This window comes from Melospiza melodia, chromosome 5 (genome assembly GCF_035770615.1).
Source record: "Melospiza melodia melodia isolate bMelMel2 chromosome 5, bMelMel2.pri, whole genome shotgun sequence".
Lineage (NCBI taxonomy): Eukaryota > Metazoa > Chordata > Aves > Passeriformes > Passerellidae > Melospiza > Melospiza melodia.
In genome coordinates this window covers 52,103,425-52,174,374 of record NC_086198.1, presented here as the reverse complement: position 1 = coordinate 52,174,374, position 70,950 = coordinate 52,103,425, and positions in this window count along the sequence as shown.

Sequence of the window (70,950 nt, the reverse complement as noted above, 5' to 3'; positions counted from 1 at the left end):
CAACGGCGCTTTTCCCTGGAAAACAAAACTCGCCTGCCAAATTTTGATGGCATATTGCAGGAGCCACTTGGTACTATCAAACCAGCCCAACTTGACACTGGTGCCACCATGGGTCTGGTCACCATCCTGCCTATCGTAGCTTTTCAGGAGCCAGCCGGTCACTCCCAGCCATAGGCCCCCAGACACAAACCTCGGCCCGTTTCCCTGGCAAACAAAAGTAAGCTACCCCGCTTCTGGATGGCAGATTGCAGGACGCACTTGGTACTATCAAACCAGCCCAACTTGGCACTGGTGCCACCTTGGGTCTGGGAACCATCCTGCGTATCGTGGATTCTAATTAGCCATCCGTCCACTCCCTGCCACAGGCCCCCAAACAAAAACAACGGCGCTTTTCCCTGGAAAACAAAACTCGCCTGCCAACATTTTGATGGCAGATTGCCGGAGCCACTTGGTACTATCAAACCAGCCCAACTTGACACTGGTGCCACCATGGGTCTGGTCACCATCCTGCCTATCGTAGCATTTCAGGAGCCAGCCGGTCACTCCCAGCCATAGGCCCCCAGACAAAAACCTTGGCCCGTTTCCCTGGCAAACAAAAGTAAGTTATCCCGCTACTGGATGGCAGATTGCAGGAGCCACTTTTCACCATCAAACCTGCCCAACTTGGCACTGGTGCCACCTCTGGTCTGGGAACCATGCTGCGTATCGTGGATTCTAAGGAGCCATCCGTCCACTCCCAGACACAGGCCCCCAAACAAAAACAACGGCGCTTTTCCCTGGAAAACAAAACTCGCCTGCCAACATTTGATGGCAGATTGCAGGAGCCACTTGGTACTATCAAACCAGCCCAACTTGACACTGGTGCCACCATGGGTCTGGTCACCATCCTGCCTATCTTAGCTTTTCAGGAGCCAGCCGGTCACTCCCAGCTATAGGCCCCCAGACACAAAGCTCGGCCCGTTTCCCTGACAAACAAAAGTAAGCTGTCCCGCTTCTGGATGGCAGATTCCAGGAGCCACTTGGTACTATCAAATCAGCCCAACTTGGCACTGGTGCCACCTCTGGTCTGGGAACCATCCTGCGTATCGTGGATTCTAATTAGCCATCCGTCCACTCCCAGCCACAGGCCCCGAAACGCAAACAACGGCGCTTTACCCTGGAAAACAAAACTCGTCTGCCAACTTTTTGATGGCAGATTGCCGGAGCCACTTGGTACTATCAAACCAGCCCAACTTGGCACTGTTGCCACCTTGGGTCTGGGAACCATGCTGCGTATCGTGGATTATAAGGAGCCAGCCGGCCACTCCCTGCCACAGGCCCCCAAACAGAAACAACGGCGCTTTTCCCTGGAAAACATAATTCCCCGGCCAACTATTTGATGGCAGATTGCAGGAGCCACTTGGTACTATCAAATCAGCCCAACTTGGCACTGGTGCCACCTCAGGTCTGGGAACCATCCTGCCTATCGTAGCTTTTCAGGAGCCAGCCGGTCACTCCCAGCCATAGGCGCCCAGACACAAAGCTCGGCCCGTTTCCCTGGCAAACCAAAGTATGCTGCCCCGCTTCTTGATGGCAGATTGCAGGAACCACTTTTCACCATCAAAGTAGCCCGACTTGGAACTGGTGCCACCTCTGGTCTGGGAACCATGCTGCGTATCGTGGATTCTAAGGAGCCAGCCGGCCACTCCCAGCCACAGGCCCCCAAACACAAACAACGGCGCTTTTCCCTGGAAAACAAAACTCGCCTGCCAAATTTTTGAGGGCAGATTGCAGGAGCCACTTGGTACTATCAAACCAGCTCAACTTGGCACTGCTGCCACCATGGGTCTGGTCACCATCCTGCCTATCTTAGCTTTTCAGGACCTAGCAGGTCACTCCCAGCCATAGGCCCGCAGACACAAAGCTCGGCCCGTTTCCCTGGCAAACAAAAGTAAGCTGCCCCGCTTCTGGATGGCAGATTGCAGGAGCCACTTGGTACTATCAAACCAGTCCAACTTGGCACTGGTGCCACCTTGGGTCTGGGAACCATCCTGCGTATCGTGGATTCTAAGGAGCCAGCAGGTCACTCGCAGCCACAGGCCCCCAAACACAAACCACAGCGCTTTTCCCTGGAAAACTAAACCCGCCTGCCGACATTTTGATGGCAGATTGCAGGAGCCACTTGCTACTATCAAATCAGCCCAACTTGGCACTGGTGCCACCATGGGTCTGGTAAACATCCTGCCTATCGTAGCTTTTCAGGAGCCAGCCGGTCACTCCCTGCCATATGCCCCCAGACACAAACCTCGGCCCGTTTCCCTGGCAAACAAAAGTAAGCTGCCCCGCTTCTGGATGGCAGATTGTAGGACGCACTTGGTACTATCAAACCAGCCCGACTTGGCACTGGTTCCACCTCTGGTCTGGGAACCATGGTGAGTATCGTGGATTCTAAGGAGCCAGACGGCCACTCCCAGTCATAGGCACCCAAACACAAACAACGGCGCTTTTCCCTGGAAAACAAAACTCGCCTGCCAACTTTTTGATGGCAGATTGCAGGAGCCACTTGGTACTATCAAACCAGCTCAACTTGGCACTGGTGCCATCATGGGTCTGGTCACCATCCTGCCTATCGTAGCTTTTCAGGAGCCAGACGGTCACTCCCAGCCATAGGTCCCCAGACAAAAACCTCGGCCCGTTTCCCTGCAAACAAAAGTAAGCTGCCCCGTTTCTGGATGGCATATTGCAGGAGCCACTTTGCACCATCAAACTAGCCCGACTTGGCACTGGTGCCACCTCAGGTCTGGGAACCATCCTGCGTATCGTGGATTCTAAGGAGCCAGCCGGCCACTCCCAGCCACAGGCCCCCAAACACAAACAACGGCGCTTTTCCCTGGAAAACAAAACTCGCCTGCCAAATTTTGACGGCAGATTGCAGGAGCCACTTGGTACTATCAAACCAGCCCAACTTGGCACTGGTGCCACCATGGGTCTGGTCACCATCCTGCCTATCGTAGCTTTTCAGGAGGCAGCCAGTCACTCCCAGCCATAGGCCCCCAGACAAAAACCTCGGCCCGTTTCCCTGGCAAACAAAAGTAAGCTGCCCTGCTTCTGGATGGCAGATTGCAGGAACCACTTGGTACTATCAAACCAGCAAAACTTGGCACTGGTGCCACCTTGGGTCTGGATACCATGCTGCGTATCGTGGATTCTAAGGAGCCAGCCGGCCACTCCCAGCCACAGGTCCCCAAACACAAACAACGGCGCTTTTCCCTGGAAAACAAAACTCTCCTGCCAACTTTTTGATGGCAGATTGCAGGAGCCACTTGGTTTTATCAAATCAGACCAACTTGGCACTGGTGCCACCATGGGTCTGGTCACCATCCTGCCTATCGTAGCTTTTCAGGACCTAGCCGGTCACTCCCAGCCATAGGCCCCCAGACACAAAGCTCGGCCCGTTTCCCTGACAAACAAAAGTAATTTATCCCGCTTCAGGATGGCAGATTGCAGGAACCACTTGGTACTATCAAACCAGCCCGACTTGGCACTGGTGCCACCTCTGGTCTGGGAACCATCCTGCGTATCGTGGATTCTAATTAGCCATCCGTCCACTCCCAGCCACAGGCCCCCAAACAAAAACAACGGCGCTTTTCCCTGGAAAACAAAACTCGTCTGCCAACTTTTTGATGGCAGATTGCCAGAACCACTTGGTACTATCAAACCAGCCCAACTTGGCACTGGTGCCACCTTGGGTCTGGGAACCATGCTGCGTATCGTGGATTATAAGGAGCCAGCCGGCCACTCCCTGCCACAGGCCCCCAAACACAAACCACAGCGCTTTTCCCTGGAAAACAAAATTCGCAGGCCAACTTTTTGATGGCAGATTGCAGGAGCCACTTGGTACAATCAAACCAGCCCAACTTGGCACTGGTGCCACCATGGGTCTGGTCACCATCCTGCCTATCGTAGCTTTTCTGGAGCCAGCCGGTCACTCCCAGCCATAGGCGCCCAGACACAAAGCCCTGCCCTTTTCCCTGGCAAACCAAAGTAAGCTGCCCCGCTTCTGGATGGCAAATTGCAGGAACCACTTTTCACCATCAAATAGCCCGACTTGGAACTGGTGCCATCTCTGGTCTGGGAACCATGCTGCGTATCGTGGATTCTAAGGAGCCAGCCGGCCACTCCCAGCCACAGGCCCCCAAACACAAACAACGGCGCTTTTCCCTGGAAAACAAAACTCGCCTGCCAACTTTTTGATGGCAGATTGCAGGAGCCACTTGGTACTATCAAACCAGCCCAACTTGGCACTTGTGCCACCATGGGTCTGGTCACCATCCTGCCTATCTTAGCTTTTCAGGACCTAGCCGGTCACTCCCAGCCATAGGCCCCCAGACACAAAGCTCGACCCGTTTCCCTGACAAACAAAAGTAAGCTGCCCCGCTTCTGGATGGCAGATTGTAGGAAGCACTTGGTACTATCAAACCAGCCCAACTTGGCACTGGTGCCACCTCTGGTCTGGGTACCATCCTGCGTATCGTGGATTCTAAGGAGCCAGCCGGCCACTCCCAGCCATAGGCACCCAAACACAAACAACGGCGCTTTTCCCTGGAAAACAAAACTCGCCTGCCAACATTTTGATGGCAGATTGCAGGAGCCACTTGGTGCTATCAAACCAGCCCAACTTGGCACTTGTGCCACCATGGGTCTGCTCACCATCCTGCCTATCGTAGCTTTTCAGGAGCCAACCGCTCACTCCCAGCCATAGGCCCCCCGACAAAAAGCTCGGCCCGTTTCCCTGGCAAACAAAAGTAAGCTGCCCCGCTTCTGGATGGCAGATTGCAGGAGCCACTTTGCACCATCATACTAGCCCGACATGGCACTGGTGCCACCTTGGGTCTGGGAACCATCCTGCGTATCGTGGATTCTAAGGAGCCAGCCGGCCACTGCCAGCCACAGGCCCCCAAACACCAACAACGGCGCTTTTCCCTGGAAAACAAAACTCGCCTGCCAAATTTTGACGGCAGATTGTAGGAGCCACTTGGTACTATCAAATCAGCCCAACTTGGGACTGGTGCCACCATGGGTCTGGTCACCATCCTGCCTATCGTAGCTTTTCAGGAGCCAGCCGGTCACTCCCAGCCATAGGCCCCCAGACAAAAACCTCGGCCCGTTTCCCTTGCAAACAAAAGTAAGCTGCCCTGATCTGGATGGCAGATTGCAGGAACCACTTGGTACTATCAAACCAGCAATACTTGGCACTGGTGCCACCTTGGGTCTGGATACCATGCTGCGTATCGTGGATTCTAAGGAGCCAGCCGGCCACTCCCAGCCACAGGCCCCCAAACACAAACAACGGCGCTTTTCCCTGGAAAACAAAACTCTCCTGCCAACTTTTTGATGGCAGATTGCAGGAGCCACTTGGTTTTATCAAATCAGCCCAACTTGGCACTGGTGCCACCATGGGTCTGGTCACCATCCTGCCTATCGTAGCTTTTCAGGAGCCAGCCGGTCACTCCCAGCCATAGGCCCCCAGACAAAAAGCTCGGCCCGTTTCCCTGGCAAACAAAATAAGCTACCCCGCTTCTGGATGGCAGATTGCAGGAGCCATTTTGCACCATCAAACTAGCCCGTCTTGGCACTGGTGCCACCTCTGGTCTGGGAACCATCCTGCGTATCGTGGATTCTAATTAGCCAGCCGGCCACTCCCTACCACAGGCCCCCAAACAAAAACAACGGCGCATTTCCCTGGAAAACAAAACTCGCCTACCAACTATTTGATGGCAGATTACAGGAGCCACTTGGTACTATCAAACCAGCCCAACTTGGCACTGGTGCCACCATGGGTCTGGTCACCATCCTGCCTATCGTAACTTTTAGGGAGCCAGCCGGTCACTCCCAGCCATAGGTCCCCAGTCACAAACCTCGGCCCGTTTCCCTGGCAAACAAAAGTAAGCTGCCCCGCTTCTGGATGGCAGATTGCAGGAGCCACTTGGTACTATCAAACCAGCCCGACTTGGCACTGGTGCCACCTCTGGTCTGGGACCCATCCTGCGTATCGTGGATTCTAAGGAGCCAGTCGGCCACTCCCAGCCACAGGCCCCCAAACACAAACAACGGCCCGTTTCCGTGGCAAACAAAAGTAAGCTGCCCCGCTTCTGGATGGCAGATTGCAGGAACCACTTGGTAGTATCAAACCAGCACAACTTGGCACTGGTGGCACCTCTTGTCTGGTAACCATGCTGCGTATCGTGGTTTCTAAGGAGCCAGCCGGGCACTCCCAACCACAGGCCCCCAAACACAAACAATGGCGCTTTTCCCTGGAAAACAAAACTCGCCTGCCAACTTTTTGATGGCAGATTGCAGGAGCCACTTGGTACTATCAAACCAGCCCAACTTGGCACTGGTGCCACCATGGGTCTGGTCACCATCCTGCCTATCGTAGCTTTTCAGGAGCAAGCCGGTCGCTCCCTGCCATAGGCCCCGAGACACAAAGCTCAACCCGTTTCCCTGGCAAACAAAAGTAAGCACCCCCGCTTCTGGATGGCAAATTGCAGGAGCCCCTTGGTACTATCAAACCAGCCCGACTTGGCACTGGTGCCACCTCTGGTCTGGGAACCATCCTGCGTATCGTGGATTTTAAGGAGCCAGTCGGCCACTCCCAGCCATACGCCTCCAAACACAAACAACGGTCCGTTTCCCTGGCAAAGAAAAGTAAGCTGCCCCGCTTCTGGATGGCAGATTGCAGGAACCACTTGTTGCCAAGTTGGGGTGGTTTGATAGTACCAAGTGGCTCCTGCAATCTGCCATCAAAAAGTTGGCAAGCGAGTTTTGTACTCCAGGGAAAATCGCCGTTGTTTGTGTTTGGGGGCCTGTGGCTGGGAGTGGCCAGCTGTCTCCTTAGAATCCACGATACGCAGGATGGGTCCCAGACCAGAGGTGGCACCAGTGCCAAGTCGGGCTGGTTTGATGGTGCAAAGTGACTCCTGCAATCTGCCATCCAGAAGCGGGGTAGCTTACTTTTGTTTGCCAGGGAAACGGGCAGAGCTTTGTGTCTGGGGGCCTATGGCTGGGAGTGACCAGCTGGCTCCTGAAAAGCTACGATAGGCAGGATGGTGACCAGACCCATGGTGGCACCAGTGCCAAGTTGGGCTGGTTTGATAGTACCAAGTGGCTCCTGCAATCTGCCATCAAAAAGTTGGCAGGTGAGTTTTGTTTTCCAGGGAAAAGCGCCGTTGTTTTTGTTTGGGGGCCTGTGGCTGGGAGTGGCCAGCTGGCTCCTTAGAATCCACGATACGCAGGATGGTTCCCAGACCAGAGGTGGCACCAGTGCCAAGTTGGGCTGGTTTGATAGTACCAAGTGGCTCCTGCAATCTGCCATCCAGAAGCGGGACAGCTTAATTTTGTTTCCCAGGGAAACGGGCCGAGGTATTTGTCTGGGGGCCTATGGCTGGGAGTGACCGGCTGGCTACTGAAAAGCTACGATAGGCAGGATGGTTACCAGACTCATGGTGGCACCAGTGCCAAGTCGGGCTGGTTTGATAATACTAAATAGCTCCTGAAATCTGCCATTCAGACGCGCGGCAGCGGATTTTTGTTTGCTGGAGAAAAGTTCCGTGGTTTTTTTTTGGGGGTATATGGCTGGACGTGGCCGGCTGGCTCCTTAAAAAGCTCGATACGCAGGATTGTTCCCTGACCCAAGGTGGCATCAGTGCCAAGTCGGGCTGTTTTCGTAGTAACAAGTGCGTCCTGCAATTTGCCATCCAGAAGAGGGGCAGTTGAGTTTTGTTTGCCAGAGAAAAGGGCCGTGGTGTATTTTTGGGGGCATATGTTTGAGAGTGGCCGGCTGGCCCCTGAAAATCCACGATAGGCAGGATGGTTCCCAGAACCAAGGTGGCACCAGTGCCATGTTGGCCTGGTTTGATAGTACCATGTGGCTCCTGCAATCTCCCATCCTGAAGCGGGGCTGCTTACTTTTGTTTGCCAGGGAAACGGGCCGAGATATTTGTCTGGGGGCCTATGGCTGGGAGTGAGCGGCTGGCTCCTGAAAAGCTACGATAGGCAGGATGGTGACCAGACCCATGGTGGCACCAGTGCCAAGTTGGGCTGGTTTGATAGTACCAAGTGGCTCCTGCAATCTGCCATCAAAAAGTTGTCAGGCGAGTTTTGTTTTCCAGGGAAAAGCGCCGTTGTTCTTGTTTAGAGGCCTGTGGCTGGGAGTGGCCGGCTGCCTCCTTTGAACCCAGGATACGCAGGATGGTTCCCAGAGCCAAAGTGGCACCAGTGCCAAGTTGGGCTGGTTTGATAATACCAAGTGGCTCCTGCAATCTGCCATCCAGAAGCGGGGCAGCTTACTTTTGTTTGCCAGGGAAACGGGCCGAGGTATTTGTCTGGGGGCCTATGGCTGGGAGTGACCGGCTGGCTACTGAAAAGCTACGATAGGCAGGATGGTTACCAGACTCATGGTGGCACCAGTGCCAAGTCGGGCTGGTTTGATAATACTAAATAGCTCCTGAAATCTGCCATTCAGACGCGCGGCAGCGGATTTTTGTTTGCTGGAGAAAAGTTCCGTGGTTTTTTTTTGGGGGTATATGGCTGGACGTGGCCGGCTGGCTCCTTAAAAAGATCGATACGCAGGATTGTTCCCTGACCCAAGGTGGCATCAGTGCCAAGTCGGGCTGTTTTCGTAGTACCAAGTGCATCCTGCAATTTGCCATCCAGAAGAGGGGCAGTTGAGTTTTGTTTGCCAGAGCAAAGGGCCGTGGTATTTGTTTGGGGGCATATGGCTGAGAGTGGCCGGCTGGCCCCTGAAAATCCACGATAGGCAGGATGGTTCCCAGAGCCAAGGTGGCACCAGTGCCATGTTGGCCTGGTTTGATAGTACCATGTGGCTCCTGCAATCTGCCATCCAGAAGCGGGGCAGCTTACTTTTGTTTGCCAGGGAAACGGGCCGAGGTTTGTGTCTGGGGGCCTATGGCTGCGAGTGACCGGCTGGCTCCTGAAAAGCTACGATAGGCAGGATGGTGACCAGACCCAAAGTGGAACCAGTACCAAGTTGGGCTGGTTTGATAGTACCAAGTGGCTCCTGCAATCTGCCATCCAGAATCGGGGCAGCTTACTTTTGTTTTCCAGGGAAACGGGCCGAGGTTTGTGTCTGGGGGTCTATGGCTGGGAGTGACCGGCTGGCTCCTGAAAAGCTACGATAGGCAGGATGGTGACCAGACCCATGGTGGCACCAGTGCCAAGTTGGGCTGGTTTGATAGCACCAAGTGGCTCCTGCAATCTGCCATCAAAATGTTGGCAGGCGAGTTTTGTTTTCCAGGGAACAGCGCCGTTGTTTGTGTTTGGGCGCCTGTGGCTCACAGTGGCCGGGTGGCTGCTTAGAATCCACGATACGCAGGATGGTTCCCAGACCCAAGGTGGCACCAGTGCCAAGTCGGGCTGGTTTGACACTACCAAGTGGCTCCTGCAATCTGCCATCCAGAATCGGGGCAGCTTAATTTTGTTTGCCAGGGAAACGGTCCGAGGTTTTTGTCTGGGGGCCTATGGCTGAGAGTGACCGGCTAGGTCCTGAAAAGCTACAATAGGCAGGATGGTTCCCAGACCCATAGTGGCACCAGTGCCAAGTTGGGATGATTTGATAGTACCAAGTGGCTCCTGCAATCTGCCATCAAAAAGCTGGCAGGCGAGTTTTGTTTTCCAGGGAAAAGCGCCGTTGTTTGTGTTTGGGGGCCTGTGGCTGGGAGTGGCCGGCTGGCTCCTTAGAATCCACGATATGCAGGATTGTTCCCAGACCCAAGGTGGCACCAGTGCCAAGTCGGGCTGGTTTGATGGTGCAAAGTGGCTCCTGCAATCTGCCATCCAGACGCGGGGCAGCGGATTTTTGTTTCCATGAGAAATGATCCGTGGTTTGTTTTTGGGGGTATATGGCTGGGCGTGGCCGGCTGGCTCCTTAAAAAGCTCGATATGCAGGATGCTTCCCTGACACAAGGTGGCACCAGTGCCACGTCGGGCGGTTTTCGTAGTACAAAGTGCGTCCTAAAATTTGCCATCCAGAAGAGGGGCAGTTGAGTTTTGTTTGCCAGAGAAAAGGGCCGTGGTTTTTTTTGGGGGCATATGGCTGAGAGTGGCCGGCTGGCCCCTGAAAATCCACGATAGGCAGGATGGTTCCCAGACCAGAGGTGTCACCAGTGCCAAGTCGGGCTGGTTTGATAGTACTAAATAGCTCCTGCAATCTGCCATGCAGAAGCGGGGCAGCTTACTTTTGTTTGCCAGGGAAAAGGGCCGAGGTTTGTGTTTGGGGGCCTATGGCTGCGAGTGACCGGCTGGCTCCTGAAAAGCTACGATAGGCAGGATGGTGACCAGACCCATGGTGGCACCAGTGCCAAGTTGGGCTGGTTTGATAGTACCAAGTGGCTCCGGCAATCTGCCATCAAAAAGTTGGCAGGCGAGTTTTGTTTTCCAGGGAAAAGCGCCGTTGTTTGTGTTTGGGGGCCTGTGGCTGGGAGTGGCCAGCTGGCTCCTTAGAACCCACGATACGCAGGATGGTTCCCATACCAGAGGTGGCACCAGTGCCAAGTTGGGCTGGTTTGATGGTGCAAAGTGGCTCCTGCAATCTGCCATCCAGAAGCGGGGAAGCTTACTTTTGTTTGCCAGGGAAACGGGCCGAAATATTTGTCTAGGGGCCTCTGGCTGGGGGTGGCTGGCTGGCACCTGAAAAGCTACGATAGGCAGGATGGTGACCAGACCCATGGTGGCACCAGTGCCAAGTTGCGCTGGTTTGATAGTACCAAGTGGCTCCTGCAATCTGCCATCAAATGTTTGGCAGGCGAGTTTTGTTTTCCAGGGAAAAGCACCGTTGTGTGTGTTTTGGGGCCTGTGGCTGGGAGTGGCCAGCTGGCTCCTTAGAATCCACGATACGCAGGATGGTTCCCAGACCCAAGGTGGCACCAGTGCCAAGTCGGGCTGGTTTGTTAGTACCAAGTGGTTCCTGCAATCTGCCATCCAGAAGCGGGGCAGCTGAATTTTGTTTGCCAGAGAAAAAGGCTGTTGTTTGTGTTTCGGGGCCTGTGGCTGGGAGTGGCCGGCTGGCTCCTGAAAATCCATGATACGCAGCATGGTTCCCAGACCCAAGGTGGCACCAGTGCCAAGTAGGGCTGGTTTCATAGTACCCAGTGGCTCCTGCAATCTGCCATCCAGAAGAGGGGCAGTTGAGTTTTGTTTTCCAGAGAAAAGGGCCGTGGTTTTTGTTTGGGGCCTATGGCTGAGAGTGACCAGCTGGCCCCTGAAAATCCACGATAGGAAGGATGGTTCCCAGATCCAAGGTGGCAGCAGTGCCATGTTGTGCTGGTGTGATAGTCCCAAGTGGCTCCTGCAATCTGCCATCCAGAAGCGGGGCAGCTGAATTTTGTTTGCCAGAGAAAAAGGCTGTGGTTTGTGTTTGGGGGCCTGTGGCTGGGAGTGGCCGGCTGGCTCTTGAACATCCATGATACGCAGCATGGTTCCCAGACCCAAGGTGGCACCAGTGCCAAGTGGGGCTGGTTTCACAGTGTCAAGTGCCTCCTGCAATCTCCCATCCAGAAGCGGGGCAGCTGAGTTTTGTTTGCCTGTGAAACGGGCCGTTGTTTTTGATTGGGGTCTGTGGCCGAGAGTGTTCGGCTGGCTCCTGACAACCCACAATACGCAGGATGGTTCCCAGACCCAAGGTGGCACCAGTGCCAAGTCGGGCTGGTTTGATAGTACCAAGTGGCTCCTGCAATCTGCCATCCAGAAGCGGTGCAGTTGAGTTTTGTTTGCCAGAGAAAAGGGCCGTGGGTTGTGTTTGGGGGCATATGGCTGGGAGTGGCCGGCTGGCTCCTGAAAATCCACGCTAGGCAGCATGGTTCCCAGATGCAAGGTGGCACCAGTGCCAAGTCGGGCTGGTTTGATGGTGCAAAGTGGCTCCTGCAATCTGCCATCCAGAAGCGGGGCAGCTGATTGTTGTTTGCCAGAGAAAAATTCCGTGGATTGTTTTTGGGGGCATATTGCTTGGAGTGGCCGGCTGGCTCCTTAAAATGCTCGATACGCATGATGGTTCCCAGGCCCAAGGTGTCACCACTACCAAGTCGGCCTGCGGTTTTAGTATCAAGTTCATCCTGCAATTTGCCATCCAGAAGAGGGGCAGTTGAGTTTTGTTTGCCAGAGAAACGGGCCGAGGTTTCTGTTTGGGGACATATGGCTGAGAGTGGCCGGCTGGCCCCTGAATATCCACGATACACAGCATGGTTCCCAGATCAGAGGTGGCACCAGTGCCAAGTCGGGCTGGTTTGATAGTCCCAAGTGTCTCCTGCAATCTGCCATCCAGAAGCGGGGCAGCTTACTTTTTTTGCCAGAGAAATAGGCCTAGGTTTTTGTCTGGGGGCCTATGGCTAGGAGTGGCCGGCTGGCTCCTAAGAATCCACGATACGCAGGATGTTTCCCAGACCCAAGGTGGCACCAGTGCCAAGTCGGGCTGGTTTGATAGTACCAAGTGGCTCCTGCAAACTCCATCAAAATGTTGGCAGACGTGTTTTGTTTTCCAGGGAACAGCGCCGTTGATTTTGTTTGGGGACCTGTGGCTGGGAGTGGCCGGCTGGCTCCTTAGAATCCACGATACGCAGGATGGTTCCCAGACCCAAGGTGGCACCAGTGCCAAGTCGGGCTGGTTTGATTACACCAAGTGGCTCCTGCAATCTGCCATCCAGAAGTGAGGCAGCTAAGTTTTGTTTGCCAGAAAAAAGGGCCGTGGTTTTTGTTGGGGGCCTGTGGCTGGGAGTAGCCGGCTGGCTCCTTAAAATCCACGATAGGCTGGATGGTTCCCAGACCCAAGGTGGCACCAGTGCCAAGTCGGGCTGGTTTGATAGTACCAAGTGGCTCCTGCAATCTGCCATCCAGAAGCGGGGCAGCTTACTTTTGTTTGCCAGAGAAATAGGCCTAGGTTTTTCTTTGGGGGCCTGTGGCTAGGAGTGGCCGGCTGGCTCCTAAGAATCCACGATACGCAGGATGTTTCCCAGACCCAAGGTGGCACCAGTGCCAAGTCGGGCTGGTTTGATAGTACCAAGTGGCTCCTGCAAACTCCATCAAAATGTTGGCAGACGTGTTTTGTTTTCCAGGGAACAGCGCCGTTGATTTTGTTTGGGGGCCTGTGGCTGGGAGTGGCCGGCTGGCTCCTTAGAATCCACGATACGCAGGATGGTTCCCAGACCCAAGGTGGCACCAGTGCCAAGTCGGGCTGGTTTGATTACACCAAGTGGCTCCTGCAATCTGCCATCCAGAAGTGAGGCAGCTAAGTTTTGTTTGCCAGAAAAAAGGGCCGTGGTTTTTGTTGGGGGCCTGTGGCTGGGAGTGGCCGGCTGGCTCCTTAGAATCCACCATACGCAGGATGGTTCCCAGACCCAAGGTGGCACCAGTGCCAAGTCGGGCTGGTTTGATAGTCCCAAGTGGCTCCTGCAATCTGCCATCCAGACGCGGGGCAGCGGATTTTTGTTTCCATGAGAAATGATCCGTGGTTTGTTTTTGGGGGTATATGGCTGGGCCTGGCCGGCTGGCTCCTTAAAAAGCTCGATATGCAGGATGGTTCCCTGACACAAGGTGGCACCAGTGCCACGTCGGGCGGTTTTCGTAGTACAAAGTGCGTCCTAAAATTTGCCATCCAGAAGAGGGGCAGTTGAGTTTTGTTTGCCAGAGAAAAGGTCCGTGGTTTGTTTTTGGGGGCATATGGCTGAGAGTGGCTGGCTGGCCCCTGAAAATCCACGATACACAGGATGGTTCCCAGATCCAAGGTGGCACCTGTGCCAAGTCGGGCTGATTTGATAGTACTAAGTAGCTCCTGCAATCTGCCATCCAGAAGCGGGGCAGCTTACTTTTGTTTGCCAGGGAAACGGGCCGAGGTTTGTGTTTGGGGGCCTATGGCTGAGAGTGACCGGCTGGCTCCTGAAAAGCTACGATAGGCAGGATGGTGACCAGACCCATGGTGGCACCAGTGCCAAGTTGGGCTGGTTTGATAGTACCAAGTGGTTCCTGCAATCTGCCATCCAGAAGCAGGGCAGCTGAGTTTTGTTTGCCAGAGAAAAGGGCCTTGGTTTGTGTTTGGGGGCATATGGCTGGGTGTGGCCAGCTGGCTCCTTAAAATGCACGATATGCAACATGGCTCCCAGACCCAAGGTGGCACCAGTGCCAAGTTGGGCTGGTTTGATAGTACCAAGTGGCTCCTGCAATCTTCCATGATCACGTGGAGAAATACTTTCTGGTTTCAGCCTCATGCTCTTTCTTCTCTCCCTCAACTTCTCTATCACCTCTCATCTGGTTCACATGCGCTGTCTTCAAGGTCCACAGGCTACTTTTCACAGAATCTTCTGGCCTGATGAAGTAAGAATGATGAATAGAACAGAGCTGGGATCTATTTTCCAGTTTGGATAAAATGCATTCTGCACACAAATCCAAGGAGAACGGGCTGCCCCGATGCCCAGAAAATCTTTCACTCCTGCTAGTGTTCTACGTCAACCGCAACTTAGTCTGAAAGAAAAGCTTTTTCTCTGAGAGCATCTGAGAGGTTTGCATGAAGCACTGATATCTGACATATGCAATTTTGAATAGGAGAGGAAAAAGAAAATGGCAAGGAGTTTTTAATTTTAGTGGTTTCAATTTTAATTTCCGTGCACTTTTTCAAAACTTGTCAGCTCAAATGCCCATCAACATCTTTTAGTCATCTGTAAGTCAGTATTCATATAAAATGTGCTTCAAATCCAAAGAATTTCAAATTTGCACTCCAAGCTTCTATGCCTAGATTTATGATTTCCTACACATATTAGATGAAAGGAAGGCCTTTTTTACTGTGGGAGTGCTGGAACACTGGAACAGGTTGCCCAGAGAAGTTGTGGGTGTCCCATCCCTGAAAGTATTCAAGGTCGCCTTGGACGGGGCTTGGAGCAGCAACAAAGGAGAAGCTTGATGGTAGAGAAACAAAGTTGGACTATAGAAGAAACTCGGATTGAAGTATAGGATCAAGTTTTCTCTCAGCTCTTGGGGTAAATTCAAAGTTGTACAAAATGACATTTATCTGTGCTATTCACTACTGTAACAGAAAGTTTCATGAAAACTGTACAGAAGATAGTAAATTTTAAAAGAGATAAGAATTACAGCATAAAATCCATGGGATAGGTTACAACATGAGACACTCTCTAAGAGAAAATCTCTTTGTTTCAGCACTTCATCGGGGTAAGATTTCATGAAGTGCCAAAGAAGGCGGCAAAATATCATTCGGGACATTATTTACTGGAATTCAGCCTGGCCATTAGTAGGAACTGCCTTTGAACATATCATGTAGATATACCACACACACTTTCCCTTCACTGAAAAATTACTGTTTACAACAAATAAGCAATTGACGATCAAAATTGATTGAAAGCATCTTAAACATGTCAAGTATTTCATTGTAGATGATCTGTGATCCAAATGCTTCTTCCACCTTCGAGAGGGACAGAAGAATTCTTCCATATCATGATGGTTTAAAATTGTATCAACCAATGTTTTCTGCTGAAAAGATATCATCTATTTTTTTCTATTTTTGGAAGAAAATATTCCTAGACATACAACAGGTGAGAACTAAGTAATTTTAAAGAAACAAATGAAATGAAAATATTCTGTAAATAGAATGAAATGAAAAGCTGTGTTTTAAATAGGAGCTAAATATTAAACAGAATTTTTGTACCAGGCATTTGAATTACTGCACCAGCTCTTTTGCCCATCAAGAGAGGCATTTAGCATTTCAGTCTTTTCCAAGGTGTTCATGATCTGCTATGCTGATCTCTGTGTGTGCCTAGGTGTGTGTGGAGGGGGGGGCATATGAAGGGGAGTGTGTATGTTTGCTTTACAATTGTTGTGGCAGATTCATGCCTCAGCTCCACATTTTGTTTTAAAAAGGTCACACCGAGTGGATATGAAGTTTACTATCAACAAGAGATCGATTCCCAAATCATCCATTTGACTCTCCCTTATAAATCATGTGCTTTGTTGCATATTTTATCAAATATACTTTCAAGCCAGATGGAGGAAGGAGGATGTGGGAATCCCTCCACCATCTTGCAACTTTTATGTAAGTAGGTTTTCAAGAAAATCATCATTTCTCTTTTAAATATGTCTGGAACAGGCATGATGGTAGTGTCAACCTGTTGGAGTTTTTGTTGCTGGAAGAAGTTGTACAAAAGGATTGGTTTTTACATTGACCAGTTACTGAATCAAGCGCAGGAATACATTGGAAATTTAGCTGGGGGTTCCTTTTCCCAGCAGACTACTTCTAGAACGAGCTTGTACACTGAAGCTGACTCTTTTGCTCTCTTTTTGTTTCTTTCCTATTTTCTTGGCTTCTTTGCCACTATCTAGACAATTTTGGAACTTTGTTCCCAACTAAAATGGTTTCAATAGTCTGATTGTGATCATACATTTTTACAAGGAATTTTTAAAATCTTTCCTCGAGTCCAGAAAGTCAAGGACTTAGATCTTTTTCTTCCCTTATCAATATTGCCATGAAATTGATAAATAAAGACCAACTCTTTATTTTTGTTTTTAACCCACGTAGATAATTCCCATCCATTAATCCATTTTGTGGACCAATAGCTGCCATTCTGATGGAAGCTGTCACTTCTTAACAATAGGCATTCTGTGACTATGTTGACTGCACTTTGGGTGAAGATCCTAACTGGTCTTAGATATACATAGGGAGAAATTTGCTCAGCCAGTGTCAGTCTTAAGCATGCGTATCAGAAGATCTTTCTAGAGCTGGGAATTTTCCCATGAAAGGGATTCAGTTAGGGAAGAGACACTTGTGCCAGAGTTTTACATTCTTCTTGAACACTGCTTAAGGAACTTAGATGCCATGTCCATTTGGATCTCTGTCTGCACAGAACTTTGTCATGCCAGCGCTTTGAAATGCATCTTGAAGAGAATTCACTAGCACAGAATGAAAGAGAGTGGAAGGGGTTGGTGGGGCTAACCAGGCCCAACCCCTCTGCCTAAACCAGGATACCTAGAGCCTCTTGCCCAGGATTCTATCTGGGTGTACTTTTAATGTCTTCAAAGATCCAGGCTCCACAATCTTTCTGGGCAGTCTGTGCCGTGGTTCAGTCACCCTGACAGTAAAGAAACATTTACTGATGTTCAAAGGCAATCTCCTGTATTTCAGTGTGTGCCCACTGCCTCTTGTCTTTTCCCTCAGCATCACTGAAAAGACACTGATTCCCTCCCCTTTGCACTATTGCTTCCATATGTATGTGTGATGCCATGTAGAGGTATGTCAAAAACCTCCCTGAAGCCCAGGCAGATAATATTCCCTTCATCTACCAGTCAAGTTGATTCATCAGAGGAGTTTAAAGTGATGTTCAGCATGAAATTCCCCTGAAAAATCATGCTAACTACATTATTTGGTCATCTGTCATGTGCCTGGCAAGGATTTCCAGGAAGAGCTGCTTCATCAACTTCCTGGGGATAAAAAAGAGGCTGGCTGGTTTGTACTATGGCGAGTCCTCTTAATTGCCTTTTTTGAAGATGGGTGTCATTTGCTAACATCCACTCTTTAGCTCCTCTTCTCATCTACACCTCGGCAAAACGCTTTTCCACTATGTCTGGCTAGGAAAAACTGTGCCAGCACAGAAAACATCTCCCATCGTGTTCTAGAAGTTGCACGGATGTCTGCCAAGTGTTTGGCAGGAAGAAAAGAAAAGTTGTCCAAAACAGCTTCCAATCGAATGTTCATGTGATTGGAAAAGTCAGGAGAGTGCAAAGGTACTGTTTTCTATCAGTTGGCAAGGTGCGCACACAATCCCAGTGTTGTACAGCTTGCTTCTTCACCTTCCCGAAGCTGCCGCTCTCGCCGGCTGCCGGAGCCCAAGAAGCGGCTTCTTCGCGCAAAGACGATTGTGCCGCTCACAGTGCTCTCCTTAGCGCGGCTTCTGCCGAAAGACGCCCGGCAGCGGCTCTTACCTCCGGAGAGCATCCTACCTTCGTCTTTCGCGTCTTTTGTAGTCTACATCTTAGCAAAACGCTTTTCCACTATGTCTGGCTAGGAAAAACTGTGCCAGCACAGAAAACATCTCCCATCGTGTTCTAGAAGTTGCACGGATGTCTGCCAAGTGTTTGGCAGGAAGAAAAGAAAAGTTGTCCAAAACAGCTTCCAATCGAATGTTCCTGTGATTGAAAAAGTCAGGAGAGTGCAAAGGTACTGTTTTCTATCAGTTGGCAAGGTGCGCACACAATCCCAGTGTTGTACAGCTTGCTTCTTCACCTTCCCGAAGCTGCCGCTCTCGCCGGCTGCCGGAGCCCAAGAAGCGGCTTCTTCGCGCAAAGACGATTGTGCCGCTCACAGTGCTCTCCTTAGCGCGGCTTCTGCCGAAAGACGCCCGGCAGCGGCTCTTACCTCCGGAGAGCATCCTACCTTCGTCTTTAGCTCCTCTTCTCATCTACACCTCGGCAAAAAGCTTTTCCACTATGTCTGGCTAGGAAAAACTGTGCCAGCACAGAAAACATCTCCCATCGTGTTCTAGAAGTTGCACGGATGTCTGCCAAGTGTTTGGCAGGAAGAAAAGAAAAGTTGTCCAAAACAGCTTCCAATCGAATGTTCCTGTGATTGGAAAAGTCAGGAGAGTGCAAAGGTACTGTTTTCTATCAGTTGGCAAGGTGCGCACACAATCCCAGTGTTGTACAGCTTGCTTCTTCACCTTCCCGAAGCTGCCGCTCTCGCCGGCTGCCGGAGCCCAAGAAGCGGCTTCTTCGCGCAAAGACGATTGTGCCGCTCACAGTGCTCTCCTTAGCGCGGCTTCTGCCGAAAGACGCCCGGCAGCGGCTCTTACCTCCGGAGAGCATCCTACCTTCGTCTTTAGCTCCTCTTCTCATCTACACCTCGGCAAAACGCTTTTCCACTATGTCTGGCTAGGAAAAACTGTGCCAGCACAGAAAACATCTCCCATCGTGTTCTAGAAGTTGCACGGATGTCTGCCAAGTGTTTGGCAGGAAGAAAAGAAAAGTTGTCCAAAACAGCTTCCAATCGAATGTTCCTGTGATTGGAAAAGTCAGGAGAGTGCAAAGGTACTGTTTTCTATCAGTTGGCAAGGTGCGCACACAATCCCAGTGTTGTACAGCTTGCTTCTTCACCTTCCCGAAGCTGCCGCTCTCGCCGGCTGCCTGAGCCCAAGAAGCGGCTTCTTCGCGCAAAGACGGTTGTGCCGCTCACAGTGCTCTCCTTAGCGCGGCTTCTGCCGAAAGACGCCCGGCAGCGGCTCTTACCTCCGGAGAGCATCCTACCTTCGTCTTTCGCGTCTTTTGTAGTCTACATCTTAGCAAAACGCTTTTCCACTATGTCTGGCTAGGAAAAACTGTGCCAGCACAGAAAACATCTCCCATCGTGTTCTAGAAGTTGCACGGATGTCTGCCAAGTGTTTGGCAGGAAGAAAAGAAAAGTTGTCCAAAACAGCTTCCAATCGACTGTTCCTGCGATTGGAAAAGTCAGGAGAGTGCAAAGGTACTGTTTTCTATCAGTTGGCAAGGTGCGCACACAATCCCAGTGTTGTACAGCTTGCTTCTTCACCTTCCCGAAGCTGCCGCTCTCGCCGGCTGCCGGAGCCCAAGAAGCGGCTTCTTCGCGCAAAGACGATTGTGCCGCTCACAGTGCTCTCCTTAGCGCGGCTTCTGCCGAAAGACGCCCGGCAGCGGCTCTTACCTCCGGAGAGCATCCTACCTTCGTCTTTCGCGTCTTTTGTAGTCTACATCTTAGCAAAACGCTTTTCCACTATGTCTGGCTAGGAAAAACTGTGCCAGCACAGAAAACATCTCCCATCGTGTTCTAGAAGTTGCACGGATGTCTGCCAAGTGTTTGGCAGGAAGAAAAGTTGTCCAAAACAGCTTCCAATCGAATGTTCCTGTGATTGGAAAAGTCAGGAGAGTGCAAAGGTACTGTTTTCTATCAGTTGGCAAGGTGCGCACACAATCCCAGTGTTGTACAGCTTGCTTCTTCACCTTCCCGAAGCTGCCACTCTCAGGAGGTAAGAGCCGCTGCCGGGCGTCTTTCGGCAGAAGCCGCGCTAAGGGGAGTACTGTGAGCGGCACAATCGTCTTTGCGCGAAGAAGCCGCTTCTTGGGCTCCGGCAGCCGGCGAGAGCGGCAGCTTCGGGAAGGTGAAGAAGCAAGCTGTACAACACTGGGATTGTGTGCGCACCTTGCCAACTGATAGAAAACAGTACCTTTGCACTCTCCTGACTTTTCCAATCACAGGAACATTCGATTGGAAGCTGTTTTGGACAACTTTTCTTTTCTTCCTGCCAAACACTTGGCAGACATCCGTGCAACTTCTAGAACACGATGGGAGATGTTTTCTGTGCTGGCACAGTTTTTCCTAGCCAGACATAGTGGAAAAGCTTTTTGCCGAGGTGTAGACTACAAAAGACGCGAAAGACGAAGGTAGGATGCTCTCCGGAGGTAAGAGCCGCTGCCGGGCGTCTTTCGGCAGAAGCCGCGCTAAGGAGAGCACTGTGAGCGGCACAATCGTCTTTGCGCGAAGAAGCCGCTTCTTGGGCTCCGGCAGCCGGCGAGAGCGGCAGCTTCGGGAAGGTGAAGAAGCAAGCTGTACAACACTGGGATTGTGTGCGCACCTTGCCAACTGATAGAAAACAGTACCTTTGCACTCTCCTGACTTTTCCAATCACAGGAACATTCGATTGGAAGCTGTTTTGGACAACTTTTCTTTTCTTCCTGCCAAACACTTGGCAGACATCCGTGCAACTTCTAGAACACGATGGGAGATGTTTTCTGTGCTGGCACAGTTTTTCCTAGCCAGACATAGTGGAAAAGCTTTTTGCCGAGGTGTAGACTACAAAAGACGCGAAAGACGAAGGTAGGATGCTCTCCGGAGGTAAGAGCCGCTGCCGGGCGTCTTTCGGCAGAAGCCGCGCTAAGGAGAGCACTGTGAGCGGCACAATCGTCTTTGCGCGAAGAAGCCGCTTCTTGGGCTCCGGCAGCCGGCGAGAGCGGCAGCTTCGGGAAGGTGAAGAAGCAAGCTGTACAACACTGGGATTGTGTGCGCACCTTGCCAACTGATAGAAAACAGTACCTTTGCACTCTCCTGACTTTTCCAATCACAGGAACATTCGATTGGAAGCTGTTTTGGACAACTTTTCTTTTCTTCCTGCCAAACACTTGGCAGACATCCGTGCAACTTCTAGAACACGATGGGAGATGTTTTCTGTGCTGGCACAGTTTTTCCTAGCCAGACATAGTGGAAAAGCTTTTTGCCGAGGTGTAGACTACATAAGACGCGAAAGACGAAGGTAGGATGCTCTCCGGAGGTAAGAGCCGCTGCCGGGCGTCTTTCGGCAGAAGCCGCGCTAAGGAGAGCCCTGTGAGCGGCACAATCGTCTTTGCGCGAAGAAGCCGCTTCTTGGGCTCCGGCAGCCGGCGAGAGCGGCAGCTTCGGGAAGGTGAAGAAGCAAGCTGTACAACACTGGGATTGTGTGCGCACCTTGCCAACTGATAGAAAACAGTACCTTTGCACTCTCCTGACTTTTTCAATCACAGGAACATTCGATTGGAAGCTGTTTTGGACAACTTTTCTTTTCTTCCTGCCAAACACTTGGCAGACATCCGTGCAACTTCTAGAACACGATGGGAGATGTTTTCTGTGCTGGCACAGTTTTTCCTAGCCAGACATAGTGGAAAAGCGTTTTGCCGAGGTGTAGACTACAAAAGACGCGAAAGACGAAGGTAGGATGCTCTCCGGAGGTAAGAGCCGCTGCCGGGCGTCTTTCGGCAGAAGCCGCGCTAAGGAGAGCACTGTGAGCGGCACAATCGTCTTTGCGCGAAGAAGCCGCTTCTTGGGCTCCGGCAGCCGGCGAGAGCGGCAGCTTCGGGAAGGTGAAGAAGCAAGCTGTACAACACTGGGATTGTGTGCGCACCTTGCCAACTGATAGAAAACAGTACCTTTGCACTCTCCTGACTTTTCCAATCACAGGAACATTCGATTGGAAGCTGTTTTGGACAACTTTTCTTTTCTTCCTGCCAAACACTTGGCAGACATCCGTGCAACTTCTAGAACACGATGGGAGATGTTTTCTGTGCTGGCACAGTTTTTCCTAGCCAGACATAGTGGAAAAGCTTTTTGCCGAGGTGTAGACTACAAAAGACGCGAAAGACGAAGGTAGGATGCTCTCCGGAGGTAAGAGCCGCTGCCGGGCGTCTTTCGGCAGAAGCCGCGCTAAGGAGAGCCCTGTGAGCGGCACAATCGTCTTTGCGCGAAGAAGCCGCTTCTTGGGCTCCGGCAGCCGGCGAGAGCGGCAGCTTCGGGAAGGTGAAGAAGCAAGCTGTACAACACTGGGATTGTGTGCGCACCTTGCCAACTGATAGAAAACAGTACCTTTGCACTCTCCTGACTTTTTCAATCACAGGAACATTCGATTGGAAGCTGTTTTGGACAACTTTTCTTTTCTTCCTGCCAAACACTTGGCAGACATCCGTGCAACTTCTAGAACACGATGGGAGATGTTTTCTGTGCTGGCACAGTTTTTCCTAGCCAGACATAGTGGAAAAGCGTTTTGCTAAGATGTAGACTACAAAAGACGCGAAAGACGAAGGTAGGATGCTCTCCGGAGGTAAGAGCCGCTGCCGGGCGTCTTTCGGCAGAAGCCGCGCTAAGGAGAGCACTGTGAGCGGCACAATCGTCTTTGCGCGAAGAAGCCGCTTCTTGGGCTCCGGCAGCCGGCGAGAGCGGCAGCTTCGGGAAGGTGAAGAAGCAAGCTGTACAACACTGGGATTGTGTGCGCACCTTGCCAACTGATAGAAAACAGTACCTTTGCACTCTCCTGACTTTTTCAATCACAGGAACATTCGATTGGAAGCTGTTTTGGACAACTTTTCTTTTCTTCCTGCCAAACACTTGGCAGACATCCGTGCAACTTCTAGAACACGATGGGAGATGTTTTCTGTGCTGGCACAGTTTTTCCTAGCCAGACATAGTGGAAAAGCTTTTTGCCGAGGTGTAGATGAGAAGAGGAGCTAAAGAGTGGATGTTAGCAAATGACACCCATCTTCAAAAAAGGCAATTAAGAGGACTCGCCATAGTACAAACCAGCCAGCCTCTTTTTTATCCCCAGGAAGTTGATGAAGCAGCTCTTCCTGGAAATCCTTGCCAGGCACATGACAGATGACCAAATAATGTAGTTAGCATGATTTTTCAGGGGAATTTCATGCTGAACATCACTTTAAACTCCTCTGATGAATCAACTTGACTGGTAGATGAAGGGAATATTATCTGCCTGGGCTTCAGGGAGGTTTTTGACATACCTCTACATGGCATCACACATACATATGGAAGCAATAGTGCAAAGGGGAGGGAATCAGTGTCTTTTCAGTGATGCTGAGGGAAAAGACAAGAGGCAGTGGGCACACACTGAAATACAGGAGATTGCCTTTGAACATCAGTAAATGTTTCTTTACTGTCAGGGTGACTGAACCACGGCACAGACTGCCCAGAAAGATTGTGGAGCCTGGATCTTTGAAGACATTAAAAGTACACCCAGATAGAATCCTGGGCAAGAGGCTCTAGGTATCCTGGTTTAGGCAGGGGGGTTGGGCCTGGTTAGCCCCACCAACCCCTTCCACTCTCTTTCATTCTGTGCTAGTGAATTCTCTTCAAGATGCATTTCAAAGCGCTGGCATGACAAAGTTCTGTGCAGACAGAGATCCAAATGGACATGGCATCTAAGTTCCTTAAGCAGTGTTCAAGAAGAATGTAAAACTCTGGCACAAGTGTCTCTTCCCTAACTGAATCCCTTTCATGGGAAAATTCCCAGCTCTAGAAAGATCTTCTGATACGCATGCTTAAGACTGACACTGGCTGAGCAAATTTCTCCCTATGTATATCTAAGACCAGTTAGGATCTTCACCCAAAGTGCAGTCAACATAGTCACAGAATGCCTATTGTTAAGAAGTGACAGCTTCCATCAGAATGGCAGCTATTGGTCCACAAAATGGATTAATGGATGGGAATTATCTACGTGGGTTAAAAACAAAAATAAAGAGTTGGTCTTTATTTATCAATTTCATGGCAATATTGATAAGGGAAGAAAAAGATCTAAGTCCTTGACTTTCTGGACTCGAGGAAAGATTTTAAAAATTCCTTGTAAAAATGTATGATCACAATCAGACTATTGAAACCATTTTAGTTGGGAACAAAGTTCCAAAATTGTCTAGATAGTGGCAAAGAAGCCAAGAAAATAGGAAAGAAACAAAAAGAGAGCAAAAGAGTCAGCTTCAGTGTACAAGCTCGTTCTAGAAGTAGTCTGCTGGGAAAAGGAACCCCCAGCTAAATTTCCAATGTATTCCTGCGCTTGATTCAGTAACTGGTCAATGTAAAAACCAATCCTTTTGTACAACTTCTTCCAGCAACAAAAACTCCAACAGGTTGACACTACCATCATGCCTGTTCCAGACATATTTAAAAGAGAAATGATGATTTTCTTGAAAACCTACTTACATAAAAGTTGCAAGATGGTGGAGGGATTCCCACATCCTCCTTCCTCCATCTGGCTTGAAAGTATATTTGATAAATATGCAACAAAGCACATGATTTATAAGGGAGAGTCAAATGGATGATTTGGGAATCGATCTCTTGTTGATAGTAAACTTCATATCCACTCGGTGTGACCTTTTTAAAACAAAATGTGGAGCTGAGGCATGAATCTGCCACAACAATTGTAAAGCAAACATACACACTCCCCTTCATATGCCCCCCCCTCCACACACACCTAGGCACACACAGAGATCAGCATAGCAGATCATGAACACCTTGGAAAAGACTGAAATGCTAAATGCCTCTCTTGATGGGCAAAAGAGCTGGTGCAGTAATTCAAATGCCTGGTACAAAAATTCTGTTTAATATTTAGCTCCTATTTAAAACACAGCTTTTCATTTCATTCTATTTACAGAATATTTTCATTTCATTTGTTTCTTTAAAATTACTTAGTTCTCACCTGTTGTATGTCTAGGAATATTTTCTTCCAAAAATAGAAAAAAATAGATGATATCTTTTCAGCAGAAAACATTGGTTGATACAATTTTAAACCATCATGATATGGAAGAATTCTTCTGTCCCTCTCGAAGGTGGAAGAAGCATTTGGATCACAGATCATCTACAATGAAATACTTGACATGTTTAAGATGCTTTCAATCAATTTTGATCGTCAATTGCTTATTTGTTGTAAACAGTAATTTTTCAGTGAAGGGAAAGTGTGTGTGGTATATCTACATGATATGTTCAAAGGCAGTTCCTACTAATGGCCAGGCTGAATTCCAGTAAATAATGTCCCGAATGATATTTTGCCGCCTTCTTTGGCACTTCATGAAATCTTACCCCGATGAAGTGCTGAAACAAAGAGATTTTCTCTTAGAGAGTGTCTCATGTTGTAACCTATCCCATGGATTTTATGCTGTAATTCTTATCTCTTTTAAAATTTACTATCTTCTGTACAGTTTTCATGAAACTTTCTGTTACAGTAGTGAATAGCACAGATAAATGTCATTTTGTACAACTTTGAATTTACCCCAAGAGCTGAGAGAAAACTTGATCCTATACTTCAATCCGAGTTTCTTCTATAGTCCAACTTTGTTTCTCTACCATCAAGCTTCTCCTTTGTTGCTGCTCCAAGCCCCGTCCAAGGCGACCTTGAATACTTTCAGGGATGGGACACCCACAACTTCTCTGGGCAACCTGTTCCAGTGTTCCAGCACTCCCACAGTAAAAAAGGCCTTCCTTTCATCTAATATGTGTAGGAAATCATAAATCTAGGCATAGAAGCTTGGAGTGCAAATTTGAAATTCTTTGGATTTGAAGCACATTTTATATGAATACTGACTTACAGATGACTAAAAGATGTTGATGGGCATTTGAGCTGACAAGTTTTGAAAAAGTGCACGGAAATTAAAATTGAAACCACTAAAATTAAAAACTCCTTGCCATTTTCTTTTTCCTCTCCTATTCAAAATTGCATATGTCAGATATCAGTGCTTCATGCAAACCTCTCAGATGCTCTCAGAGAAAAAGCTTTTCTTTCAGACTAAGTTGCGGTTGACGTAGAACACTAGCAGGAGTGAAAGATTTTCTGGGCATCGGGGCAGCCCGTTCTCCTTGGATTTGTGTGCAGAATGCATTTTATCCAAACTGGAAAATAGATCCCAGCTCTGTTCTATTCATCATTCTTACTTCATCAGGCCAGAAGATTCTGTGAAAAGTAGCCTGTGGACCTTGAAGACAGCGCATGTGAACCAGATGAGAGGTGATAGAGAAGTTGAGGGAGAGAAGAAAGAGCATGAGGCTGAAACCAGAAAGTATTTCTCCACGTGATCATGGAAGATTGCAGGATCCACTTGGTACTATCAAACCAGCCCAACTTGGCACTGGTGCCACCTTGGGTCTGGGAGCCATGTTGCATATCGTGCATTTTAAGGAGCCAGCTGGCCACACCCAGCCATATGCCCCCAAACACAAACCAAGGCCCTTTTCTCTGGCAAACAAAACTCAGCTGCCCTGCTTCTGGATGGCAGATTGCAGGAACCACTTGGTACTATCAAACCAGCCCAACTTGGCACTGGTGCCACCATGGGTCTGGTCACCATCCTGCCTATCGTAGCTTTTCAGGAGCCAGCCGGTCACTCTCAGCCATAGGCCCCCAAACACAAACCTCGGCCCGTTTCCTTGGCAAACAAAAGTAAGCTGCCCCGCTTCTGGATGGCAGATTGCAGGAGCTACTTAGTACTATCAAATCAGCCCGACTTGGCACAGGTGCCACCTTGGATCTGGGAACCATCCTGTGTATCGTGGATTTTCAGGGGCCAGCCAGCCACTCTCAGCCATATGCCCCCAAAAACAAACTACGGACCTTTTCTCTGGCAAACAAAACTCAACTGCCCCTCTTCTGGATGGCAAATTTTAGGACGCACTTTGTACTACGAAAACCGCCCGACGTGGCACTGGTGCCACCTTGTGTCAGGGAACCATCCTGCATATCGAGCTTTTTAAGGAGCCAGCCGGCCAGGCCCAGCCATATACCCCCAAAAACAAACCACGGACCATTTCTCATGGAAACAAAAATCCGCTGCCCCGCGTCTGGAATGCAGATTGCAGGAGCCACTTGGGACTATCAAACCAGCCCGACTTGGCACTGGTGCCACCTTGGGTCTGGGAACCATCCTGCGTATGGTGGATTCTAAGGAGCCAGCCAGCCACTCCCAGCCACAGGCCCCCAACAAAAACCACGGCCCTTTTTTCTGGCAAACAAAACTTAGCTGCCTCACTTCTGGATGGCAGACTGCAGGAGCCACTTGGTGTAATCAAACCAGCCCGACTTGGCACTGGTGCCACCTTGGGTCTGGGAACCATCCTGCGTATCGTGGATTCTAAGGAGCCAGCCGGCCACTCCCAGCCACAGGCCCCCAAACAAAATCAACGGCGCTGTTCCCTGGAAAACAAAACACGCCTGCCAACTTTTTGATGGAGTTTGCAGGAGCCACTTGGTACTATCAAACCAGCCCGACTTGGCACTGGTGCCACCTTGGGTCTGGGAAACATCCTGCGTATCGTGGATTCTTAGGAGCCAGCCGGCCACTCCTAGCCACAGGCCCCCAAACAAAAACCTAGGCTTATTTCTCTGGCAAACAAAAGTAAGCTGCCCCGCTTCTGGATGGCAGATTGCAGGAGCCACTTGGTACTATCAAACCAGCCCGACTTGGCACTGGTGCCACCTTGGGTCTGGGAACCATCCAGCCTATCGTGGATTTTAAGGAGCCAGCCGGCTACTCCCAGCCACAGGCCCCCAACAAAAACCACGGCCCTTTTTTCTGGCAAACAAAACTTAGCTGCCTCACTTCTGGATGGCAGATTGTAGGAGCCACTTGGTGTAATCAAACCAGCCCGACTTGGCACTGGTGCCACCTTGGGTCTGGGAACCATCCTGCGTATCGTGGATTCTAAGGAGCCAGCCGGCCACTCCCACCCACAGGTCCCCAAACAAAATCAACGGCGCTGTTCCCTGGAAAACAAAACACGTCTGCCAACATTTTGATGGAGTTTGCAGGAGCCACTTGGTACTATCAAACCAGCCCGACTTGGCACTGGTGCCACCTTGGGTCTGGGAAACATCCTGCGTATCGTGGATTCTTAGGAGCCAGCCGGCCACTCCTAGCCATAGGCCCCCAGACAAAAACCTAGGCCTATTTCTCTGGCAAACAAAAGTAAGCTGCCCCGCTTCTGGATGGCAGATTGCAGGAGACACTTGGGACTATCAAACCAGCCCGACTTGGCACTGGTGCCACCTCTGATCTGGGAACCATGCTGTGTATCGTGGATATTCAGGGGCCACCCGGCCACTCTCAGCCATATGTCCCCAAACAGAAACCTCGGCCCGTTTCTCTGGCAAACAAAACTCAACTGCCCCTCTTCTGGATGGCAAATTGCAGGATGAACTTGATACTAAAACCGCAGGCCGACTTGGTAGTGGTGACACCTTGGGCCTGGGAACCATCATGCGTATCGAGCATTTTAAGGAGCCAGCCGGCCACTCCAAGCAATATGCCCCCAAAAACAATCCACGGAATTTTTCTCTGGCAAACAAAAATCAGCTGCCCCGCTTCTGGATGGCAGATTGCAGGAGCCACTTTGCACCATCAAACCAGCCCGACTTGGCACTGGTGCCACCTTGCATCTGGGAACCATGCTGCCTAGCGTGGATTTTCAGGAGCCAGCCGGCCACTCTCAGCCATAGGCCCCCATACAAAACCCACGGCCCGTTTCCCTGGCAAACAAAATTAAGCTGCCCCGCTTCTGGATGGCAGATTGCAGGACGCACTTGGTAGTATCAAACCAGCCCAACTTGGCACTGGTGCCACCTTGGGTCTGGGAACCATCCTGCGTATCGTGGGTTCAAAGGAGCGAGCCGGCCACTCCCAGCCACAAGCCCCCAAATACAAACAACGGCGCTTTTCCCTGGAAAACAAAACTCGCCTGCCAACATTTTGATGGCAGATTGCAGGAGCCACTTGGTACTATCAAACCAGCCCAACTTGGCACTGGTGCCACCATGGGTCTGGTCACCATCCTGCCTATTGTAGCTTTCCAGGAGCCAGCCGGTCACTCCCAGCCTTAGGTCCCAAGTCACAAACCTCGGCCCGTTTCCCTGGCAAACAAAAGTAAGCTGCCCCGCTTCTGGATGGCAGATTGCAGGAGCCACTTGGTACTATCAAACCAGCCCAACTTGGCACTGGTGCCACCTCTGGTCTGGGAACCATGCTGCGTAACACAGATTCTAAGGCGCCAGTCGGCCACTCCCAGCCACAAGCCCCCAAACACAAACATCTGCGCTATTCTCTGGCAAACAAAACTCCACTCCCCCTCTCCTGGATGGCAAATTGCAGGACGCACTTGGTACTATTAAAACAGCCCGACTTGGCACTGGTGCCACCTTGGGTCTGGGAACCATCCTGCGTATCGATCTTTTTAATGAGACAGCCGGCCACTCCCAGCCATATGCCCCCAAACACAACCCACGGCCCTTTTCTCTGGCAAACAAAACTCAACTGCACCGCTTCTGGATGGCAGATTGCAGGAGCCACTTGGTACTATCAAACCAGCCCGACTTGGCACTGGTGCCACCTTGGGTCTGGGAACCATCCTGCGTATTGTGGGTTGTCAGGAGCCAGCCGAACACTCTCGGCCACAGACCCCAATCAAAAACAACGGCCCGTTTCACAGGCAAACAAAACTCAGCTGCCCCGCTTCTGGATGGGAGATTGCAGGAGGCACTTGACACTGTGAAACCAGCCCCACTTGGCACTGGTGCCACCTTGGGTCTGGGAACCATGCTGCGTATCATGGATGTTCAAGAGCCAGCCGGCCACTCCCAGCCACAGGCCCCCAAACACAAACCACAGCCTTTTTCTCTGGCAAACAAAATTCAGCTGCCCCGCTTCTGGATGGCAGATTGCAGGAGCCACTTCGGACTATCACACCAGCACAACATGGCACTGCTGCCACCTTGGATCTGGGAACCATCCTTCCTATCGTGGATTTTCAGGGGCCAGCTGGTCACTCTCAGCCATAGGCCCCAAACACAAACCACGGCCCTTTTCTCTGGAAAACAAAACTCAACTGCCCCTCTTCTGGATGGCAGATTGCAGGAGACACTGGGTACTATGAAACCAGCCCTACTTGGCACTGGTGCCACCTTGGGTCTGGGAACCATGCTGCGTATCATGGATTTTCAGGAGCCAGCCGGCCACTCCCAGCCACAGGCCCCGAAACACAAACAACAGCCTTTTTCTCTGGCAAACAAAATTCAGCTGCCCCGCTTCTGGATGGCAGATTGCAGGAACCACTTGGTACTAACAAACCAGCCCGACTTGGCACTGGTGCCACCTTGGGTCTGGGAACCATCCTGCGTATCGTGGATTCTAAGGAGCCAGCTGGCCACTCCCAGCCACAGGCCCCAAAACACACACAACGGCGCTTTTCCCTGGAAAACAAAACTCGCCTGCCAAACATTTGATGGCAGATTGCAGGAGCCACTTGGTACTATCAAACCAGCGCAACTTGGCACTGGTGCCACCATGGGTCTGGTCACCATCCTGCCTATCGTAGCTTTTCAGGTGCCAGCCAGCCACCCCCAGCCAGAGGCCCCTAGACAAATATTTCGGCCCGTTTCCCTGGCAAACAAAAGTAAGCTTCCCCGCTTCTGGATGGCAGATTGCAGGAGCCACTTTGCACCATCAAACCAGCCCAACTTGGCACTGGTGCCACCTCTGGTCTGGGAACCATCCTGCGTATCGTGGGTTCTAAGGAGCCAGCTGGCCACTCCCAGCCACAGGCCCCCAAACACAAACAACGGCGCTTTTCCCTGGAAAACAAAACTCGCCTGCCAACTTTTTGATGGCAGATTGCCGGAGCCACTTGGTACTATCAAAGCAGCCCAACTTGGCACTGGTGCCACCATGGGTCTGGTCACCATCCTGCCTATCGTAGCTTTTCAGGAGCCAGCCGGTCACTCGCAGCCATAGGCCCCCAAACACAAACCTCGGCCCTTTTCCCTGGCAAACAAAAGTAAGCTGCCCCGCTTCTGCGTGGCAGATTGCAGGAGCTATTTAGTACTATCAAACCAGCCCGACTTGGCACTGGTGACACCTCTGGTCTGGGAACCATCCTGCCTATCGTGGATTTTCAGGAGCCAGCCGGCCACTCTCAGCCATATGCCCCCAAAAACAAACCACGGCCCTTTTCTCTGGCAAACAAAACTCAACTGCCCCTCTTCTGGATGGCAAATTTTAGGACGCACTTTGTACTACGAAAACCGCCCGACGTGGCACTGGTGCCACCTTGTGTCAGGGAAGCATCCTGCATATCGAGCTTTTTAAGGAGCCAGCCGGCCACGCCCAGCCATATACCCCCAAAAACAAACCACGGATCATTTCTCATGGAAACAAAAATCCGCTGCCCCGCGTCTGGATGGCAGATTGCAGGAGCCACTTTGCACCATCAAACCAGCCCGACTTGGCACTGGTGCCACCTTGGGTCTGGGAACAATCCTGCATATCGTGGATTCTAAGGAGCCAGCCGGCCACTCCCAGCCACAGGCCCCCAAACACAAACAACGGCGCTTTTCCCTGGAAAACAAAACTCGCCTGCCAGCTTTTTGATGGCAGATTGCAGGAGCCACTTGGTACTATCAAATCATCCCAACTTGGCACTGGTGCCACTATGGGTCTGGGAACCATCCTGCCTATTGTAGCATTTCAGGAGCCAGCCGGTCACTCTCAGCCATAGGCCCCCAGACAAAAACCTCGGACCGTTTCCCTGGCAAACAAAATTAAGCTGCCCCGATTCTGGATGGCAGATTGCAGGAGCCACTTGGTAGTGTCAAACCAGCCCGACTTGGCACTGGTGCCACCTTGGGTCTGGGAACCATCCTGCGTATCGTGGATTCTAAGGAGCCAGCTGGCCACTCCCAGCCACAGGCCCCAAAACACACACAACGGCGCTTTTCCCTGGAAAACAAAACTCGCCTGCCAAACATTTGATGGCAGATTGCAGGAGCCACTTGGTACTATCAAACCAGCGCAACTTGGCACTGGTGCCACCATGGGTCTGGTCACCATCCTGCCTATCGTAGCTTTTCAGGTGCCAGCCAGCCACCCCCAGCCAGAGGCCCCTAGACAAATATTTCGGCCCGTTTCCCTGGCAAACAAAAGTAAGCTTCCCCGCTTCTGGATGGCAGATTGCAGGAGCCACTTTGCACCATCAAACCAGCCCAACTTGGCACTGGTGCCACCTCTGGTCTGGGAACCATCCTGCGTATCGTGGGTTCTAAGGAGCCAGCTGGCCACTCCCAGCCACAGGCCCCCAAACACAAACAACGGCGCTTTTCCCTGGAAAACAAAACTCGCCTGCCAACTTTTTGATGGCAGATTGCCGGAGCCACTTGGTACTATCAAAGCAGCCCAACTTGGCACTGGTGCCACCATGGGTCTGGTCACCATCCTGCCTATCGTAGCTTTTCAGGAGCCAGCCGGTCACTCGCAGCCATAGGCCCCCAAACACAAACCTCGGCCCTTTTCCCTGGCAAACAAAAGTAAGCTGCCCCGCTTCTGCATGGCAGATTGCAGGAGCTATTTAGTACTATCAAACCAGCCCGACTTGGCACTGGTGACACCTCTGGTCTGGGAACCATCCTGCCTATCGTGGATTTTCAGGAGCCAGCCGGCCACTCTCAGCCATATGCCCCCAAAAACAAACCACGGCCCTTTTCTCTGGCAAACAAAACTCAACTGCCCCTCTTCTGGATGGCAAATTTTAGGACGCACTTTGTACTACGAAAACCGCCCGACGTGGCACTGGTGCCACCTTGTGTCAGGGAAGCATCCTGCATATCGAGCTTTTTAAGGAGCCAGCCGGCCACGCCCAGCCATATACCCCCAAAAACAAACCACGGATCATTTCTCATGGAAACAAAAATCCGCTGCCCCGCGTCTGGATGGCAGATTGCAGGAGCCACTTTGCACCATCAAACCAGCCCGACTTGGCACTGGTGCCACCTTGGGTCTGGGAACAATCCTGCATATCGTGGATTCTAAGGAGCCAGCCGGCCACTCCCAGCCACAGGCCCCCAAACACAAACAACGGCGCTTTTCCCTGGAAAACAAAACTCGCCTGCCAGCTTTTTGATGGCAGATTGCAGGAGCCACTTGGTACTATCAAATCATCCCAACTTGGCACTGGTGCCACTATGGGTCTGGGAACCATCCTGCCTATTGTAGCATTTCAGGAGCCAGCCGGTCACTCTCAGCCATAGGCCCCCAGACAAAAACCTCGGACCGTTTCCCTGGCAAACAAAATTAAGCTGCCCCGATTCTGGATGGCAGATTGCAGGAGCCACTTGGTAGTGTCAAACCAGCCCGACTTGGCACTGGTGCCACCTTGGGTCTGGGAACCATCCTGCGTATCGTGGATTCTAAGCAGCCACCCGGCCACTGTGAGCCACAGGCGCCCAAACACAAACAACGGCGCTGTTCCCTGGAAAACAAAACTCGCCTGCCAACATTTTGATGGCAGATTGCAGGAGCCACTTGGTGCTATCAAACCAGCCCAACTTGGCACTGGTGCCACCATGGGTCTGGTCACCATCCTGCCTATCGTAGCTTTTCAGGAGCCAGCCGGTCACTCCCAGCCATAGACCCCCAGACACAAACCTCGGCCCGTTTCCCTGGAAAACAAAAGTAAGCTGCCCCGATTCTGGATGGCAGATTGCAGGAGCCACTTGGTACTATCAAATCAGCCCAACTTGGCACTGGTGCCACCATGGGTCTGGTAAACATCCTGCCTATCGTAGCTTTTCAGGAGCCAGACGGTCACTCCCTGCCATAGGCCCCCAGACACAAACCTCGGCCCGTTTCCCTGGCAAACAAAAGTAAACTGCCCCGCTTTTGGATGGCAGATTGCAGGATGCATTTGGTACTATCAAACCTGCCCGACTTGGCCCTCGTGCCACCTTGGCTCTGGGAACCATGCTGCGTAACGTAGATTCTACGAGGACAGGCGGCCACTCCCAGCCACAGGCCTCTAAACAAAAACAACGGCGCTTTTCCCTGGAAAACAAAACTCGCCTGCCAACTTTTTGATGGCAGATTGCAGGAGCCACTTGGTACTATCAAACCAGCCCAACTTGGTACTGGTTCCACTTTGGGTCTGGTCACCATCCTGCCTATCGTAGCTTTTCAGGAGCCAGCCGGTCACTCCCAGCCATAGGCCCCCAGACACAAACCTCGGCCCGTTTCCCTGGCAAACAAAAGTAAGCTGCCCCGCTTCTGGATGGCAGATTGCAGGAGCCACATGGTACTATCAAACCAGGCCAACATGGCACTGGTGCCACCTTGGCTCTGGGAACCATCCTGCCTATCGTGGATTTTCAGGGGCCAGCCGGCCACTCTCAGCCATATGCCCCCAAACACATACCACGGCCCTTTGCTCTGGCAAACAAAACTCAACTGCCCCTCTTCTGGATGGCAAATTGCAGGACGCACTTGGTACTACGAAAACAGCCCGACTTGGCAGTGATGCCACCTTGGGTCAGGGAACAATCCTGCGTATCGTTTTTTTAAGGAGCCAGCCGGCCACGTCCAGCCATATACCCCAAAAAAAAACCACGGAACTTTTCTCCAGCAAACAAAAATCCGCTGCCGCGCGTATGAATGGCAGATTTCAGGAGCTATTTAGTATTATCAAACCAGCCCGACTTGGCACTGGTGCCACCATGAGTCTGGTAACCATCCTGCCTATCGTAGCTTTTCAGTAGCCAGCCGGTCACTCCCAGCCATAGGCCCCCAGACAAATACCTCGGCCCGTTTCCCTGGGAAACAAAAGTAAGCTGTCCCGCTTCTGGATGGCAGATTGCAGGAGCCACTTGGTATTATCAAACCAGCCCAACTTGGCACTGGTGCCACTTTGGCTCTGGGAACCATCCTGCGTATCCTGGGTTCAAAGGAGGCAGCCGGCCACTCCCAGCCACAGGCCTCTAAACAAGAACAACGGCGCTTTTCCCTGGAAAACAAAACTCGCCTGCCAACTTTTTGATGGCAGATTGCAGGAGCCACTTGGTACTATCAAACCAGCCCAACTTGGCACTGGTGCCACCATGGGTCTGGTCACCATCCTGCCTATCGTAGCTTTTCAGGAGCCAGCCGCTCACTCCCAGCCATAGGCCCCCAGACAAATATCTCGGCCCGTTTCCCTGGCAAACAAAAGTAAGCAGCCCCGCTTCAGGATGGCAGATTGCAGGAGCCACTTGGTACTATCAAACCAGGCCAACATGGCACTGGTGCCACCTTGGTTCTGGGAACCATCCTGCCTATCGTGGATTTTCAGGGGCCAGCCGGCCACTCTCAACCATATGCCCCCAAAAATACACCACGGCCCTTTTCTCTGGCAAACAAAACTCAACTGCCCCTCTTCTGGATGGCAAATTGCAGGACGCACTTGGTACTACGAAAACAGCCCGACTTGGCACTGATGCCACCTTGGGTCAGGGAACAATCCTGCGTATCGAGCTTTTTAAGGAGCCAGCCGGCCACGTCCAGCCATATACCCCCAAAAAAAAACCACGGAACTTTTCTCCAGCAAACAAAAATCCGCTGCCCCGCGTCTGGATGGCAGATTGCAGGAGCTATTTAGTATTATCAAACCAGCCCGACTTGGCACTGGTGCCACCATGAGTCTGGTAGCCATCCTGCCTATCGTAGCTTTTCAGTAGCCAGCCAGTCACTCCCAGCCATAGGACCCCAGACAAATACCTCGGCCCGTTTCCCTGGGAAACAAAATTAAGCTGTCCCGCTTCTGGATGGCAGATTGCAGGAGCCACTTGGTACTATCAAACCAGCCCAACTTGGCACTGACGCCACCTTGGCTCTGGGAACCATCCTGCGTATCCTGGGTTCAAAGGAGGCAGCCGGCCACTCCCAGCCACAGGCCTCCAAACACAAACAACGGCGCTTTTCCCTGGAAAACAAAACTGGCCTGCCAACTTTTTGATGGCAGATTGCAGGAGCCACTTGGTACTATCAAACCAGCCCAACTTGGCACTGGTGCCACCATGGGTCTGGTCACCATCCTGCCTATCGTAGCTTTTCAGGCGCCAGCCGGTGCTCCCAGCCATTGGCCCCCAGTCACAAACCTCGGCCCGTTTCCCTGGCAAACAAAAGTAAGCTACCCCGCTTCTGGATGGCAGATTGCAGGAGCCACTTTGCACCATCAAACCAGCCCAACTTGGCACTGGTGCCACCTCTGGTCTGGGAACCATCCTGCGTATCGTGGATTCTAAGGAGCCAGCTGGCCACTCCCAGCCACAGGCCCCCAAACAAAAACAACGGCGCTTTTCCCTGGAAAACAAAACTCACCTGCCAACTTTTTGATGGCAGATTGCAGGAGCCACTTGGTACTATCAAACCAGCCCAACTTGGCACTGGTGCCACCATGGGTCTGGTCACCATCCTGCCTATCGTAGCTTTTCAGGAGCCAGCTGGTCACTCCCAGCCATAGGCCCCCAGACACAAAGCTCTGCCCGTTTCCCTGGCAAACAAAAGTAAGCTACCCCGCTTCTGGATGGCAGATTGCAGGAGTCACTTTGCACCATCAAACCAGCCCGACTTGGCACTGGTGCCACCTCTGGTCTGGGACCCAACCTGCGTATCGTGGATTCTAAGGAGACAGCTGGCCACTCCCAGCCACAGGCCCCCAAACACAAACAACGGCGATTTTCCCTGGAGTACAAAACTCGCTTGCCAACTTTTTGATGGCAGATTGCAGGAGCCACTTGGTACTATCAAACCAGCCCAACTTGGTACTGGTTCCACTTTGGGTCTGGTCACCATCCTGCCTATCGTAGCTTTTCAGGAGCCAGCCGGTCACTCCCAGCCATAGGCCCCCAGACAAGAACCTCGGCCCGTTTCCCTGGCAAACAAAAGTAAGCTGCCCCGCTTCTGGATGGCAGATTGCAGGAGCCACATGGTACTATCAAACCAGGCCAACATGGCACTGGTGCCACCTTGGCTCTGGGAACCATCCTGCCTATCGTGGATTTTCAGGGGCCAGCCGGCCACTCTCAGCCATATGCCCCCAAACACATACCACGGCCCTTTGCTCTGGCAAACAAAACTCAACTGCCCCTCTTCTGGATGGCAAATTGCAGGACGCACTTGGTACTACGAAAACAGCCCGACTTGGCACTGATGCCACCTTGGGTCAGGGAACAATCCTGCGTATCGAGCTTTTTAAGGAGCCAGCCGGCCACGTCCAGCCATATACCCCCAAAAAAAAACCACGGAACTTTTCTCCAGCAAACAAAAATCCGCTGCCCCGCGTCTGGATGGCAGATTGCAGGAGCTATTTAGTATTATCAAACCAGCCCGACTTGGCACTGGTGCCACCATGAGTCTGGTAGCCATCCTGCCTATCGTAGCTTTTCAGTAGCCAGCCAGTCACTCCCAGCCATAGGCCCCCAGACAAATACCTCGGCCCGTTTCCCTGGGAAACAAAAGTAAGCTGTCCCGCTTCTGGATGGCAGATTGCAGGAGCCACTTGGTACTATCAAACCAGCCCAACTTGGCACTGACGCCACCTTGGCTCTGGGAACCATCCTGCGTATCCTGGGTTCAAAGGAGGCAGCCGGCCACTCCCAGCCACAGGCCTCCAAACACAAACAACGGCGCTTTTCCCTGGAAAACAAAACTGGCCTGCCAACTTTTTGATGGCAGATTGCAGGAGCCACTTGGTACTATCAAACCAGCCCAACTTGGCACTGGTGCCACCATGGGTCTGGTCACCATCCTGCCTATCGTAGCTTTTCAGGCGCCAGCCGGTGCTCCCAGCCATTGGCCCCCAGTCACAAACCTCGGCCCGTTTCCCTGGCAAACAAAAGTAAGCTACCCCGCTTCTGGATGGCAGATTGCAGGAGCCACTTTGCACCATCAAACCAGCCCAACTTGGCACTGGTGCCACCTCTGGTCTGGGAACCATCCTGCGTATCGTGGATTCTAAGGAGCCAGCTGGCCACTCCCAGCCACAGGCCCCCAAACAAAAACAACGGCGCTTTTCCCTGGAAAACAAAACTCACCTGCCAACTTTTTGATGGCAGATTGCAGGAGCCACTTGGTACTATCAAACCAGCCCAACTTGGCACTGGTGCCACCATGGGTCTGGTCACCATCCTGCCTATCGTAGCTTTTCAGGAGCCAGCTGGTCACTCCCAGCCATAGGCCCCCAGACACAAAGCTCTGCCCGTTTCCCTGGCAAACAAAAGTAAGCTACCCCGCTTCTGGATGGCAGATTGCAGGAGTCACTTTGCACCATCAAACCAGCCCGACTTGGCACTGGTGCCACCTCTGGTCTGGGACCCATCCTGCGTATCGTGGATTCTAAGGAGACAGCTGGCCACTCCCAGCCACAGGCCCCCAAACAGAAACAACGGCGATTTTCCCTGGAGTACAAAACTCGCTTGCCAACTTTTTGATGGCAGATTGCAGGAGCCACTTGGTACTATCAAACCAGCCCAACTTGGTACTGGTTCCACTTTGGGTCTGGTCACCATCCTGCCTATCGTAGCTTTTCAGGAGCCAGCCGGTCACTCCCAGCCATAGGCCCCCAGACACAAACCTCGGCCCGTTTCCCTGGCAAACAAAAGTAAGCTGCCCCGCTTCTGGATGGCAGATTGCAGGAGCCACATGGTACTATCAAACCAGGCCAACATGGCACTGGTGCCACCTTGGCTCTGGGAACCATCCTGCCTATCGTGGATTTTCAGGGGCCAGCCGGCCACTCTCAGCCATATGCCCCCAAACACATACCACGGCCCTTTGCTCTGGCAAACAAAACTCAACTGCCCCTCTTCTGGATGGCAAATTGCAGGACGCACTTGGTACTACGAAAACAGCCCGACTTGGCAGTGATGCCACCTTGGGTCAGGGAACAATCCTGCGTATCGTTCTTTTTAAGGAGCCAGCCGGCCACGTCCAGCCATATACCCCCAAAAAAAAACCACGGAACTTTTCTCCAGCAAACAAAAATCCGCTGCCGCGCGTCTGAATGGCAGATTTCAGGAGCTATTTAGTATTATCAAACCAGCCCGACTTGGCACTGGTGCCACCATGAGTCTGGTAACCATCCTGCCTATCGTAGCTTTTCAGTAGCCAGCCGGTCACTCCCAGCCATAGGCCCCCAGACAAATACCTCGGCCCGTTTCCCTGGGAAACAAAAGTAAGCTGTCCCGCTTCTGGATGGCAGATTGCAGGAGCCACTTGGTATTATCAAACCAGCCCAACTTGGCACTGGTGCCACTTTGGCTCTGGGAACCATCCTGCGTATCCTGGGTTCAAAGGAGGCAGCCGGCCACTCCCAGCCACAGGCCTCTAAACAAGAACAACGGCGCTTTTCCCTGGAAAACAAAACTCGCCTGCCAACTTTTTGATGGCAGATTGCAGGAGCCACTTGGTACTATCAAACCAGCCCAACTTGGCACTGGTGCCACCATGGGTCTGGTCACCATCCTGCCTATCGTAGCTTTTCAGGAGCCAGCCGCTCACTCCCAGCCATAGGCCCCCAGACAAATATCTCGGCCCGTTTCCCTGGCAAACAAAAGTAAGCTGCCCCGCTTCAGGATGGCAGATTGCAGGAGCCACATGGTACTATCAAACCAGGCCAACATGGCACTGGTGCCACCTTGGTTCTGGGAACCATCCTGCCTATCGTGGATTTTCAGGGGCCAGCCGGCCACTCTCAACCATATGCCCCCAAAAATACACCACGGCCCTTTTCTCTGGCAAACAAAACTCAACTGCCCCTCTTCTGGATGGCAAATTGCAGGACGCACTTGGTACTACGAAAACAGCCCGACTTGGCACTGATGCCACCTTGGGTCAGGGAACAATCCTGCGTATCGAGCTTTTTAAGGAGCCAGCCGGCCACGTCCAGCCATATACCCCCAAAAAAAAACCACGGAACTTTTCTCCAGCAAACAAAAATCCGCTGCCCCGCGTCTGGATGGCAGATTGCAGGAGCTATTTAGTATTATCAAACCAGCCCGACTTGGCACTGGTGCCACCATGAGTCTGGTAGCCATCCTGCCTATCGTAGCTTTTCAGTAGCCAGCCAGTCACTCCCAGCCATAGGCCCCCAGACAAATACCTCGGCCCGTTTCCCTGGGAAACAAAATTAAGCTGTCCCGCTTCTGGATGGCAGATTGCAGGAGCCACTTGGTACTATCAAACCAGCCCAACTTGGCACTGACGCCACCTTGGCTCTGGGAACCATCCTGCGTATCCTGGGTTCAAAGGAGGCAGCCGGCCACTCCCAGCCACAGGCCTCCAAACACAAACAACGGCGCTTTTCCCTGGAAAACAAAACTGGCCTGCCAACTTTTTGATGGCAGATTGCAGGAGCCACTTGGTACTATCAAACCAGCCCAACTTGGCACTGGTGCCACCATGGGTCTGGTCACCATCCTGCCTATCGTAGCTTTTCAGGCGCCAGCCGGTGCTCCCAGCCATTGGCCCCCAGTCACAAACCTCGGCCCGTTTCCCTGGCAAACAAAAGTAAGCTACCCCGCTTCTGGATGGCAGATTGCAGGAGCCACTTTGCACCATCAAACCAGCCCAACTTGGCACTGGTGCCACCTCTGGTCTGGGAACCATCCTGCGTATCGTGGATTCTAAGGAGCCAGCTGGCCACTCCCAGCCACAGGCCCCCAAACAAAAACAACGGCGCTTTTCCCTGGAAAACAAAACTCACCTGCCAACTTTTTGATGGCAGATTGCAGGAGCCACTTGGTACTATCAAACCAGCCCAACTTGGCACTGGTGCCACCATGGGTCTGGTCACCATCCTGCCTATCGTAGCTTTTCAGGAGCCAGCTGGTCACTCCCAGCCATAGGCCCCCAGACACAAAGCTCTGCCCGTTTCCCTGGCAAACAAAAGTAAGCTACCCCGCTTCTGGATGGCAGATTGCAGGAGTCACTTTGCACCATCAAACCAGCCCGACTTGGCACTGGTGCCACCTCTGGTCTGGGACCCATCCTGCGTATCGTGGATTCTAAGGAGACAGCTGGCCACTCCCAGCCACAGGCCCCCAAACACAAACAACGGCGATTTTCCCTGGAGTACAAAACTCGCTTGCCAACTTTTTGATGGCAGATTGCAGGAGCCACTTGGTACTATCAAACCACACCAACTTGGCAACAAGTGGTTCCTGCAATCTGCCATCAAGAAGCGGGGCAGCTTACTTTTCTTTGCCAGGGAAACGGACCGTTGTTTGTGTTTGGAGGCGTATGGCTGGGAGTGGCCGACTGGCTCCTTAAAATCCACGATACGCAGGATGGTTCCCAGACCAGAGGTGGCACCAGTGCCTAGTCGGGCTGGTTTGATAGTACCAAGTGGCTCCTGCAATCTGCCATCCAGAAGCGGGGCAGCTTACTTTTGTTTCCCAGGGAAACGGGCCGAGCTTTGTGTCTCGGGGCCTATGGCAGGGAGCGACCGGCTTGCTCCTGAAAAGCTACGATAGGCAGGATGGTGACCACACCCATGGTGGCACCAGTGCCAAGTTGGGCTGGTTTGATAGTACCAAGTGGCTCCTGCAATCTGCCATCAAAAAGTTGGCAGGCGAGTTTTGTTTTCCAGGGAAAAGCGCCATTGTGTGTGTTTGGGGGCCTGTGGTTGGGAGTGCCCGGCTGGCTCCTTAGAAACCACGATACGCAGCATGGTTACCAGACAAGAGGTGCCACCAGTGCCAAGTTGGGCTGGTTTGATACTACCAAGTGGTTCCTGCAATCTGCCATCCAGAAGCGGGGCAGCTTACTTTTGTTTGCGACGGAAACGGGCCGTTGTTTGTGTTTGGGGGCCTGTGGCTGGGAGTGGCCGACTGGCTCCTTAGAATCCACGATACGCAGGATGGGTCCCAGACCAGAGGTGGCACGAGTGCCAAGTCGGGCTGGTTTGATAGTACCAAGTGGCTCCTGCAATCTGCCATCCAGAAGCGGGGCAGCTTACTTTTGTTTGCCAGGGAAACGGGCCGAGTATTGTGTCTGGGGGCCTATGGCTGCGAGTGACCGGCTGGCTCCTGAAAACTACGATAGGCAGGATGGTGACCAGACCCATGGTGGCACCAGTGCCAAGTTGGGCTGGTTTGATAGTACCAAGTGGCTCCTGTAATCTGCCATCAAATAGTTGGTAGGCGAGTTTTGTTTTCCAGGGAAATGCGCCGTTGTTTTTGTTTGGGGGCCTGTGGTAGGGAGTGGCCGGCTGGCTAATTAGAATCCACGATACGCAGGATGGTTCCCAGACCAGAGGTGGCACCAGTGCCAAGACGGGCTAGTTTGATGGTGCAAAATGGCTCCTGCAATCTGCCATCCAGAAGCGGGGTAGCTTACTTTTGTTTGCCAGGGAAACGGGCCGAGGTTTTTGTCTGGGGGCCTATGGCTGGGAGTGACCGGCTGGGTCCTGAAAAGCTACGATAGGCAGGATGGTGACCAGACCCATGGTGGCACCAGTGCCAAGTTGGGCTGATTTGATAAAACCAAGTGGCTCCTGCAATCTGCCATCAAAAAGTTGGCAGGAGAGTTTTGTTTTCCAGGGAAAAGCGCCGTTGTTTGTGTTTGGTGGCCTGTGGCTGGGAGTGGCCGGCTGGCTCCTTAGAATCCACGATACGCAGCATGGTATCCAGACCCAAGGTGGCACCAGTGCCAAGTATTGCTGGTTTGATAGTACCAAGTGGTTCCTGCAATCTGCCATCCAGAAGCAGGGCAGCTTACTTTTGTTTGCCAGGGAAACGGCCCGAGATTTGTGTCTGGGGGCCTATGGCTGGGAGTGACCGGCTGGCTCCTGAAAAGCTACGATAGGCAGGATGGTGACCAGACCCATGGTGGCACCAGTCCCAAGTTGGGCTGATTTGATAGTACCAAGTGGCTCCTACAATCTGCCGTCAAAATTTGGCAGGCGAGTTTTGTTTTCCAGGGAAAAGCGCCGTTGTTTCTGTTTGGGGGCCTGTGGCTGGCAGTGGCCGGCTGGCTCCTTAGAATCCACGATACGCAGGATGGTTCCCAGACCCAAGGTGGCACCAGTGCCAAGTCGGGCTAGTATGATGGTGCAAAGTGGCTCCTGCAATCTGCCATCCAGAAGCGGGGCAGCTTACTATTGTTTGCCAGGGAAACGGGCCGAGCTTTTTGTCGGGGGGCCTCTGGCTGGGAGTGAGCGGTTGGCTCCTGAAAAGCTACGATAGGCAGGATGGTGAGCAGACCCATGGTGGCACAAGTGCCAAGTTGGGCTGGTTTGATAGCACCAAGTGGCTCCTGCAATCTGCCATCAAAATGTTGGCAGGCGAGTTTTGTTTTCCAGGGAAAAGCGCCGTTGTTTGTGTTTGGGTGCCTATGGCTGGGAGTGGCCGGCTGGCTCCTTAGAATCCACGATACGCAGGATGGTTCCCAGACCAGAGGTGGCACCAGTGCCAAGTTGGGCTGGTTTGATAGTACCAAGTGCTTCCTACAATCTGCCATCCAGAAGCGGGGCAGCTTACTTTTGTTTGCCAGGGAAACGGGTCGAGCTTTGTGTCTGGGGGCCTATGGCTGGGAGTGACCGGCTAGGTCCTGAAAATCTAAGATAGGCAGGATGGTGACCAGACCCATGGTGGCACAAGTGCCAAGTTGGGCTGGTTTGATAGTACCAAGTGGCTCCTGCAATCTGCCATCAAATAGTTGGCAGGCGAGTTTTGTTTTCCAGGGAAAAGCGCCGTTGTTTGTGTTTGGGGGCCAGTGGCTGGGAGTGGCCGGCTGGCTCCTTAGAATCCACGATACGCAGCATGGTTCCCAGACCAGAGATGGCACCAGTTCCAAGTCGGGCTATTTGATGGTGAAAAGTGGTTCCTGCAATCTGCCATCCAGAAGCGGGGCAGCTTACTTTGGTTTGCCAGGGAAAAGGGCAGGGCTTTGTGTCTGGGCGCCTATGGCTGGGAGTGACCGGCTGGCTCCTGAAAAGCTACGATAGGCAGGATGGTGACCAGACCCATGGTGGCACCAGTGCCAAGTTTGGCTGATTTGATTGTACCAAGTGGCCCCTGCAATCTGCCATCAAAAATTTGGCCGGCGAATTTTGTTTTCCAGGGAAAAGCGCTGTGGTTTCTGTTTGGGGGCCTGTGGCAGGGAGTGGCCGGCTGGCTCCTTATAATCCACGATACGCAGCATGGTTCCCAGACCCAAGGTGGCACCAGTGCCAAGTTGGGCTGGTTTGATAGTACCAAGTGGCTCTGGCAATCTGCCATCAAAAAGTTGGCAGACGAGTTTTGTTTTCCAGGGAAAAGCGCCGTTGTTTTTGTTTGGGGGCCTGTGGCTGGGAGTGGACGGATGGCTAATTAGAATCCACGATACGCAGGATGGTTCCCAGACCAGAGGTGGCACCAGTGCCAAGTCGGGCTGGTTTGATAGTACGAAGTGGTTCCTGCAATCTGCCATCCAGAAGCGGGATAACTTACTTTTGTTTGTCAGGGAAACGGGCCGAGATTTGTGTCTGGGGGCCTATGGCTGGGAGTGACCGGCTGGCTCCTGAAAAGCTACGATAGGCAGGATGGTGACCAGACCCATGGTGGCACCAGTGCCAAGTTGGTCTGATTTGATAAAACCAAGTGGCTCCTGCAAACTCCCATCAAAAAGTTGGCAGGAGAGTTTTGTTTTCCAGGGAAAAGCGCCGTTGTTTGTGTTTGGGGACCTGTGGCTGGGAGTGGCCGGCTGGCTCCTTAGAATCCACGATACGCAGCATGGTATCCAGACCCAAGGTGGCACCAGTGCCAAGTTTTGCTGGTTTGATAGTACCAAGTGGTTCCTGCAATCTGCCATCCAGAAGCAGGGCAGCTTACTTTTGTTTGCCAGGGAAACGGGCCGAGGTTTTTGTCTGGGGGCCTATGGCTGGGAGTGACTGGCTGCCTCCTGAAAAGCTACGATAGGCAGGATGGTGACCAGACCCATGGTGGCACCAGTCCCAAGTTGGGCTGATTTGATAATACCAAGTGGCTCCTGCAATCTGCCGTCAAAATTTGGCAGGCGAGTTTTGTTTTCCAGGGAAAAGCGCCGTTGTTTGTGTTTGGGGGCCTGTGGCTGGGAGTGGCCGGCTGGCTCCTTAGAATCCACGATACGCAGGATGGTTCAAAGACCTGAGGTGGCACCAGTGCCAAGTCGGGCTAGTTTGATGGTGCAAATTGGTTCCTGCAATATGCCATCCAGAAACGGGGCAGCTTACTTTTGTTTGCCAGGGAAACGGGCCGAGGTTTGTGTCTGGGGACCTATGGCTGGGAGTGACCTGCTAGGTCCTGAAAAGCTAAGATAGGCAGGATGGTGACCAGACCCATGGTGGCACCAGTGCCAAGTTGAGCTGGTTTGATAGTACCAAGTGGCTCCTGCAATCTGCCATCAAAAATTTGGCAGGCGAGTTTTGTTTTCCAGGGAAAAGCGCCGTTGTTTGTGTTTGGGGGCCTTTGGGTGGGAGTGGCCGGCTGGCTCCTTAGAATCCCCGATACGCAGCATGGTTCCCAGACCAGAGGTGGCACCAGTGCCAAGTCGGGCTGTTTTTATAATACCAAGTGGTTCCTGCAATCTGCCAAGCAGAAGCGGGGCAGCTTACTTTTGTTTGCCAGGGAAACGGGCCGAGGTTTTTGTCTGGGGGCCAATGGCTGGGAGTGACCGGCTGGCTCCTGAAAAGCTACGATAGGCAGGATGGTGACCAGACCCATGGTGGCACCAGTGCCAAGTTGGGCTGATTTGATAGTAGCAAGCGGCTCCTGCAATCTGCCATCAAAAAGTTGGCAGGCGAGTTTTGTTTTCCAGGGAAAAGCGCCGTTGTTTGTATTTGGGGGCCTGTGGCTGGGAGTGGCCGGCTGGCTCCTTAGAATCCACGATACGCAGCATGGTTCCCAGACCAGAGGTGGCACCAGTTCCAAGTCGGGCTACTTTGATGGTGAAAAGTGGTTCCTGCAATCTGCCATCAAGAAGCGGGGCAGCTTACTTTGGTTTGCCAGGGAAACGGGCCGAGCTTTGTGTCTGGGCGCCTATGGCTGGGAGTGACCGGCTGGCTCCTGAAAAGCTACGATAGGCAGGATGGTTCCCAGACCTGAGGTGGCACCAGTGCCAAGTTGGGCTGATTTGATAGTACCAAGTGGCTCATGCAATCTGCCATCAAATAGTTGGCCGGGGAATTATGTTTTCCAGGGAAAAGCGCCGTTGTTTCTGTTTGGGGGCCTGTGGCAGGGAGTGGCCGGCTGGCTCCTTATAATCCACGATACGCAGCATGGTTCCCAGACCCAAGGTGGCAACAGTGCCAAGTTGGGCTGGTTTGATAGTACCAAGTGGCTCCGGCAATCTGCCATCAAAAAGTTGGCAGACGAGTTTTGTTTTCCAGGGTAAAGCGCCGTTGTTTGCGTTTGGGGGCCTGTGGCTGGGAGTGGACGGATGGCTAATTAGAATCCACGATACGCAGGATGGTTCCCAGACCAGAGGTGGCACCAGTGCCAAGTTGGGCTGATTTGATAGTACCAAGTGGCTCCTGGAATCTGCCATCCAGAAGCGGGACAGCTTACTTTTGTTTGTCAGGGAAACGGGCCGAGCTTTGTGTCTGGGGGCCTATGGCTGGGAGTGACCCGCTGGCTCCTGAAAAGCTACGATAGGCAGGATGGTGACCAGACCCATGGTGGCACCAGTGTCAAGTTGGGCTGGTTTGATAGTACCAAGTGGCTCCTGCAATCTGCCATCAAAAAGTTGGCAGGCGAGTTTTGTTTTCCAGGGAAAAGCGCCGTTGTTTTTGTTTGGGGGCCTGTGGCTGGGAGTGGCCGGCTGGCTCCTTAGAATCCACGATACGCAGCATGGTTCCCAGACCAGAGGTGGCACCAGTGCCAAGTTGGGCTGGTTTGATGGTGAAAAGTGGCTCCTGCAATCTGCCATCCAGTAGCGGGATAACTTAATTTTGTTTGCCAGGGAAACGGGCCAAGGTTTGTGTCTCAGGGCCTATGGCAGGGAGTGACCGGCTGGCTCCTGAAATGCTACGATAGGCAGGATGGTGACCAGACCCATGGTGGCACCAGTGTCAAGTTGGGCTGGTTTGATAGTACCAAGTGGCTCCGGCAATCTGCCATCAAAAAGTTGGCAGGCGAGTTTTGTTTTCCAGGGAAAAGCGCCGTTGTTTTTGTTTGGGGGCCTGTGGGTGGGAGTGGCCGGATGGCTAATTAGAATCCACGATACGCAGGATGGTTCCCAGACCCAAGGTGGCACCAGTGCCAAGTTGGGCTGGTTTGATAGCACCAAGTGCGTCCTGCAATCTGCCATCCAGAAGCGGGGTAGCTTACTTTTGTTTGCCAGGGAAACGGGCCGAGGTTTGTGTCTGGGGGCCTATGGCTGGGAGTGACCGGCTGGCTCCTGAAAAGCTACGATAGGCAGGATGGTGACCAGACCCATGGTGGCACCAGTGTCAAGTTGGGCTGGTTTGATAGTACCAAGTGGCTCCTGCAATCTGCCATCAAAATGTTGGCAGGCGAGTTTTGTTTTCCAGGGAAAAGCGCCGTTGATTTTGTTTGGGGGCCTGTGGGTGGGAGTGGCCGGATGGCTAATTAGAATCCACGATACGCAGCATGGTTCCCAGACCTGAGGTGGCACCAGGGCCGAGTCGGGCTAGTTTGATGGTGCAAAGTGGCTCCTGCAATATGCCATCCAGAAGCGGGGCAGCTTGCTTTTGTTTCCCAGGGAAACGGGCCGAGCTTTGTGTCTGGGGGCCTATGGCTGGGAGTGACCGGCTAGGTCCTGAAAAGCTACGATAGGCAGGATGGTGACCAGACCCATGGTGGCACCAGTGCCAAGTTGGGCTGATTTGATAGTACCAAGTGGCTCCTGCAATCTGCCATCAAAATTTGGCAGGCGAGTTTTTTTTTCCAGGGAAAAGCGCCGTTGTTTGTGTTTGGGGGCCTGTGGCTGGAGTGGCCGGCTGGCTCCTTAGAATCCACGATACGCAGGATGGTTCCCAGACCTGAGGTGGCACCAGTGCCAAGTCGGGCTAGTTTGATGGTGTAAAGTGGCTCCAGCAATGTGCCATCCAGAAGCGGGGTAGGTTACTTTTTTTTGCCAGGGAAACTTGCCGAGGATTTCTCTGGGGCCCTATGGCAGAGAGGGACCGGCTGGCTCCTGAAAAGCTATGATAGGCAGGATGGTGACCAGACCCATGGTGGCACCAGTGCCGAGTTGGGCTGATTTGATAGTACCAAGTGGCTCCTGCAATCTGCCATCAAAATGTTGGCAGGCGGGTTTTGTATTCCAGGGAAAAGCGCCGTTGTTTGTGTTTGGGGGCCTGTGGCTGGGAGTGACCGGCTGGCTCCTTAGAATCCACGATACGCAGGATGGTTCCCAGACCAGAGGTGGCACCAGTGCCAAGTTGGACTGGTTTGATAGTACCAAGTGGCTCCTGCAATCTGCCATCCAGAAGCGGGGCAGCTTACTTTTGTTTGCCAGGGAAACGGGTCGAGCTTTGTGTCTGGGGGCCTATGGCTGGGAGTGACCGGCTGGCTCCTGAAAAGCTAAGATAGGCAGGATGGTGACCAGACCCATGGTGGCAGCAGTGCCATGTTGGGCTGGTTTGATAGTACCAAGTGGCTCCTGCAATCTGCCATCAAAATTTTGCAGGCGAGTTTTGTTTTCCAGGGAAAAGCGCCGTTGTTTGTATTTGGGGGCCTGTGGCTTGGAGTGGCCGGCTGGCTCCTTAGAATCCACGATACGCAGGATGGTTCCCAGACCAGAGGTGGCACAAGTGCCAAGTTGGGCTGGTTTGATGGTGCAAAGTGGCTCCTGCAATCTGCCATCCAGAAGCGGGGCAGCTTACTTTTCTTTGCCAGGGAAACGGGCCGAGGTTTTTGTCTGGGGGCCTATGGCTTGGAGTGACCGGCTGGCTCCTGAAAAGCTACGATAGGCAGGATGGTGAGCAGACCCATGGTGGCACCAGTGCCAAGTTGGGCTGGTTTGATAGTACCAAGTGGCTCCTGCAATCTGCCATCAAAATGTTGGCAGGCGAGTTTTGTTTTCCAGGGAAAAGCGCCGTTGTTTGTGTTTGGGGGCCTGTGGCTGGGAGTGGCCGCCTGGCTGCTTAGAATCCACGATACGCAGGATGGTTCCCAGACCAGAGGTGGCACCAGTGCCAAGTCGGGCTGGTTTGAAAATACCTAGTGGATCCTGCAATCTGCCATCCAGAAGCGGGACAGCTTACATTTGTTTGCCAGGGAAACGGGCCGAGCTTTGTGTCTGGGCGCCTATGGCTTGGAGTGACCGGCTAGGTCCTGAAAAGCTACGATAGGCAGGATGGTGACCAGACCCATGGTGGCACCAGTGCCAAGTTGGGCTGATTTGATAGTACCAAGAAGCTCCTGCAATCTGCCATCAAAAAATTGGCAGGCGAGTTTTGTTTTCCAGGGAAAAGCGCCGTTGTTTGTGTCTGGGGGCCTGTGGCTGGAGTGGCCGGCTGGCTCCTTACAATGAACGATACGCAGGATGGTTCCCAGACCTGAGGTGGCACCAGTGCCAAGTCGGGCTAGTTTGATGGTGCAAAGTGGCTCCTGCAATCTGCCATCCAGAAGCGGGGTAGCTTACTTTTGTTTGCCAGGGAAACGGGCCGAGGTTTGTGTCTGGGCGCCTATGGCTTGGAGTGACCGGCTAGGTCCTGAAAAGCTACGATAGGCAGGATGGTGACCAGACCCATGGTGGCACCAGTGCCAAGTTGGGCTGATTTGATAGTACCAAGTGGCTCCTGCAATCTGCCATCAAAAAGTTGGCAGGCGAGTTTTGTTTTCCAGGGAAAAGCGCCGTTGTTTGTGTTTGGGGGCCTGTGGCTGGGAGTGGCCGGCTGGCTCCTTAGAATCCACGATACGCGGCATGGTTCCCAGACCAGAGGTGGCACCAGTGCCAAGTTGGGCTGGTTTGATAGTACCAAGTGCGTCCTGCAATCTGCCATCCAGAAGCGGGGCAGCTTACTTTTGTTTGCCAGGGAAACGGGCCGAGGTTTGTGTCTCAGGGCCTATGGCTGGGAGTGACCGGCTGGCTCCTGAAAAGCTACGATAGGCAGGATGGTGACCAGACCCATGGTGGCACCAGTGCCAAGTTGGGCTGGTTTGATAGTACCAAGTGGCTCCTGCAATCTGCCATCAAAATGTTGGCAGGCGAGTTTGTTATCCAGGGAAAGCGCCGTTGTTTGTGTTTGGGGGCCTGTGGCTGGGAGTGGCCGGCTGGCTCCTTAGAATCCACGATACGCAGCATGGTTCCCAGACCAGAGGTGGCACCAGTGCCAAGTCGGGCTGGTTTGATGGTGAAAAGTGGCTCCTGCAATCTGCCATCCAGAAGCGGGATAACTTACTTTTGTTTGCCAGGGAAACGGGCCGAGGTTTTTGTCTGGGGGCCTATGGCTGGGAGTGTTTGGCTGGCTCCTGAAAAGCTACGATAGGCAGGATGGTGACCAGACCCATGGTGGCACCAGTGCCAAGTTGGGCTGGTTTGATAGTACCAAGTGGCTCCTGCAATCTGCCATCAAAAAGTTGGCAGGCGAGTTTTGTTTTCCAGGGAAAAGCGCCGTTGTTTGTGTTTGGGGGCCTGTGGGTGGGAGTGGCCGGCTGTCTCCTTAGAATCCACAATACGCAGGATGGTTCCCAGACCAGAGGTGGCACCAGTGCCAAGTCGGGCTGGTTTGATGGTGCGAAGTGGTTCCTGCAATCTGCCATCCAGAAGCGGGGTAGCTTACTTTTGTTTGCCAGGGAAACGGGCCGAGGTTTGTGACTGGGGGCCTACGGCTGGGAGTGACCGGCTGGCTCCTGAAAAGCTGCGATAGGCAGGATGTTTACCAGACCCATGGTGGCACCAGTGCCAAGTTTGGCTGATTTCATAGTACCAAGTGGCTCCTGCAATCTGCCATCCAGAATCGGGGCAGCTTACTTTTGTTTTCCAGGGAAACGGGCCGAGGTTTGTGTCTGGGGGCCTATGGCTGGGAGTGACCAGCTGGCTCCTGAAAAGCTACGATAGGCAGGATGGTGACCAGACCCATGGTGGCACCAGTGCCAAGTTGGGCTGATTTGATAGTACCAAGTGGCTCCTGCAATCTGCCATCAAAATGTTGGCAGGCGAGTTTTGTTTTCCAGGGAAAAGCGCCGTTGTTTGTGTTTGGGGGCCTGTGGCTCAGAGTGGCCGGGTGGCTGCTTAGAATCCACGATACGCAGGATGGTTCCCAGACCCAAGGTGGCACCAGTGCCAAGTCGCGCTGGTTTGACACTACCAAGTGCGTCCTGCACTCTGCCATCCAGAATCGGGGCAGCTTAATTTTGTTTGCCAGGGAAACGGTCCGAGGTTTGTGTCTGGGGGCCTATGGCTGGGAGTGACCGGCTGGCTCCTGAAAAGCTACGATAGGCAGGATGGTTCCCAGATCCAAGATGGCACCAGTGCCAAGTCGGGGTGGTTTGATGGTGCAAAGTGGCTCCTGCAATCTGCCATCCTGACGCGGGGCAGCTTACTTTTGTTTGCCAGGGAAACGGGCCGAGGTTTGTGTCTGGGGGCCTATGGCTGGGAGTGACAGCCTGGCTCCTGAAAAGCTACGATAGGCAGAATGGTGACCAGACCCATGGTGGCACCAGTGCCAAGTTGGGCTGGTTTGATAGTACCAAGTGGCTCCTGCAATCTGCCATCAAAAAGTTGTCAGGCGAGTTTTGTTTTCCAGGGAAAAGCGCCGTTGTTTGTGTTTGGGGGTCTGTGGGTGGGAGTGGCCGGCTGGCTCCTTAGAACACACGATACGCAGGATGGTTCCCAGACCCAAGGTGGCACCAGTGCCACGTCGGGCTGGTTTGATGGTGAAAAGTGGCTCCTGCAATCTGCCATCCTGAAGCGGGGTAGCTTACATTTGTGTACCAGGGAAACGGGCCGAGGTTTATGACTAGGGGCCTAGGGCTAGGAGTGACCGGCTGGCTCCTGAAAAGCAACAATAGGCAGGATGGTTCCCAGACCCAAGGTGGCACCAGTGCCAAGTTGGGCTGGTTTGATGGTACCAACTGGCTCCTGCAATCTGCCATCTAAAAGATGTCAGGCGAGTTTTGTTTTCCAGGGAAAAGCGCCGTTGATTTTGTTTGGAGGCCGGTGGCTGGCAGTGGCTGCCTGTCGTCTTAGAATCCGGGTTACGCAGCATGGTTCCCAGAGCCAAGGTGGCACCAGTGTCAAGTTGGGCTGGTTTGATAGTACCAAGTGGCTCCTGCAATCTGCCATCCAGAAGCGGGGCAGCTTACTTTTGTTTGCCAGGGAAACGGGCCGAGGTATTTGTCTGGGGACCTATGGCTGGGAGTGACTGGCTGGCTCCTGAAAAGCTACGATAGGCAGGATGGTGACCAGACCCATGGTGGCACCAGTGCCAAGTTGGGCTGGTTTGATAGTACCAAGTGGCTCCTGCAATCTGCCATCAAAAAGTTGGCAGGCCAGTTTTGTTTTCCAGGGAAAAGCGCCATTGTTTGTGTTTGGGGGACTGTGGCTGGGAGTGGCCGGCTGGCTCCTTAGAACACACGATACGCAGGATGGTTCCCAGACCCAAGGTGGCACCAGTGCCAAGTCGGGCTGGTTTGATAACACCAAGTGGCTCCTGCAATCTGCCATCCAGAAGCAGGGCAGCTTACTTTTGTTTTCCAGGGAAACGGACCGAGGTTTTTTTCTGGGGGCCTATGGCTGGGAGTGAAGGGCTGGCTCCTGAAAAGCTACGATAGGCAGGATGCTGACCAGACCCATGGTGGCACCAGTGCCAAGTTGGGCTGGTTTGAAAGTACCAAGTGGCTCCTGCACTCTGCCATCAAAATGTTGGCAGGCGAGTTTTGTTTTCCAGGGAAAAGCGCCGTTGTTTGTGTTTGGGGGCCTGTGGCTGGGAGTGGCCGGCTGGCTCCTTAGAATCCACGATACGCAGCATGGTTCCCAGACCAGAGGTGGCACCAGTGCCAAGTCGGGCTGGTTTGATGGTGCAAAGTGGCTCCTGCAATCTGCCATCCAGAAGTGCGGTAGCTTACTTTTGTGTGCCAGGTAAACAGGCCGAGGTTTGTGTCTGGGGGCCTATGGCTGGGAGTGACCGGCTGGCTCCTGAAAAGCTACGATAGGCAGGATGGTGACCAGACCCATGGTGGCACCAGTGCCAAGTTGGGCTGGTTTGATAGTACCAAGTGGCTCCTGCAATCTGCCATCAAAAAGTTGGCAGGCGAGTTTTGTTTTCCAGGGAAAAGCGCCGTTGTGTGTGTTTTGGGGCCTGTGGCTGGGAGTGGCCAGCTGGCTCCTTAGAATCCACGATACGCAGGATGGTTCCCAGACCCAAGGTGGCACCAGTGCCAAGTCGGGCTGGTTTGTTAGTACCAAGTGGTTCCTGCAATCTGCCATCCAGAAGCGGGGCAGCTGAATTTTGTTTGCCAGAGCAAAAGGCTGTTGTTTGTGTTTCGGGGCCTGTGGCTGGCAGTGGACGGCTGGCTCCTGAAAATCCATGATACGCAGCATGGTTCCCAGACCCAAGGTGGCACCAGTGCCAAGTAGGGCTGGTTTCATAGTACCCAGTGTCTCCTGCAATCTGCCATCCAGAAGAGGGGCAGTTGAGTTTTGTTTTCCAGAGAAAAGGGCCGTGGTTTGTGTTTGGGGCCTATGGCTGAGAGTGACCGGCTGACCCCTGAAAATCCACTATACGCCGGATGGTTCCCAGATCCAAGGTGGCAGCAGTGCCATGTTGTGCTGGTGTGATAGTCCCAAGTGGCTCCTGCAATCTGCCATCCAGAAGTGGGGCAGCTGAATTTTGTTTGCCAGAGAAAAAGGCTGTGGTTTTTGTTTGGGGGCCTATGGCTGGGAGTGGCCGGCTGGCTCCTGAAAATCCATGATACGCAGCATGGTTCCCAGACCCAAGGTGGCACCAGTGCCAAGTGGGGCTGGTTTCACAGTGTCAAGTGCCTCCTGCAATCTCCCATCCAGAAGCGGGGCAGCTGAGTTTTGTTTGCCTGTGAAACGGGCCGTTGTTTTTGATTGGGGTCTGTGGCCGAGAGTGTTCAGCTGGCTCCTGACAATCCACAATACGCAGGATGGTTCCCAGACCCAAGGTGGCACCAGTGCCAAGTCGTGCTGGTTTGATAGTACCAAGTGGCTCCTGCAATCTGCCATCCAGAAGCGGTGCAGCTGAGTTTTGATTGCCAGAGGACAGGGCCGTGGGTTGTGTTCGGGGGCATATGGCTGGGAGTGGCCGGCTGTCTCATTAAAAAGATCGATACGCACGATGGTTCCCAGACCCAAGGTGGCACCAGTGCCAAGTCGGGCTGTTTTTATAGTACCAAGTGCGTCCTGCAATTTGCCATCCAGAAGAGGGGCAGTTGAGTTTTGTTTGCCAGAGAAAAGCGCCGTTGTTTGTGTTTGGGGGCTTGTGGCTGGGAGTGGCCGACTGGCGCCTTAGAATCTGCGATACGCAGCATGGTTCCCAGACCCAAGGTGGCACCAGTTCCAAGTTGGGCTGGTTTGATAGTACCAAGTGGCTCCTGCAATCTGCCATCCAGAAGCGGGGTAGCTTACTTTTGTTTGCCAGGGAAACGGGCCGAGGTTTGTGACTGGGGGCCTATGGCTGGGAGTGACCGGCTGGCTCCTGAAAAGCTACGATAGGCAGGATGGTGACCAGACCCATGGTGGCACCAGTGCCAAGTTGGGCTGGTTTGATAGTACCAAGTGGCTCCTGCAATCTGCCATCAAAAAGTTGGCAGGCGAGTTTTGTTTTCCAGGGAAAAGCGCCGTTGTTTGTGTCTGGGGGCCTGTGGCTGGGAGTGGCCGACTGGCGCCTTAGAATCTGCGATACGCAGGATGGTTCCCAGACCAGAGGTGGCACCAGTGCCAAGTCGGGCTGGTTTGATACTACCAAGTGCGTCCTGCAATCTGCCATCCAGAAGCGGGGCAGCTTACTTTTGTTTGCCAGGGAAACGGGCCGAGGTTTGTGTCTGGGCGCCTATGGCTGGGAGTGACCGGCGAGGTCCTGAAAAGCTACGATAGGCAGGATGGAGACCACATCCATTGTGGCACCAGTGACAAGTTGGGCTGCTTTGATAGTACCAAGTGGCTCCTGCAATCCGCCATCAAAAAGTTGGCAGGCGAGTTTTGTTTTCCAGGGAAAAGCGCCGTTGTTTGTGTTTGGGCGCCTGTGGCTGGGAGTGGCCGGCTGGCTCCTTAGAATCCACGATACGCGGCATGGTTCCCAGACCAGAGGTGGCACCAGTGACAAGTCGGGCTGGTTTGATAGTACCAAGGGCGTCCTGCAATCTGCCATCCAGAAGCGGGGCAGCTTACTTTTGTTTGCCAGGGAAACGGGCCGAGGTTTGTGTCTGGGGGCCTATGGCTGGGAGTGACCGGCTGGCTCCTGAAAAGCTACGATAGGCAGGATGGTGAGCAGACCCATGGTGGCACCAGTGCCAAGTTGGGCTGGTTTGATAGTACCAAGTGGCTCCTGCAATCTGCCCTCAAAAATTTGGCAGGCGAGTTTTGTTTTCCAGGGAAAAGCGCCGTTGTTTGTGTTTGGGGGCCTGTGGGTGGGAGTGGCCGGCTGGCTCCTTAGAATCCACGATACGCAGGATGGTTCCCAGACCTGACGTGGCACCAGTGCCAAGTCGGGCTGGTTTTATAGTACCAAGTGGTTCCTGCAATCTGCCATCCAGAAGCGGGGCAGCTTACTTTTGTTTGCCAGGGTAACGGGCCGAGGTTTTTGTCTGGGCGCCTATGGCTGGGAGTGACCTGCTAGGTCCTGAAAAGCTACGATAGGCAGGATGGTGACCATATCCATGGTGGCACCAGTGCCAAGTTGGGCTGGTTTGATAGTACCAAGTGGCTCCTGCAATCCGCCATCAAAAAGTTGGCAGGCGAGTTTTGTTTTCCAGGGAAAAGCGCCGTTGTTTGTGTTTGGGTGCCTGTGGCAGGGAGTGGCCGGCGGGCTCCTCAGAATCCACGATACGCAGGATGGTTCCCAGACCCAAGGTGGCACCAGTGCCAAGTTGGGCTGGTTTGATACTACCAAGTGCGTCCTGCAATCTGCCATCCAGAAGCGGGGTAGCTTACTTTTTTTTGCCAGGGAAACGGACCGAGGTTTTTTTCTCGGGGCCTATGGCTGGGGGTGACCTGCTGGCTCCTGAAAAGCTACGATAGGCAGGATGGTGACCAGACCCATGGTGGCACCAGTGCCAAGTTGGGCTGGTTTGATAGTACCAAGTGGCTCCTGCAATCTGCCATCAAAATGTTGGCAGGCGAGTTTTGTTTTCCAGGGAAAAGCGCCGTTGTTTGTGTTTGGGGGCCTGTGGCTGGGAGTGGCCGGCTGGCTAATTAGAATCCACGATACGCAGGATGGTTCCCAGACCAGAGGTGGCACCAGTGCCAAGTCGGGCTGGTTTGATACTACCAAGTGCGTCCTGCAATGTGCCATCCAGAAGCGGGACAGCTTACTTTTGTTTGCCAGGGAAACGGGCCGAGGTTTGTGTCTGGGGGCCTATGGCTGGGAGTGACCGGCTGGCTCCTGAAAAGCTACGATAGGCAGGATGGTGACCAGACCCATGGTGGCACCAGTGCCAAGTTGGGCTGGTTTGATAGTACCAAGTGGCTCCTGCAATCTGCCATCAAAAAGTTGGCAGGCGAGTTTGTTATCTAGGGAAAAGCGCCGTTGTTTGTGTTTGGGGGCCTGTGGCTGGGAGTGGCCGGCTGGCTCCTTAGAATCCACGATACGCAGGATGGTTCCCAGACCCATGGTGGCACCAGTGCCAAGTTGGGCTGGTTCGATAGTACCAAGTGGCTCCTGCAATCTGCCATGAAAAAGTTGGCAGGCGAGTTTTGTTTTCCAGGGAAAAGCGCCATTGTTTGTGTTTGGGGGCCTGTGGGTGGGAGTGGCCGGCTGGCTCCTTAGAATCCACGATACGCAGGATGGTTCCCAGACCTGAGGTGGCACCAGTGCCAAGTCGGGCTAGTTTGATGCTGCAAAGTGGCTCCTGCAATCTGCCATCCAGAAGCGGGGTAGCTTACTTTTGTTTGCCAGGGAAACGGGCCGAGCTTTGTGTCTGGGGGCCTATGGCTGGGAGTGACCGGCTGGCTCCTGAAAAGCTACGATAGGCAGGATGGTGACCAGACCCATGGTGGCACCAGTGCCAAGTTGGGCTGGTTTGATGGTGAAAAGTGGCTCCTGCAATCTGCCATCCTGAAGCGGGGTAGCTTACATTTGTTTGCCAGGGAAACGGGCCGAGGTTTATGACTGGGGGCCTAGGGCTAGGAGTGACCGGCTGGCTCCTGAAAAGCAACAATAGGCAGGATGGTTCCCAGACCCAAGGTGGCACCAGTGCCAAGTTGGGCTGGTTTGATGGTACCAACTGGCTCCTGCAATCTGCCATCTAAAAGATGTCAGGCGAGTTTTGTTTTCCAGGGAAAAGCGCCGTTGATTTTGTTTGGAGGCCGGTGGCTGGCAGTGGCTGCCTGTCGTCTTAGAATCCGGGTTACGCAGCATGGTTCCCAGACCAGAGGTGGCACCAGTGTCAAGTTGGGCTGGTTTGATAGTACCAAGTGGCTCCTGCAATCTGCCATCCAGAAGCGGGGCAGCTTACTTTTGTTTGCCAGGGAAACGGGCCGAGGTATTTGTCTGGGGACCTATGGCTGGGAGTGACCGGCTGGCTCCTGAAAAGCTACGATAGGCAGGATGGTGACCAGACCCATGGTGGCACCAGTGCCAAGTTGGGCTGGTTTGATAGTACCAAGTGGCTCCTGCAATCTGCCATCAAAAAGTTGGCAGGCCAGTTTTGTTTTCCAGGGAAAAGCGCCATTGTTTGTGTTTGGGGGACTGTGGCTGGGAGTGGCCGGCTGGCTCCTTAGAATCCACGATACGCAGGATGGTTCCCAGACCCAAGGTGGCACCAGTGCCAAGTCGGGCTGGTTTGATAACACCAAGTGGCTCCTGCAATCTGCCATCCAGAAGCAGGGCAGCTTACTTTTGTTTTCCAGGGAAACGGACCGAGGTTTTTTTCTGGGGGCCTATGGCTGGGAGTGGCCGGCTGGCTCCTGAAAAGCTACGATAGGCAGGATGGTGACCAGACCCATGGTGGCACCAGTGCCAAGTTGGGCTGGTTTGATAGTACCAAGTGGCTCCTGCACTCTGCCATCAAAATGTTGGCAGGCGAGTTTTGTTTTCCAGGGAAAAGCGCCGTTGTTTGTGTTTGGAGGCCTGTGGCTGGGAGTGGCCGGCTGGCTCCTTAGAATCCACGATACGCGGCATGGTTCCCAGACCAGAGGTGGCACCAGTGCCAAGTCGGGCTGGTTTGATGGTGCAAAGTGGCTCCTGCAATCTGCCATCCAGAAGTGCGGTAGCTTACTTTTGTGTGCCAGGGAAACAGGCCGAGGTTTGTGTCTGGGGGCCTATGGCTGGGAGTGACCGGCTGGCTCCTGAAAAGCTACGATAGGCAGGATGGTGACCAGACCCATGGTGGCACCAGTGCCAAGTTGGGCTGGTTTGATAGTACCAAGTGGCTCCTGCAATCTGCCATCAAAAAGTTGGCAGGCGAGTTTTGTTTTCCAGGGAAAAGCGCCGTTGTGTGTGTTTTGGGGCCTGTGGCTGGGAGTGGCCAGCTGGCTCCTTAGAATCCACGATACGCAGGATGGTTCCCAGACCCAAGGTGGCACCAGTGCCAAGTCGGGCTGGTTTGTTAGTACCAAGTGGTTCCTGCAATCTGCCATCCAGAAGCGGGGCAGCTGAATTTTGTTTGCCAGAGAAAAAGGCTGTTGTTTGTGTTTCGGGGCCTGTGGCTGGCAGTGGCCGGCTGGCTCCTGAAAATCCATGATACGCAGCATGGTTCCCAGACCCAAGGTGGCACCAGTGCCAAGTAGGGCTGGTTTCATAGTACCCAGTGTCTCCTGCAATCTGCCATCCAGAAGAGGGGCAGTTGAGTTTTGTTTTCCAGAGAAAAGGGCCGTGGTTTGTGTTTGGGGCCTATGGCTGAGAGTGACCGGCTGACCCCTGAAAATCCACTATACGCCGGATGGTTCCCAGATCCAAGGTGGCACCAGTGCCATGTTGTGCTGGTGTGATAGTCCCAAGTGGCTCCTGCAATCTGCCATCCAGAAGCGGGGCAGCTGAATTTTGTTTGCCAGAGAAAAAGGCTGTGGTTTTTGTTTGGGGGCCTATGGCTGGGAGTGGCCGGCTGGCTCCTGAAAATCCATGATACGCAGCATGGTTCCCAGACCCAAGGTGGCACCAGTGCCAAGTCGGGCTGATTTGTTAGTACCAAGTGGTTCCTGCAATCTGCCATCCAGAAGCGGGGCAGCTGAGTTTTGTTTGCCTGTGAAACGGGCCGTTGTTTTTGATTGGGGTCTGTGGCCGAGAGTGTTCAGCTGGCTCCTGACAATCCACAATACGCAGGATGGTTCCCAGACCCAAGGTGGCACCAGTGCCAAGTCGTGCTGGTTTGATAGTACCAAGTGGCTCCTGCAATCTGCCATCCAGAAGCGGTGCAGCTGAGTTTTGATTGCCAGAGGACAGGGCCGTGGGTTGTGTTCGGGGGCATATGGCTGGGAGTGGCCGGCTGTCTCATTAAAAAGATCGATACGCACGATGGTTCCCAGACCCAAGGTGGCACCAGTGCCAAGTCGGGCTGTTTTTATAGTACCAAGTGCGTCCTGCAATTTGCCATCCAGAAGAGGGGCAGTTGAGTTTTGTTTGCCAGAGAAAAGCGCCGTTGTTTGTGTTTGGGGGCTTGTGGCTGGGAGTGGCCGACTGGCGCCTTAGAATCTGCGATACGCAGCATGGTTCCCAGACCCAAGGTGGCACCAGTTCCAAGTTGGGCTGGTTTGATAGTACCAAGTGGCTCCTGCAATCTGCCATCCAGAAGCGGGGTAGCTTACTTTTGTTTGCCAGGGAAACGGGCCGAGGTTTGTGACTGGGGGCCTATGGCTGGGAGTGACCGGCTGGCTCCTGAAAAGCTACGATAGGCAGGATGGTGACCAGACCCATGGTGGCACCAGTGCCAAGTTGGGCTGGTTTGATAGTACCAAGTGGCTCCTGCAATCTGCCATCAAAAAGTTGGCAGGCGAGTTTTGTTTTCCAGGGAAAAGCGCCGTTGTTTGTGTCTGGGGGCCTGCGGCTGGAGTGACCGGCTGGCTCCTTAGAATCCACGATACGCAGGATGGTTCCCAGACCAGAGGTGGCACCAGTGCCAAGTTGGGCTGGTTTTATAGTACCAAGTGGTTCCTGCAATCTGCCATCCAGAAGCGGGGCAGCTTACTTTTGTGTGCCAGGGAAACGGGCCGAGCTTTGTGTCTGGGCGCCTATGGCTGGGAGTGACCGGCGAGGTCCTGAAAAGCTACGATAGGCAGGATGGTGACCACATCCATTGTGGCACCAGTGACAAGTTGGGGTGCTTTGATAGTACCAAGTGGCTCCTGCAATCCGCCATCAAAAAGTTGGCAGGCGAGTTTTGTTTTCCAGGGAAAAGCGCCGTTGTTTGTGTTTGGGCGCCTGTGGCTGGGAGTGGCCGGCTGGCTCCTTAGAATCCACGATACGCGGCATGGTTCCCAGACCAGAGGTGGCACCAGTGACAAGTCGGGCTGGTTTGATAGTACCAAGGGCGTCCTGCAATCTGCCATCCAGAAGCGGGGCAGCTTACTTTTGTTTGCCAGGGAAACGGGCCGAGGTTTGTGTCTGGGGGCCTATGGCTGGGAGTGACCGGCTGGCTCCTGAAAAGCTACGATAGGCAGGATGGTGAGCAGACCCATGGTGGCACCAGTGCCAAGTTGGGCTGGTTTGATAGTACCAAGTGGCTCCTGCAATCTGCCCTCAAAAATTTGGCAGGCGAGTTTTGTTTTCCAGGGAAAAGCGCCGTTGTTTGTGTTTGGGGGCCTGTGGGTGGGAGTGGCCGGCTGGCTCCTTAGAATCCACGATACGCAGGATGGTTCCCAGACCTGACGTGGCACCAGTGCCAAGTCGGGCTGGTTTTATAGTACCAAGTGGTTCCTGCAATCTGCCATCCAGAAGCGGGGCAGCTTACTTTTGTTTGCCAGGGTAACGGGCCGAGGTTTTTGTCTGGGCGCCTATGGCTGGGAGTGACCTGCTAGGTCCTGAAAAGCTACGATAGGCAGGATGGTGACCAGACCCATGGTGGCAGCAGTGCCAAGTTGGGCTGGTTTGATAGTACCAAGTGGCTCCTGCAATCTGCCATCAAAATGTTGGCAGGCGAGTTTTGTTTTCCAGGGAAAAGCGCCGTTGTTTGTGTTTGGGGGCCTGTGGCTGGGAGTGGCCGGCTGGCTAATTAGAATCCACGATACGCAGGATGGTTCCCAGACCAGAGGTGGCACCAGTGCCAAGTCGGGCTGGTTTGATACTACCAAGTGCGTCCTGCAATCTGCCATCCAGAAGCGGGACAGCTTACTTTTGTTTGCCAGGGAAACGGGCCGAGGTTTGTGTCTGGGGGCCTATGGCTGGGAGTGACCGGCTGGCTCCTGAAAAGCTACGATAGGCAGGATGGTGACCAGACCCATGGTGGCACCAGTGCCAAGTTGCGCTGGTTTGATAGTACCAAGTGGCTCCTGCAATCTGCCATCAAAAAGTTGGCAGGCGAGTTTGTTATCTAGGGAAAAGCGCCGTTGTTTGTGTTTGGGGGCCTGTGGCTGGGAGTGGCCGGCTGGCTCCTTAGAATCCACGATACGCAGGATGGTTCCCAGACCCATGGTGGCACCAGAGCCAAGTTGGGCTGGTTCGATAGTACCAAGTGGCTCCTGCAATCTGCCATGAAAAAGTTGGCAGGCGAGTTTCGTTTTCCAGGGAAAAGCGCCATTGTTTGTGTTTGGGGGCCTGTGGGTGGGGGTGGCCGGCTGGCTCCTTAGAATCCACGATACGCAGGATGGTTCCCAGACCTGAGGTGGCACCAGTGCCAAGTCGGGCTAGTTTGATGCTGCAAAGTGGCTCCTGCAATCTGCCATCCAGAAGCGGGGTAGCTTACATTTGTTTGCCAGGGAAACGGGCCGAGCTTTGTGTCTGGGGGCCTATGGCTGGGAGTGACCGGCTGGCTCCTGAAAAGCTACGATAGGCAGGATGGTGACCAGACCCATGGTGGCACCAGTGCCAAGTTGGGCTGGTTTGATGGTGAAAAGTGGCTCCTGCAATCTGCCATCCTGAAGCGGGGTAGCTTACATTTGTGTACCAGGGAAACGGGCTGAGGTTTATGACTGGGGGCCTAGGGCTAGGAGTGACCGGCTGGCTCCTGAAAAGCAACAATAGGCAGGATGGTTCCCAGACCCAAGGTGGCACCAGTGCCAAGTTGGGCTGGTTTGATGGTACCAACTGGCTCCTGCAATCTGCCATCTAAAAGATGTCAGGCGAGTTTTGTTTTCCAGGGAAAAGCGCCGTTGATTTTGTTTGGAGTCCGGTGGCTGGCAGTGGCTGCCTGTCGTCTTAGAATCCGGGTTACGCAGCATGGTTCCCAGAGCCAAGGTGGCACCAGTGTCAAGTTGGGCTGGTTTGATAGTACCAAGTGGCTCCTGCAATCTGCCATCCAGAAGCGGGGCAGCTTACTTTTGTTTGCCAGGGAAACGGGCCGAGGTATTTGTCTGGGGACCTATGGCTGGGAGTGACCGGCTGGCTCCTGAAAAGCTACGATAGGCAGGATGGTGACCAGACCCATGGTGGCACCAGTGCCAAGTTGGGCTGGTTTGATAGTACCAAGTGGCTCCTGCAATCTGCCATCAAAAAGTTGGCAGGCCAGTTTTGTTTTCCAGGGAAAAGCGCCATTGTTTGTGTTTGGGGGACTGTGGCTGGGAGTGGCCGGCTGGCTCCTTAGAACACACGATACGCAGGATGGTTCCCAGACCCATGGTGGCACCAGTGCCAAGTCGGGCTGGTTTGATAACACCAAGTGGCTCCTGCAATCTGCCATCCAGAAGCAGGGCAGCTTACTTTTGTTTTCCAGGGAAACGGACCGAGGTTTTTTTCTGGGGGCCTATGGCTGGGAGTGAAGGGCTGGCTCCTGAAAAGCTACGATAGGCAGGATGGTGACCAGACCCATGGTGGCACCAGTGCCAAGTTGGGCTGGTTTGATAGTACCAAGTGGCTCCTGCACTCTGCCATCAAAATGTTGGCAGGCGAGTTTTGTTTTCCAGGGAAAAGCGCCGTTGTTTGTGTTTGGAGGCCTGTGGCTGGGAGTGGCCGGCTGGCTCCTTAGAATCCACGATACGCGGCATGGTTCCCAGACCAGAGGTGGCACCAGTGCCAAGTCGGGCTGGTTTGATGGTGCAAAGTGGCTCCTGCAATCTGCCATCCAGAAGTGCGGTAGCTTACTTTTGTGTGCCAGGGAAACAGGCCGAGGTTTGTGTCTGGGGGCCTATGGCTGGGAGTGACCGGCTGGCTCCTGAAAAGCTACGATAGGCAGGATGGTGACCAGACCCATGGTGGCACCAGTGCCAAGTTGGGCTGGTTTGATAGTACCAAGTGGCTCCTGCAATCTGCCATCAAAAAGTTGGCAGGCGAGTTTTGTTTTCCAGGGAAAAGCGCCGTTGTGTGTGTTTTGGGGCCTGTGGCTGGGAGTGGCCAGCTGGCTCCTTAGAATCCACGATACGCAGGATGGTTCCCAGACCCAAGGTGGCACCAGTGCCAAGTCGGGCTGGTTTGTTAGTACCAAGTGGTTCCTGCAATCTGCCATCCAGAAGCGGGGCAGCTGAATTTTGTTTGCCAGAGAAAAAGGCTGTTGTTTGTGTTTCGGGGCCTGTGGCTGGCAGTGGACGGCTGGCTCCTGAAAATCCATGATACGCAGCATGGTTCCCAGACCCAAGGTGGCACCAGTGCCAAGTAGGGCTGGTTTCATAGTACCCAGTGTCTCCTGCAATCTGCCATCCAGAAGAGGGGCAGTTGAGTTTTGTTTTCCAGAGAAAAGGGCCGTGGTTTGTGTTTGGGGCCTATGGCTGAGAGTGACCGGCTGACCCCTGAAAATCCACTATACGCCGGATGGTTCCCAGATCCAAGGTGGCACCAGTGCCATGTTGTGCTGGTGTGATAGTCCCAAGTGGCTCCTGCAATCTGCCATCCAGAAGTGGGGCAGCTGAATTTTGTTTGCCAGAGAAAAAGGCTGTGGTTTTTGTTTGGGGGCCTATGGCTGGGAGTGGCCGGCTGGCTCCTGAAAATCCATGATACGCAGCATGTTTCCCAGACCCAAGGTGGCACCAGTGCCAAGTGGGGCTGGTTTCACAGTGTCAAGTGCCTCCTGCAATCTCCCATCCAGAAGCGGGGCAGCTGAGTTTTGTTTGCCTGTGAAACGGGCCGTTGTTTTTGATTGGGGTCTGTGGCCGAGAGTGTTCAGCTGGCTCCTGACAATCCACAATACGCAGGATGGTTCCCAGACCCAAGGTGGCACCAGTGCCAAGTCGTGCTGGTTTGATAGTACCAAGTGGCTCCTGCAATCTGCCATCCAGAAGCGGTGCAGCTGAGTTTTGATTGCCAGAGGACAGGGCCGTGGGTTGTGTTCGGGGGCATATGGCTGGGAGTTGCCGGCTGTCTCATTAAAAAGATCGATACGCACGATGGTTCCCAGACCCAAGGTGGCACCAGTGCCAAGTCGGGCTGTTTTTATAGTACCAAGTGCGTCCTGCAATTTGCCATCCAGAAGAGGGGCAGTTGAGTTTTGTTTGCCAGAGAAAAGCGCCGTTGTTTGTGTTTGGGGGCTTGTGGCTGGGAGTGGCCGACTGGCGCCTTAGAATCTGCGATACGCAGCATGGTTCCCAGACCCAAGGTGGCACCAGTTCCAAGTTGGGCTGGTTTGATAGTACCAAGTGGCTCCTGCAATCTGCCATCCAGAAGCGGGGTAGCTTACTTTTGTTTGCCAGGGAAACGGGCCGAGGTTTGTGACTGGGGGCCTATGGCTGGGAGTGACCGGCTGGCTCCTGAAAAGCTACGATAGGCAGGATGGTGACCAGACCCATGGTGGCACCAGTGCCAAGTTGGGCTGGTTTGATAGTACCAAGTGGCTCCTGCAATCTGCCATCAAAATGTTGGCAGGCGAGTTTTGTTTTCCAGGGAAAAGCGCCGTTGTTTGTGTCTGGGGGCCTGTGGCTGGAGTGACCGGCTGGCTCCTTAGAATCCACGATACGCAGGATGGTTCCCAGACCAGAGGTGGCACCAGTGCCAAGTTGGGCTGGTTTTATAGTACCAAGTGGTTCCTGCAATCTGCCATCCAGAAGCGGGGCAGCTTACTTTTGTGTGCCAGGGAAACGGGCGGAGCTTTGTGTCTGGGCGCCTATGGCTGGGAGTGACCGGCGAGGTCCTGAAAAGCTACGATAGGCAGGATGGTGACCACATCCATTGTGGCACCAGTGACAAGTTGGGCTGCTTTGATAGTACCAAGTGGCTCCTGCAATCCGCCATCAAAAAGTTGGCAGGCGAGTTTTGTTTTCCAGGGAAAAGCGCCGTTATTTGTGTTTGGGCGCCTGTGGCTGGGAGTGGCCGGCTGGCTCCTTAGAATCCACGATACGCGGCATGGTTCCCAGACCAGAGGTGGCACCAGTGACAAGTCGGGCTGGTTTGATAGTACCAAGGGCGTCCTGCAATCTGCCATCCAGAAGCGGGGCAGCTTACTTTTGTTTGCCAGGGAAACGGGCCGAGGTTTGTGTCTGGGGGCCTATGGCTGGGAGTGACCGGCTGGCTCCTGAAAAGCTACGATAGGCAGGATGGTGAGCAGACCCATGGTGGCACCAGTGCCAAGTTGGGCTGGTTTGATAGTACCAAGTGGCTCCTGCAATCTGCCATCAAAAAGTTGGCAGGCGAGTTTTGTTTTCCAGGGAAAAGCGCCGTTGTTTGTGTTTGGGGGCCTGTGGGTGGGAGTGGCCGGCTGGCTCCTTAGAATCCACGATACGCAGGATGGTTCCCAGACCTGACGTGGCACCAGTGCCAAGTCGGGCTGGTTTTATAGTACCAAGTGGTTCCTGCAATCTGCCATCCAGAAGCGGGGCAGCTTACTTTTGTTTGCCAGGGTAACGGGCCGAGGTTTTTGTCTGGGCGCCTATGGCTGGGAGTGACCTGCTAGGTCCTGAAAAGCTACGATAGGCAGGATGGTGACCATATCCATGGTGGCACCAGTGCCAAGTTGGGCTGGTTTGATAGTACCAAGTGGCTCCTGCAATCCGCCATCAAAAAGTTGGCAGGCGAGTTTTGTTTTCCAGGGAAAAGCGCCGTTGTTTGTGTTTGGGTGCCTGTGGCAGGGAGTGGCCGGCGGGCTCCTCAGAATCCACGATACGCAGGATGGTTCCCAGACCCAAGGTGGCACCAGTGCCAAGTTGGGCTGGTTTGATACTACCAAGTGCGTCCTGCAATCTGCCATCCAGAAGCGGGGTAGCTTACTTTTTTTTGCCAGGGAAACGGGCCGAGGTTTTTTTCTCGGGGCCTATGGCTGGGGGTGACCTGCTGGCTCCTGAAAAGCTACGATAGGCAGGATGGTGACCAGACCCATGGTGGCACCAGTGCCAAGTTGGGCTTATTTGATAGTACCAAGTGGCTCCTGCAATCTGCCATCAAAATGTTGGCAGGCGAGTTTTGTTTTCCAGGGAAAAGCGCCGTTGTTTGTGTTTGGGGGCCTGTGGCTGGGAGTGGCCGGCTGGCTAATTAGAATCCACGATACGCAGGATGGTTCCCAGACCAGAGGTGGCACCAGTGCCAAGTCGGGCTGGTTTGATACTAACAAGTGCGTCCTGCAATCTGCCATCCAGAAGCGGGACAGCTTACTTTTGTTTGCCAGGGAAACGGGCCGAGGTTTGTGTCTGGGGGCCTATGGCTGGGAGTGACCGGCTGGCTCCTGAAAAGCTACGATAGGCAGGATGGTGACCAGACCCATGGTGGCACCAGTGCCAAGTTGCGCTGGTTTGATAGTACCAAGTGGCTCCTGCAATCTGCCATCAAAAAGTTGGCAGGCGAGTTTGTTATCTAGGGAAAAGCGCCGTTGTTTGTGTTTGGGGGCCTGTGGCTGGGAGTGGCCGGCTGGCTCCTTAGAATCCACGATACGCAGGATGGTTCCCAGACCCATGGTGGCACCAGTGCCAAGTTGGGCTGGTTCGATAGTACCAAGTGGCTCCTGCAATCTGCCATGAAAAAGTTGGCAGGCGAGTTTTGTTTTCCAGGGAAAAGCGCCATTGTTTGTGTTTGGGGGCCTGTGGGTGGGAGTGGCCGGCTGGCTCCTTAGAATCCACGATACGCAGGATGGTTCCCAGACCCGAGGTGACACCAGTGCCAAGTCGGGCTAGTTTGATGCTGCAAAGTGGCTCCTGCAATCTGCCATCCAGAAGCGGGGTAGCTTACTTTTGTTTGCCAGGGAAACGGGCCGAGGTATTTGTCTGGGGGCCTATGGCTGGGAGTGACCGGCTGGCTCCTGAAAAGCTACGATAGGCAGGATGGTGACCAGACCCATGGTGGCACCAGTGCCAAGTTGGGCTGGTTTGATGGTGAAAAGTGGCTCCTGCAATCTGCCATCCTGAAGCGGGGTAGCTTACATTTGTGTACCAGGGAAACGGGCCGAGGTTTATGACTGGGGGCCTAGGGCTAGGAGTGACCGGCTGGCTCCTGAAAAGCAACAATAGGCAGGATGGTTCCCAGACCCAAGGTGGCACCAGTGCCAAGTTGGGCTGGTTTGATGGTACCAACTGGCTCCTGCAATCTGCCATCTAAAAGATGTCAGGCGAGTTTTGTTTTCCAGGGAAAAGCGCCGTTGATTTTGTTTGGAGGCCGGTGGCTGGCAGTGGCTGCCTGTCGTCTTAGAATCCGGGTTACGCAGCATGGTTCCCAGAGCCAAGGTGGCACCAGTGTCAAGTTGGGCTGGTTTGATAGTACCAAGTGGCTCCTGCAATCTGCCATCCAGAAGCGGGGCAGCTTACTTTTGTTTGCCAGGGAAACGGGCCGAGGTATTTGTCTGGGGACCTATGGCTGGGAGTGACCGGCTGGCTCCTGAAAAGCTACGATAGGCAGGATGGTGACCAGACCCATGGTGGCACCAGTGCCAAGTTGGGCTGGTTTGATAGTACCAAGTGGCTCCTGCAATCTGCCATCAAAAAGTTGGCAGGCCAGTTTTGTTTTCCAGGGAAAAGCGCCATTGTTTGTGTTTGGGGGACTGTGGCTGGGAGTGGCCGGCTGTCTCCTTAGAATCCACGATACGCAGGATGGTTCCCAGACCCAAGATGGCACCAGTGCCAAGTCGGGCTGGTTTGATAACACCAAGTGGCTCCTGCAATCTGCCATCCAGAAGCAGGGCAGCTTACTTTTGTTTTCCAGGGAAACGGACCGAGGTTTTTTTCTGGGGGCCTATGGCTGGGAGTGAAGGGCTGGCTCCTGAAAAGCTACGATAGGCAGGATGGTGACCAGACCCATGGTGGCACCAGTGCCAAGTTGGGCTGGTTTGATAGTACCAAGTGGCTCCTGCACTCTGCCATCAAAATGTTGGCAGGCGAGTTTTGTTTTCCAGGGAAAAGCGCCGTTGTTTGTGTTTGGAGGCCTGTGGCTGGGAGTGGCCGGCTGGCTCCTTAGAATCCACGATACGCGGCATGGTTCCCAGACCAGAGGTGGCACCAGTGCCAAGTCGGGCTGGTTTGATGGTGCAAAGTGGCTCCTGCAATCTGCCATCCAGAAGTGCGGTAGCTTACTTTTGTGTGCCAGGGAAACAGGCCGAGGTTTGTGTCTGGGGGCCTATGGCTGGGAGTGACCGGCTGGCTCCTGAAAAGCTACGATAGGCAGGATGGTGACCAGACCCATGGTGGCACCAGTGCCAAGTTGGGCTGGTTTGATAGTACCAAGTGGCTCCTGCAATCTGCCATCAAAAAGTTGGCAGGCGAGTTTTGTTTTCCAGGGAAAAGCGCCGTTGTGTGTGTTTTGGGGCCTGTGGCTGGGAGTGGCCAGCTGGCTCCTTAGAATCCACGATACGCAGGATGGTTCCCAGACCCAAGGTGGCACCAGTGCCAAGTCGGGCTGGTTTGTTAGTACCAAGTGGTTCCTGCAATCTGCCATCCAGAAGCGGGGCAGCTGAATTTTGTTTGCCAGAGAAAAAGGCTGTTGTTTGTGTTTCGGGGCCTGTGGCTGGCAGTGGACGGCTGGCTCCTGAAAATCCATGATACGCAGCATGGTTCCCAGACCCAAGGTGGCACCAGTGCCAAGTAGGGCTGGTTTCATAGTACCCAGTGTCTCCTGCAATCTGCCATCCAGAAGAGGGGCAGTTGAGTTTTGTTTTCCAGAGAAAAGGGCCGTGGTTTGTGTTTGGGGCCTATGGCTGAGAGTGACCGGCTGACCCCTGAAAATCCACTATACGCCGGATGGTTCCCAGATCCAAGGTGGCACCAGTGCCATGTTGTGCTGGTGTGATAGTCCCAAGTGGCTCCTGCAATCTGCCATCCAGAAGTGGGGCAGCTGAATTTTGTTTGCCAGAGAAAAAGGCTGTGGTTTTTGTTTGGGGGCCTATGGCTGGGAGTGGCCGGCTGGCTCCTGAAAATCCATGATACGCAGCATGGTTCCCAGACCCAAGGTGGCACCAGTGCCAAGTGGGGCTGGTTTCACAGTGTCAAGTGCCTCCTGCAATCTCCCATCCAGAAGCGGGGCAGCTGAGTTTTGTTTGCCTGTGAAACGGGCCGTTGTTTTTGATTGGGGTCTGTGGCCGAGAGTGTTCAGCTGGCTCCTGACAATCCACAATACGCAGGATGGTTCCCAGACCCAAGGTGGCACCAGTGCCAAGTCGTGCTGGTTTGATAGTACCAAGTGGCTCCTGCAATCTGCCATCCAGAAGCGGTGCAGCTGAGTTTTGATTGCCAGAGGACAGGGCCGTGGGTTGTGTTCGGGGGCATATGGCTGGGAGTGGCCGGCTGTCTCATTAAAAAGATCGATACGCACGATGGTTCCCAGACCCAAGGTGGCACCAGTGCCAAGTCGGGCTGTTTTTATAGTACCAAGTGCGTCCTGCAATTTGCCATCCAGAAGAGGGGCAGATGAGTTTTGTTTGCCAGAGAAAAGCGCCGTTGTTTGTGTTTGGGGGCTTGTGGCTGGGAGTGGCCGACTGGCGCCTTAGAATCTGCGATACGCAGCATGGTTCCCAGACCCAAGGTGGCACCAGTTCCAAGTTGGGCTGGTTTGATAGTACCAAGTGGCTCCTGCAATCTGCCATCCAGAAGCGGGGTAGCTTACTTTTGTTTGCCAGGGAAACGGGCCGAGGTTTGTGACTGGGGGCCTATGGCTGGGAGTGACCGGCTGGCTCCTGAAAAGCTACGATAGGCAGGATGGTGACCAGACCCATGGTGGCACCAGTGCCAAGTTGGGCTGGTTTGATAGTACCAAGTGGCTCCTGCAATCTGCCATCAAAAAGTTGGCAGGCGAGTTTTGTTTTCCAGGGAAAAGCGCCGTTGTTTGTGTCTGGGGGCCTGCGGCTGGAGTGACCGGCTGGCTCCTTAGAATCCACGATACGCAGGATGGTTCCCAGACCAGAGGTGGCACCAGTGCCAAGTTCGGCTGGTTTTATAGTACCAAGTGGTTCCTGCAATCTGCCATCCAGAAGCGGGGCAGCTTACTTTTGTGTGCCAGGGAAACGGGCCGAGCTTTGTGTCTGGGCGCCTATGGCTGGGAGTGACCGGCGAGGTCCTGAAAAGCTACGATAGGCAGGATGGTGACCACATCCATTGTGGCACCAGTGACAAGTTGGGCTGCTTTGATAGTACCAAGTGGCTCCTGCAATCCGCCATCAAAAAGCTGGCAGGCGAGTTTTGTTTTCCAGGGAAAAGCGCCGTTGTTTGTGTTTGGGCGCCTGTGGCTGGGAGTGGCCGGCTGGCTCCTTAGAATCCACGATACGCGGCATGGTTCCCAGA